We start from the raw sequence: 71017 nt of genomic DNA on the forward strand, positions 1-71017 counted from the left end.
ATACATCTAAAGTGAGAAAGTTATTTACCTCACATTCAAGTTAACACTAGCTATACTTTTTTTTGGCACATGGTATTATTCTTAAGGTGCCAAAGAAGTGTTGTGCACCTTATAAAATATGAATGTTAACACCACTAAGACCAAATTCCTGCTATTCACAATCCAATTTTACATTGGTGTTCTTTTGCTGTTTCACCTATACTTAAACCACAAGTCAGAATTACCATTACTGATAGCATCTAAACACATATTAACAACGAACAATAGAACCTGAAGAGTAACTTGTCAAAAGTTAGGGACTTTCCATTGTTAAGATCTGAATTTCAGATTAGTTAATGAGCCTGAGAATAGAAGACTTAATTTGTGTTTACAGATGCTGATATTAATTGACAATGCAGTTTGTTGAGTGAAGCAAAAATCTGGCCTGGCTGACAAACACCAATTCAAAAACTCCTCCTCTTGTTATTCTCTGAAAGAAAAAGATTTTTAGATTTGAGGCACACCAGCAAAATACCAGTGTTAGACAGAAGCAGGAGAAACAAGAGATTAGGGCACTCAAAGGGCTTTCCCTAGGAGATGGACTGGTTTGGCACCTACAGGAAACTGTAAGTAGCATTTCCAAAGGCACATGAAAATTGGGAAGCAAAACGCCTTCTTGTGTTCTGGTCTTACGGGCTGTTTCCTGCATCCTAATAAACAAATTACCCCTATTTTAAAGCCAAATTCAGCTTCTATTAAAGTTCATGTAACTATGAGGGATCATATGAGGGAGCAAGGTCCGATAACTTAGTTTCCTTTCTCACCTTTCAGTTTACTTGTTTCACCACCCCAAACGCTCAAAACTAATCTTGTGAGTGAAACCTAGAATACTCTTAACATAGCAATAATACAGCACTCTGCAGAGATAGACAATACATACATTTGTTGGAAAATGTTTTTCAAGATTTTAATGACACCAACCTGATACACGGATAAAAACAATTTCTTCATAACTTCTCACATCATCTTAATTGATTCGCACACTGTCACATATGCAGCCTGTGATCAAGCTGAAAATGGATCCTAATTGTGTACTTTGTTTATCACATCCTCATCCTTCATAATCTATGGTCACTTTCTAGTATCCATTGACTCCAAATTCTGCTATACATTTCCATAATGACATTACATTTGTGTCTGGACAAGTTTTAAATTCTGATTGCATAAAAAAAGCCATTGAAGATAGATACCTTTCTTTTTTTGCCTTCTAACTTTAGACAGAAAGTTCTTTTAAACTGCATACCCTATCGTTCTCAATTCTACCTGAAGGAATAAGACAAAAATCAAGACACTCTCCAGCTCTACTGCTACCAATGGCAATGGCAAAATGCAAAACATTGCTATGGCATTGAAGAGGTTAATGAATTCTTCTGTACATTGTTACTTCTAGTTGGTTCTAATTTTCCCCATCTGAAAAAAGGTGAATACCTCAAGAGGTAATCAAGATAACATTATAAATTATGTCTTGGAAAACTGTATGCAGTACAATTGTAAAACGAATAGGAGCTCTATACAGCCATGTTTCTAATTTTAAATGGTGGGGGAGGACATAAACTAATTATTATGTCAAGTTACTCTTTGGAGTCATCCTCTGAAATAAATGCAACATCAAAACATTCCATCCAATAAAGTAACTATCAAATCACTGCAAGAGAAAGTGCTCCAACATGCACTTTATGTCAGACTCTATGCTATTTCCAAACGTTAAGACTTTTCATACAATGTATTATGACAATAATAAAGTTGAGAGCTACCCCAGAAGAACAAAAATTTATGTTTTGTCTAACAGGAGTCTTAAAAAAAACAAACATCACTTGGTATCCATTATTTCATACCCAGATGTTTCCTGTACACCTGCAGTTGTCTCCAGTCCTGAAATCATGAGCTATAGTATTTTAACAGGCTCTCATCAGTTGGTTTAAAAACTTTCTTGTCTGTCATGCTCACGATCCACCCTGGAGCAAGACCAAAAAATATCTGCCTAGGATCCTTGCGCATGCTTAACATTTTGAAGAGTTCATCTTTAGTTATGTCTGGTAAGATGTAGCCATATTTCTTGGCAAGTTCAAGCCTGGCTTCTGCAACCTTAGATGGATCTGCCAGGTATCCACGATTCCTGGCATCTGTGTAGTAACGGACTAGATCTTCGGGTGGAAGCATTCGCTTTGGAATAGGCTGGCCACGCAGGAAGAATACTATTGGCTTACATAAAATTTCTGTGGGCAGACATGAGAGAACATTAGATGCTATGCTTTATAAGACATATTTAAAGACATTAACTATACCTTCTTGATATTTTGTGCTGAATAAATTTTTCAACTCCTACTACAAATATCAAGCAAAACCCTCAAATCTTCAGAATACTCTTGTTCAGAATGAGACAATGGTTTAACTGTTTCACTTACTCAAACACATCTCTTTGAGCTGGTATTTACAGTGACAGTCTGGATGAACTACTATTTCTAATACATTTAGAATGTCTACTTTGGAAAGATACTAAGCTAGATGCCACCATTTATTTAAAGGACTGACTTTCAGGTTAGAAGCAATGCATCTGCATGGCTACTTACACACTGTACCAACAAACGCCAAATTTGGTGTTTCTGTTAAGTGTTTTTAAATCGAGAATGAACGGCACATGCACCTATTTAATAATTTCTGAGACTATCCTCTTCTCCTTGAGTTTTACTGAATTTGGCAAATTACATTCTGGAGCCTTTTAACCTCAGTATTTTGATTATTTTCCCAATTGGAAAAAAAAACCCAAAACAAAAAAACTTGTATCACTCCAGGGTAACATATTTTGCACACTAAAAATGTCTATTCCTCTTGTTCTCAGTCTCATTCACACATGAAAGCTCCATTATTGTCAATAAAAACTGCATGAATGAATATTAGGCAGGATGCAGCCTCAAGCAAAGCAAAGCCTCATTCTTCAGTGAAAGTGTTCTGAAAACAATAGCCATTTTGACTGGAATGATTCTGAGCTTCTGTAACTTAGTTATTTCCTCACTTTAACTGGAAAGTATTTTAAATTAAAAATATAAACATGCACAGTGTTTTCCAAATCTTTTTTTCCTGAATCTTCTCAGTGTTATTAAACATGTGAGAAAGAAGACAAAAATTAAAATAATTTTTTTATTAGTTCCTCTACTTACAAAGCTTCTTGGACTTCTTTAACTGGCTGATTGGTAAATGACTACGAACATTGCTAGGGCTGAAGAGCAAAACTGAGGACACATTACAGTTCAACATTTCTATAACACTGTTTTGTGGAATCTTTTAGAGTAGAAGAAGTGGATGAGAAATTCTTACCCAAACTCCTTGGATCATAGAATGATGTTGTTACAACACCTCCATTTTTTTCTACGGCTGCAATTGCTAATTCAGATGCCCTCTGCACTTCAATATTTACTTTTGCTGCAAAAATATCAGCACCCTGTAAATTTCAACACATATTAGAGTACCATTAAAATAAGTACTTCATGACATACTTTTATTCTTTTCAGAGTTGTAGAAGTATTAAATCCAGCAAAATGTTATGATTTGCCTGTTCCCTGCACCAAGACAGGTAACCAAATTGCTCAGCCTCTTGGGCTGAATGAAAAGAAAAAACAAACCCTTTGCCTTTCCAAAACATGCATACATTTCCTTCAGTACATACTAGTCTTCTGTGCAAAGTACTTGTTCGACCTTTTGTTATGTGTTCCTTCAACATCACTTTTGTAGTCTCTCAGGTCTGAAAACACCATCCTGGGGATTTTTTTGCTAACACACAGTGCCCTCTAGTGGATTTACTACCACAAAAATGCCACAGCAAACTAATTTAGGAAGCAAAAATGCTTCCAAAACGCGGCAAAGAACCTTACAATCTAGTATGCATACCTCCTCCACCAGCTGGATACCATAATCCCTTTTGAGAGGTTGCACCGTTACACCTCTGGCATTAATGAGCTGTGTTAAGTCAATCGGTTGCGTGGGGTCAACTCTACCCAAATCAATCAGGTACTGCAGCCTCTGCAGACTGAGCGGTTGGTACTGACGTCTGCAGCTGGGGAGAGGAAAACAAAAAACAACCAAACAAAACCATCAGAAATTTACAAAACTGAAGCTTTAATAGGAAGTGGTCAACTGAGGTACTGCACACTGTATTCCATTTTCTACCTACTCCTAACACTACCAAGGAAATGTTTAAAACACACCCATCCATAAGCAAAATTTTAAGTTTAATGCAAATAAAAGCCCTAGTTACAGCACACGATTCCTTATGCCTTCAGGTTTGCTCATACAACCCCACCTCCAGTATGATATTAATCAATGAAGGAATCAAAGTGTCAGCATTTCCTGGAAAGCCAGCAAGTATCTAAACACCTAACATGCTCAAAGTGAATCAAGCTTGGTAGCTTCACTGATACATTCAGAAAATTCTCCTACAAAAAACAACTCCAAGACAGCAAAACACAATCAAAACCAAATATACCCTCTCCTCCCATAAAAAAGACTACCAAAACAAACCCAGCACATGCTCCTGCACAGCTTGCCTATATCCAACCAGATTTCTTCAGTCCATTCGTACTGTACCTGGTATCTCACCAGTACTAAATGGAATCTTACTCTAAGTAACACAAAAAAAGAGAAACATTGCAAAAAAATACATTAACCCATATCCCCAGAGGAAGTTGGAATATTTTATCAATAGCCATCAGCTTCAGCAGAATCTAATTTTGGGGTTTACACAGTTCTGAATTCATAATACCAGCAAATCCTCAGTTTTCCCCATCCCAGTGTCTATGCCTCCTGCATACCACTGATGTCAATGCTTCAGTGTCTCCCCAGTGCAGAACATGTTCACTAGGAAACCATTCACAATTGCCTGATGTGGAAATTTTGCAAACAATATTGAAGAGAAATTACAGAATACTTTTTTGTTTCCACATGCTGTCAGATGTGGTTAAAAAGAGCAAGGCTATCAATTTCTTGTCACTGCAGAAGGCTGGAGTTTTGCTGTTGGTTATTGATGAACTTGTGCCCACTGTTAACATGAGACTCTCAGTGTCTGCATTGTGCAGCATTTCCTTTGGACTGCAAATCTACATTCTGTCTTCTAAGGTACTTCTCATTTACTCCTATAATAATGTAAACAGGAAGAAATGACTGTGCTTGGAAATAAAGTTTGAATCACACTTCAAAACTAGTAAGACTCACAAAGAAAACCTTTAATAACTAGGACAGGTCTGTAAGTTATAGTGCACGCATGAAGCATGCAAATAAATGCACAACTATTTGAAGTTATATCAGCAGATAAAACAAACTGTAAGTCTAACAATTCACAGGCAAATACACATTAGCCTTTTTATTCTTGAAATGTCTGCTAGGTCTGGTATATTTTTGTTACTGCTGCCTATAACAGCATTATATGGGTACAGAAGTTTTCATGACCACACCTAAAGCAACAAAATGGGTAGTGACCCAGGTACCACACATGCTACCTTAGGAAATAAAACCAGCTTTACACAACAACAACAAAGCCCACCACAATTAATTTCTTAAAATTGTCAATATAAGGGAAGGAATTTAACAGAACAGTGAGTGGCACATGGCTCTCCAGCTAATGACAGTGACTGCAGAAAAAGACACATTAGAAGAATACTTTAAAACGTTAAAAAGCTGGAAGATGGACATGGCACAAACAAGCACAATGTGAAAAGAGGACAGAGTGTCAAATAAGGCAATGCCCAAGGAGAACAACAGTGAAACATGACTTACTGGCCTCATCCAGCAGATATGATATCAAAGTGCTTGTTAAGTCCCTAGGTAGAACAGACCAAGTACAGACAGACAAAACACAGCAGCGTCACAGGGCTAGAAAGTAGAGTCATGAAAAGAAGCAGAATTGTTTGGCTAGCAGCAGATCAGAGATTCAGTGAATAAAGCAAAGAAAAATAACAAAGCAAGGCTATGAATTACACTGCCATGCCCAACATCCTTGCTGGAGTCAATGGGGCTTTTCCCAGTTGGTTCAATAGGTTACCTGCTGCGCTAACAGGCTGAGAGAAACAAGCACACATGGAGGAATAGTGTCAGAGGAGAAACACATTCAGCTGGTAGGGGGAGAATACACAACGAAAAGGATTAATAAGCACAGCTGTACACCAACAGAAAATAAGTTAATTCATTATAAAAATAATCTCACAAGAAGTGGGAGATTCTGCTGGTAAGGAAGCTAGTGATCTGAGATGAATATCTGATTTTCAGTTAGGCCTGTTTTGACATATCAGAATCTGGCTTCAGGAGAAGGATCAAAAAAAGCAGAAAATGATCAATTTACATGTAAATGTGAATGAACTTACCTATGTCCCTCATTAAACCCATATTTTGGTATGGCCAAGTAAAACGGAGTCTGGCCACCCTCAAAGCCTAATCGGGGGCGATTTCCTCTTTGTCTTTCTCCTTTGTGACCTCGACCACACTTCCTACCTCCATATCTTCCACGGCCACGTCTTTTCTCCTTGAAAACAATCAACAATACATTTAGTCAACTACTTTGGAGAGCAGCATCTACAAAACATAAGATTTCAGATACAAACAACTAAGCAAAAAGCTGTTTCTGGAGGGATAAAATAAATGACAGCTCTTTTCTAAGGGGAAAACCAGAAAGGAGTCAAGGTGTTTTTTCCAGAGCACACACAGCTCAGGGCAAGCACCATAAACAGTTTGAAAGTTTACATGAACACATACTGCTATAGAAGCAATACCAGTATTTAATCCTACCTCTTATACCTCCAAGTTAGAGAATTTTCCTGAATTAACTTGACATTTCCTCCTATTTCATGAGAAAGCTACTCAGTGCTCAGAAGTTTCCCAAAACTGACAATGGAAAAAAGAAATCAAAGAAAAAAAAGAAACCCAAATCAATTCTATTTCAAGGTGCAGGGGAACAGACTATATATGGTGTGTGCATATAGAGAATTCTTTGTATGGATTCAGACTTTCTAAACAGTCTGCTAGTGCTGCAGTTTCTACTGACAACAAATCAAAAGAACAGATTTTATTTTAGCCTTTATTATTTCTAAAATTAAGACTATTATACTAAGTTATTAGTTTCTTGAGCACTTTAAAGTAGCACTGCAGCTCTAAGTTGCAGTTCAGCAACGTTCTCGCACCAGCAGAAGTACTTGCACAGCTAAACGGTGAATGGGATCAGAGATGAGCACAAGTAAACCTTTTTAACCTCTAATTTAAAATCCAGGTCAGTTGCATCCTTCAGTACTATTCAACACTCAGATAACCAAGCTTCAAGCATCCAAATTCTATGAATCCCTCGGTGCAGTCAGACTGCAGCACAGAATATTGAATGACTATTCACAATATTTCACTCAAATCTGAGAAACGCTCATTACATCATGGTACTTGATTATGAGCCTAACACTACAAAGACACAAAAATTTATGGTTTATGCTCTTTATTGTGTCTGTAAGTTTTTCAAAGTTACTACTTAACACGCAGTGATATATTAGTAGAAAAGTCAGTATGGACATATATTAGTGAATTTTTTTCTACTCTATTTGAAACAACATCTGACTTAAGATGCAAACTTACAAGTATTAATACTAAATCATAGAACCATGATTTGGGTTGGAAGGAACCTTAAAGATCATCCAGTTTGAACCCCCCTGCCATGAGCAGGGACACCTCATAGTAGACGATGTCACCCAAGGCTCTGCTCAACCTGGTCTTGAACACTGCCAGGAATGAAGCATTTACCACTTCTTTGGGCAATCTGTTCAAGTGCCTCATCACCCTCACAGTAAAGAACTTTTTCCTTATATCCAACTTGAATTTCCTTTGTTTAAGTTTTAACTCATTACCCCTTGTTGTGTCACTACAGTCCCTGACGAAGTATCCCTCTCCAGCATCCTGAAAGGATGCTATGAGGTCTCCACGCAACCTCCTCTTCTCCAGGCTGAACAGCCCCAAATATTAATCAAGTGCAGTTTTATGCTAGAGTAGACCATCCCTGCTACCAAAGGAAATTGACTTGTCCCCAGCCCACATGTTATACTTCTTTATAGAGCTTCTTGTGCTAACACAAGGAGCTGTGCAGCTCTGCCCTGGACAAGTCAGGGAATTAAATGTTCATCTAACCTGCTTTCAGATGGTTTAGTTCTCTGTTCTGGGTCACGGCACAACCTCTAGCAACAGCGCAAAGTACACAGTGGGTATGAGCACCTGGAGGCAAAAGGACTGCCCAGCTGCGCACCCCTTTCCCCCTTCTGGCAGTTGCCCATACACACACCAGATTACATGGTGACTTTAGTTAACACAAGTACACTGGGAACATCTGGTCACAAATGGAACGTAATCAGTACATTGACCAGATTTTAGATTGTCAGAGAATCTTGTCAAAACTTAAGTTTTTTTGCTGCAACTTATGTTTGTGAAGTCAAATGCTCTTAAATCTTATTTGGGAACTTCCTTAATCACAGAATAAGGTCATCAGACACAAAAAGAAAAATACCAGAGAAACAGAGTTGAGGTCACTTGTACAAACTCTAACTGAAGTCAAAGAGTTAACAGCAAAAAGGGGGGAGGAGGGAAGGGGGAATCTCATTTCCTAGATGAAGTCCCAAATTACCTGGTAAAGAGCCAGTGAGCACATAAAAATCCTATTTTCAAGCTGAAAAAAAAAGCGGCTTCCAAAAACCAACAGCTGCCTTGAAAAACACAGCCCTGAGACCAAAAACTGTCAGGAAAGCATCGATTCTAGTAAACCTCAAGTCCAGACTACCTCACATCTTCTGGATGCTAAGCATGAAAATACCATTTTGAAGCTTGGATTAGTTTGAAAAACCTTTAAGAATCACCACTCCAGCCCGGTACAGGGTGACTTTTAGCTCTGCTTGACCCTGGCTAAGCTGGGCATTCACAGATCCAAGTGAAGCAACTTGACAGGGGAACCCCAACAGCTGTAGGGAGGGAAGAATTTCCATTACCTTACCTTGTGAAGGCAATAGGAGTTTCCGTGTTACAACTATGCAGGCATCTATAGGGAGATTTAAGCACTGACACGGAAGTGCTGCTTGGTGCCATTTCTCTATTCCTATGACTTTAGCCCCTCATCCCCCTGTTTACTGATATTCCCCCCAAGCCAGGAGAGTTTCTTCATGGCTTCTTTTATTTAGTCTTCTATCACTTCACAAGAAGACAACAAAGATACCATAAAGTTTTGGTTCTGATAAAACAATAGTAATGACAAATCCTCCTGGCATCACACTCCTTTTCAAGCCTTTTAACTGCCCCTTTTCAAATATATTACCCCATTCCGTAAGTATCTGGTACTCCTTACTTTTTTTCCCGTCTCCACACACACCCCGACAATGACCCTGAGGTTCAGCCAGGGCCACTTACCAACCTGTTCTCTGTGGGTATGGCAACTCATGCAGCCGCTACAAGCACGCAAAGGGCAAGAACAGGGCCAAGACACACAACAGTACCACTCACTCCTTTGCCTTTCCACACCTGCTCCAACGAGGCCTCTCTCCTGGGCCTGCAGTCATCTTCCTAAAGGCCCTCTGAGAACGGCAACCACTACCGGGGCCAGGTATGGCCGCTGCTGAGACAGCGTCCTGCCACCGCGGGGAAAAAGCGCCCGTACCCCACCCAACAAGCTGCAGGCACTCACCCTCTTTTTGGAGCCTGGGCTCGGTCTTAGGTTGGCCAGACTGACCCTAGGAAGCGACCGCAGCAGCTCCAGGGCCTTGCTCCCGCCATTCCAGCTCATATCCGCTCACCTCCCAAGGACGGCCGCAACGCTGGTCCGCACAGTTGCTTTACGGCAGAACCATAAACCGCACCTCCCGCCACTTCTCAACAGTGTCGTGCAGGCTCCCCTGCTGGTGGGGGTGTAGAGGGAGCCGCGGTACCGTAGGGCTGAGGCTGGAAGCGCTGCCCAGTGACCCAGGGCGCTAGAACCGATGGGCTGGAAGAGGTGCGGCGTGCCCGGGCAGGGCAGCCCTGCCACCTCCGGGCCGGCGGCGGAGCGGGATCAGCGCGGCTGCCGCATTGGGCCTCAGCTGTCTGCTGCCGTGTACGCAGCGTCCGGAGCTAACGTGTGTTAGAATACCCGTAGGTCCTAAGCTACGCATCCTTTCACAGTATTTACTTTTTTATTACTCAGAGATCTCGGTCACCACTTTACAACCACTGGGTTGCACCTAAAACCAACTGACTGTGCACAGAGCATCCTTCAAATAAAAATGGTATAGCCCACGTTAATCCAACAAAGTTTAAAGGGAGATACGGATTGGAAATGTGTATGACTTAAGGACATGGAGGTGTTGGAGCAAGTCCAGAGGAGGGCCATGAGAGTGGTAAGGGGCAGAGCAGTTTGGGTTGGAAAGGACCTTAAGATAATACAGTTCCAACTCCCCTGCCATGAGCAGAGACACCTCACACTAGACCATGTTGCCCAAGGCTCTGCTTAGCCTGGCCTTGAGCACTGCCAGGGATGGAACATTTACCACTTCTTTGGGAACCCTGTTCCAGCTCCTCACCACCCTCACAGTAAAGAACCTTATAGCTAAGCTGAACTTCCCCTGTTTCAGTTTAAATCTGTTACCCCTTGTCCTATCACTACAGTCCCTAATAAAGAGTCCCTCTCCAGCATCCCTGTAGGCCCCCTTCAGATACTGGAAGGCTGCTATGAGGTCTTCATGCAGCCTTCTCTTCTCCAGGCTGAACAGCTCCATCTTTCTTAGCCTATCTTTGTATGGGAGGTGCTCCAGTCCCCTGATCATCCTTGTGGCCACCACGTCAGGGACTGTGGTGATGAGACAAGGGCTCATGGCCCTTGATGATCTTAAGGTCCAATTTTAACCATTCTGTGATTCTTTGATGAGAGACTCTCCTTGTACTTGACCACTTCTGTTATTTTAATCTAAGTAGACCTACTGGAAAACCACATAGTTTCAACCAGTATATGGGTCTGGTGGAAACTGAATTACTCTCTGGAGCAGGGGGTGCAGGGGGTAGGCAAAGTACTGAATTCTAGAAGCTGCTGCTGAGGAGTTACCAGAAAGGCTGGTTCCTGTTGTGAAAATTACCCAGTACTCCTTGGTGCAATATCCTGCTTTTGGTCCTGAAACTTCTGTTTGACCAAAACCTCTTGCCTGTTGAATGTCTGTTAAAGATTACATCTTGGAGGACAGGTCACACAACAGCTCAGCCAGTTCTGAGAGTAAACAGGTGAAACGGAAATCATGTTGCAGAAATTTGTGAGTTCCACCCAGAAATCTGTACAGCTTCTTACCCCTTCAAAAAATTAATAAAGAAATTAATACAAATTACAGTGTAACCGCCCACAGGAAACTCAGGTATAGACAACCATCTTATCCAGGTCTGTTTCAGCCTCCAGGATAGGGAAAAAGAGAGTTTGCCTTGTAAAGCTCTCTTTAAGCAGAACATTGGAATTAGATGGAGAAGTATCACCTGTATGATAGACACCTCACTGTAAAGAGACAGACAACTTGTAAGTATCTGAAATATCCATCGATCAGTTTTCAGCAGCTCAGTTCCTCGAGCATTTGCATGTAAGGGGCAGAGTGCATGGTCAGTCTCACCTCTCCCCAGTGCCCCTCAGCCTCACTGGCAGCAGCTGGGAATTCAGGGAAGATCACTCCAGCTACACTGAATAAAAGACTAAAAGCTTGGTCTAATTATGAGCAGAGTACTGATCTCCTAGCTCAGAGGTTCATCACCTCATGGAGGTGACATTTTCACAGTAAGTAGCAAAACAGAGAAGGATCAGAAAACTTTGTTCATGTCCCAAAAAGATTCTCTATAGCAAGAATTAGGTTCACCATAATTGGGAAGCACCTGACATAACAGGAAGCTCCTGATTTTTTAGGAATCTTTTATGCGTGAGCTGTATTTTCTTAACAGATATGAATTGGGTGCAGTAGGTGAGGCAAGAACACATACTAAAGTAGAGAGAAATCAAACCACAAAGGGCTACCTGTGAAAATAACCCAATTTTAGCAATAAGAGGGACCCCCTGGCATAAATGCCATATATCAAAGCAGCTTGATAACCATGGCAAAAGAGGCTGTGTGTTAAATGTTATACAGCTGACACAAAGGCTTCTCCAATATTCTTGAGGCAGCCATGCTGATAAAAGTATAAGGATTGTTGAGCAAAAGCTTTATGAAAAAACATCTCTGCCTGGTATTGAACATGCTAGTGGGTAGGATGTGAAAGAAACATAGGGTGCTCTCAGCTGTTGTTTGAGCTGCCAAGAAAGCATCCTTGGTAGCCAGATACCACCCGGGAAATACAATGAGTAGATTGACTTTCTGAGAGCAAGTATCTGACAAAGATGTATGGAACAGAAGACAAAGAACAAAGTCTTTCATTTTGATAGAAATGTGTTTGCCATACTTGCTCAGAGTTGGTCTAAGTATTTGGAATGGACTGGAATGATCCAGTCATTTCAATACAGAGTGCCTGAATAGCCTAATACATTTCAAGATGAATAAGAATCATTGACTCTTTGGCTGTAAGCCAAAAGCTTTAATTTGGTGATGAAGGCATCTGATCTGATGAGAACAAATGAGTTCCGTCTAACAATGCTGCTGTTTACTGCATTTGTGCTGGTTTTCCTGTTTCCCATGACATGTTCTTTTGTATTTACTTAAGAATACTCTAACATCCCTTTTACCCTAAGCATAAAATACACCTATAAAGCATAAAATGCAGCATAAATATGTACAGCTAATAAATATGCGCAGCCAATACAGCATAATGATTTTTACAGGAAACACTCAAACCACAGACATGTACAAATCATACTATACAAGTGCAAAATAATCTGGCAGATATATCTGGCTGTTTGAATGGTAGCTTTAAAGGTGCTCAGGCATTGGGACAGGCTTCAAAGGGAAGTGGTGGAATCACCGTCCCTGGAAGTGTTCAAAAACCGTGTAGATGAGGTACTTGGTGACATGGTTTAGTGGTGGACTTGGCAGTCCTGGGGTAAAGATCGTACTTGATGATCTTACAGATCTTTTCCAACCTGGTTAATTCTATACTCTAAGGTGAAAGGCAATTCAAACTCTGAACTCCATATGGCCGTCTTCAGGCCGCTACGCCGGCGACAGCGGGGCCCGCAGACGGCCACCATGCATCGGTGTATATGCGGGGCTCCGGCCACCACGCATGGGTGTGTATGTGGAGCTCCTACCACCATGCCCGGCTCCCCGGTCCCCCACCCCCGGCTGTCCGCTTGCCAGCCCGAGCCCCTCCTCCTTTCCTTCCCGCCCGCCTTCCCCCGCCCTCCTGGCCCGGCGCCAGTCCCGCCTCCCGCTGCTGGCCGGTGTCCCACTGGCCGCCTCGCACCCGGTGTATGTGCGGCAACAACATGTCGGCGCCGCTCCCCGCCATCGTCCCGGCCGCCAGGAAGGCAACAGCTGCTGTGAGTGCGGATCGGGGCGAGCCAAGAGCAGGCGTCGGCGGCCAGGGGCCCCCGCCCCGCTTTGTTCTCAGCTGTGGCCTTAGCCCCGGGCGGGGGGCGCCCGTCCCGCCGGTCGCAGCGGCCCCGCAGCCTGAGGGCGAGGCCGCGGTCAGGCCCGGCCCGGCGCGGCTGAGGGTGGACGCCTGGTGTGTGTGTGTGTGGTGTTGTGGCTTGAAGGCGCGGCCCGGGCACTTTGACAGGTCTCTCCCGTTACTTTCCTGGCCGAGGTTCCGCTCCTTCCGCGACTGGAGTCCGCGCTGGGCACGGGAAGGTCATCGGGTGTCGGCGGCGTGTGCTGGGCACGGGCGGGTGCGCCCGCTGATGGCGGCTGAGGGGGGGAGATCTGGAGAGAGGGAGATCCGGGTTGGAAGGGACCTGGGGAGCCGGCATGGGGAAGAGCTGGGGTGGGATGAGGGAAACAGTTTTCTTTTGAGAAAGTCGTGTGGAGCTCCAGACTGTCTGATAGTGTGCGGGCCGCTGTGGTACTCGGGTTAGGTGTACTTATAGTTTAGTAATCTCATACAGCTCCGTTTTGTTGTTTTGTTTTCCCTTTAGGTCATTTTTCTTCATGGACTGGGAGATACCGGGTGCGTATTCTTGTCTATTGCATGCTTAATAGCTGTTGCAGTTTCAAATATAGGGCTGCATGCTTTCAAGGTGTGAGTAGTTAGGAGTTACTTGAGCTTCTTATTTAGCCCTTAACTGAATGCAGGGGCTAACAACAGATGAAACTTCATGTGTGCTGGAGTGATGGTGACAAATATTTATGCAAAATTTCCCAACATGAGTACTCAGAAGCTTTTTCTTCTCTCTTTTCAATCACCTAATTTGGTCTGAATGTGATCCCTCCTTTGTTTCTGGGTCAAAGTTGGAAAAAAAAGTCTGTAGGTTTCTCATCTTTCTCCTTCCTGAGGGTAGGTTCCTGGTTATTCCTGTGCCTGTCTAAATTTAGAGGGTTGTTTGTTTTTTTCTTTCTCCAGACCTGTGGGTTGTTGGTTTACCAGTAGGTGCAGTTAGTCCATGGTTTCTTCTCCAGTGTGTCATACTTACATTAACATCCAGACTCACTTTTATCTAAGCAAAGTCTTAAGTAGTTGCCCAATGTCTACAGATTTCTCTTTCTGAAATACAGTCTTAAGAGTAAAAAAAAACCCACCCAAATAAGCTGTGAAATACTCTGCTTTCCTTGTTCCTGTTATTTCCATGTTTGAGTAGAAATTGAAAGAGTAGAGAATTTATGGGGGGCATTCTAGGTGTGATGTAATGTTTCCGTTTGAAGCTTGTGTGTGCTGAGATACTGAATTAAAAGTTAGGAGTGTGTTGAAACCTTTTTTGGTGGAAGACCTTAAAGAAATTCACACTTCGATACTGAAAATAAGTAGCATGGGTGCTTTGTCTGTGTTCTTCCTTAGAGGCAAAATTGCATAATGCTGTTTTTGTTAATTGAAACTTGAATGTTGCCTCTGGGTTAAAACCTGTAATGTTTAAGACACAGACTTATTCTGAGGAACTAAAAAGGCCAGCTTTCAAAAGTGAAAGTTGTGTAACCTGGGCAGTTAATACATTAAAAAGAGTCAAATCCATACAACTGGCAGTATTCTACAAGTGGAGATATTTGCTGTCTTGTGCTGACACATCACCTTGTTTGCATTATCTCTTTTCCTACTGCTGGTGGGATGCAGCTGAGGCAGCAGAAGTGCCTTGGTGTCTTGGCACCAAATGTTAAGCAAGTGATTGCAAAAATCTTTTGACCCTTTGAAATTCACGTCCTTGCAAATTGGGTTGATGTTTTGGCAAGGGGAAAAACACAGATTCCATTAAATTTGTGTTAAAGAGGTTTGCTTTATAGCATAAATTGTATTTCTTATACAAATGTGCTACTTCCGTTTTGGTGACAAAGCTAACACAGTCTCCAGCTCTGAGTATACTGGAATGTGTGCATTAACAAGTCATAACACCACTCTGGAAATACAGCGATTTATCTGCATTTATTCCTTTTGGCCACTGCAGATCAGATTAGTTAAAGCTGCCTTTGACATCCTGCTGCTTTTTTCCAAAAGAGCTGCAGTAGTGACCCAAAAAAGGGTTTGTGTGAAGAGAACTAACAGTTTTATCAGTTCCCACAGTTTAAAGTGATCTGTTCTACTTCATGTGAAATTTCAAATTGCTCGCTTCAGTTTACCAACTGTATTTTTCATATTCTGAGAAGTGTCTGACAGAGGTTATGTTCTTATGCTCTTAGCTCCTATATAAATGGCACTTAAAGATTGGTACATACTTGTCGAAATCTGAACAAAAGTTACAACACAGAGGATTGTTCTAAGGAGTCTGTCTAAATGTGTATGCAATGTTGCTTTCCAAATTTGTCAAATTAATCTTTATAGCTGGCTTAAGAAAGTCTCCAAATTCTTACCTAACTATTTCTTCTCAGTCATATTTCTCATTAAGATTCTTATTTGTCCTTCTGTGATACTGCAAATATTATGCAAGTAATAGCATACACAATTTGTTAATAGTATATATAAAAGTATTGGTAGAAAGTAGGCTGAGATATACAGCCAGTATTTGAAGTGTTTGTGCTGTGTGTTTGAAATGTCTCTAACTTTGGGTAACATACATTAACTTTTCAAAATGATACTAAATTTAAAACTAAACCAGACATGCTTTTATGGCTTGTTTGTTGTTGATCTCATTAGTTAAATTGTGTCACTGATGAATTTGTTAAAGGTGTTCTCTGCTTACAATCAACTTTCCAGTATCTAGTTAAGTGGGTCAGTTAGGAATACTGAATAATGAGAAAAATCAGGAAATACAGGTCCTATTGTGTGTTCTGGAAAGCCAAGTGCAGGCAGTGGTTCTGCACAGGTTCAGATTTGGGTCGAGCTTGCTTCATGTCTAGATGAGTCCTGGAGTGAGTCTTTCAGAGCTGTTTATTTAAAGTATGCTTTCCAGTTTCCTGATTTGTAGGAAGCTTGATAACTCATCTGCTATGCAGATCTTGCGTTGTTCTCGGTGTTCATACAGCATGTGCTTGACATGAAAAAGCTACCTGCAGTTTAGAGCATAGTTCAGGACTGCTTGAATCTAAGAGCATTCGAGCTGACCCAAGGCTAAGGGATCTGATGGATTGATTAGGTTTGCTCCCTGTTGAGTTAGGTGTCAGTTCGCTATGATCTAACATCAAGAAATGTAGCTAGGAAAAACCAAATCTGTCTGTGAAAGAAGCTGCTTTAACCCTACAGGAGCAGCAAAGCAGCCTCTGGGCTAGAGCTGCCTGGAAGCAGGGTACCTGTGTTCATGTCTTGTGGCACCCAAGTTAATAAAACCGGCCAGATACAGAACAGGCTTTGCCTAGAGCCATAGGGGTATTTCTACAGCTGTGCTGCAACTGTAGTAATCAAACCAGATAAATTCTCCCTGGCTGTATACATGAAACAAGCACTCAGAGGCAGAACAAACCCTTTAAGTTTAATACTGTCTTCATAGCATACTGCCATTGATGTAAAAATTCCCTGGAAATGTATTTATAATGATCTAATTCATCATATTTCATACTTGCTCTGTGCTGTTGCACCAACATAGAAATATAAAAAACATAGAAACATAAATTGCATTTAATGTATTTCTTTGTTAACAGGCATGGATGGTCAGAAGCACTTGCAGGTATCAAAAGCCCCCATGTAAAATACATTTGCCCACATGCGTAAGTTTGTTACTTTTCTCGTTTTATGTTTTTCTTTAGAGTTGTATGTTAAGATGCTCTCATAGATGAAGTCGGATGGGATTTTGATTTTTTAATATAAAACACCACTGTAAAATAATGTTGATGCTAATAAGTATTTTGTTATTTTTGAGAACTGCTGTGTGATTTACTTTATGGCAGAACTGCAGTTTTATTCATATTTTTCTTTTATTGCTAATTCAGACTGAAAATAGATTTGGAAAGTTCTATGTGTGAAGTTATAGATTATTTTGATTTTATGTTTACACTGGATAGGAAAAATAATTAAGTATAATCTTAATCTGTAGCATGGTCCATTGAAATGTTGTGGAGTGTCTGAAAGGGTGCTGTGAAGCAGTGTAAGATTGGGAATGAGTCCTGCAGTGAAGGTAGGCACTGCTTAAGCAGATTCAGCTGTTGAGATAAGTATGTGCGGCCAGACTTTTATCCACTGGTATGCTACATTTAGCTGCTTGCTTAGGTTGGCTGATGCTGGTGTGCAAGGTGCCTTTATCCACTGAGCATTTGTGTAGAACTGTGATAAATAACTGTTACTTAGAAATAACTGAATTGTATATATAAAACATGTATATGATATATATGCAGTACCACATCCTTTCCCCCCCCCCCCCCCCCCCCACATATAAAGAAGTCCATGAATGCTTTGCTTGCTCTCCACAGAAAGTGGCTAATTCAGCCCTGAGTATTAAATGTGTTTGGGCTGGTAGGTTTCTTGAAGAGACACTACAAAGTAGCTAATGTTAATTATGGTTTAAAAGAAAGATGGAATTAGGGATATGTAATTTCATTATATAACTGCATCTGCATTAATAAATTTCAGTATATAATGTCATTTGTGTTCATTCTTATTTCTAGGCCAGTTATGCCAGTTTCTTTGAACATGAACATGGCTATGCCATCATGGTGAGTATTTGTTCAGTCGCAGATTATTCTAATCAAAAGATATCTAGGGGTTTGAACTCATTGTTCGTAATTAAAACATGAACAACCTGACTGGCTGGGTTTAATTACATGTAAGTATAAAAGGGTTTTTGCTTTAGTTCTGTTCTTCTAAAGGACTCTCATGAGTACAGTCTAATTCTCTTTATGTATCTATGATAATGGTTATTCCTCTGGACTAATCTGTGTATCTTAAAATACAAAATGCACTCATACAGTCTATAGTCTATTATGTATGATTTCATAGTAGTAGTAGTAAAGATGGAGTGGAAGTGTAGTGGAAGTGGTGGGTTAGTTGGATATCTAGTAACTGGGGTATTTTGTAGTTTTTTTTTGAACACCCATTCTGAATGGAAAATAAGAAAAGAAGATAATTTCAATGGTTTTAAACTTATCCACTTGTTTTTTGGGGTTTTTCTTGGGGTTTTCTTCAAGTAACTTGGATTTGTTTTTCCTATATTCTTCAAACAGTATTTTAATTTTGTACATGCATCTTATAAACTAAAATTCCTGCTGATATTTTTGGAGTAAATGTCAAAAATGAGCTGCTTAATCTGCAGCAAGTTACAGAAGATATCAAAACTCAGGAAAGCTTTGTTGACTAGATAGAGCCTTTTAGTCATATTCACAGGTTGTCCATTATTTCTTGTAATCTATGGATGGTTGGTACTAAATAATATATTAGCTAGCAATTTTATGTGGCGAGTTTCCCAGTTTTATTATTTGTGTTTTAGGGAAGTGGAATGGATGCTCTAATGAGTAATGCTTTTGTTGATATTTTTGTAAGGTTTGATATCATTGGACTTTCTCCAGATTCACGGGAAGATGAAGCTGGGATCAAGCAGGCAGCGGAGAGTGGTATGCTTAGGAAGTACTTTGTGTCTTAAAAGTGCTTCTTAGTATTCTTAAAAATGAAGTATCAGTCTGAAACAGATTTTAGGAACACAAAATTATTAGGGAAAGTAATATGTATATATTGTATTATTGGTGATCAAAGTTTAGCTAAGTGCATTGTTTGGGTTTTTTGGTTGGTTTGGTGTTTTTGTTTTTAAAACCAAATGAGTAAGTAGAGCAATTCACCCTTATAAACACACTCTCAAACATGAAATATACGTGGGAACCAGTGTACTCTGAGGAGCTTATGAGTAGCATAGCAGGTTAGAGCTTTATGAGCATCCACTTGTGATGCTGGATGGTTAGAAGAGGATGCCGTCCTCTTGGCAATAGGGCTTTTGCAAGACTTGCCTGTTTTTCTCTTTGGAAATGGTATACAGTGGCACTGGAATTCCTGATCATGCTTGAGATCTTTTGATACTTTTTAATGTATAGCAGACTATTTTCCTTTCACTAGCTTTCTTTTGACATCAGGGAGGTCTTTCATCTTCGAGACTTTACACAGAACAGTGTTTTTTAACTACTGGCTTTTTATGTTGCAGTTAAAGCACTGATAGATCAAGAAGTAAAAAATGGAATTCCTTCTAATCGAATTATTCTAGGAGGTTTTTCTCAGGTAAGGTATATTTGGAAAGGTTTGCCTTTTTCTAGGAAAGTAACCTGGCATTCCTGACATGGGAAATCCAGACAATGAATTGAAAAAAGCTGATGTTATGTGCTTCTAAAATTTTAAGGTGTCAATTTTCTTTTGCCTTAAAAATTAATGTTTTCTAGTTATATGCAAATAATTACTGTTCCCTGGAAAATGAATATGCATGTGGAAAAAAGATACTAAAATTAATATTCTATTTCAAATCTTAATGCATGTAACTTACTTAGCTTTGCTTGAAAATCTTGTTAGTATTTTTAATATGACGTTAATTTGGTAGATATTTGATGGTCTGGATTTATTTGGGTAATTCTTCCCTTTGTACTTGAAAGACATCTGTGGTAGGTAGGTTAATAGATTATTTGGTTGATAAACCAATTCCCTAGTCTCCATGCAAGTAAATTAAGATATTGAAGTAGTGTTAATGTGGGGGAGAAAGGGCAGGGAGCAAAATAAAAGTTCTACAGGAATACTTGTTTTAGTGTTGGTTCTAAGGGAGAATAGATTGGAATAAAGAAAGACCTTTAATGGAGAAACAGACATCTTGAGACAGGCATTAAAAGGAACATTGCCATCATGATTCTAATACTTCTATCTCTTTATCTCAGGGAGGTGCTTTATCATTGTATACAGCTCTTACAACACACCAGAAATTAGCAGGTGTTGTAGCCCTCAGCTGCTGGCTTCCTCTGCGGGCTTCTTTTCCTCAGGTAATTGGTTTTTTCCTAAGCTAATTTGCACTTGGGGAATGGGTATATCTGAAGACTGTATCTTGGCAGGAATTGGTGGCCATTGTTATTACTGAATATTGACACTTGTTTGATAACTCAAAAGGCTCTGGAGTTCTAGAGTTTTGCAGGTAGAGAAAATGAGGAAATACTCAGTAGCTGTCTCTGCTTAAAATTACATTCCTAGGAAACTTAAAAGGATTCAGCAAATTTTCATTGAATATTAATTTTCTGTTTGCCATTTGTTCCATCTGCAAGACACTATCTTACTAGAGAACTAGGTATTTAAACAGGGGTTTTTTTCTTGTCCAAAAATCGTGATGTTCTGTTCTGAAATTAGTGCCACAATTTTATCTGTAGGTTTTTGAACTTACCTGTTGTCATGCACAGAGCTTACTTCATAAGGAACTTGCAGACTATACTTTGTGGTTTTGGATTTTTTTTCTTCAGAATTTAACTGATTTGTCATCCCACAGGACATAATGTCACGGAGTTATTTTATCTCAAAGTCATTAGTCATATTTCTACTTAATGTCTTTTTTTTTCTCCCCTCTAATTCCACCCCTAACAGGGCCCTATCAGTGGTGTCAACAAGGATATTGCTGTTCTTCAGTGCCATGGGGACTGTGACCCATTGGTTCCTTTAATGTTTGGCTCTCTCACTGTTGAGAAGCTGAAGAGTATGATAAATCCTGCCAATGTAACCTTCAGGACTTACTCTGGCATGATGCATAGCTCATGTATTGAGGTGATTTTCTTAATATACAATGTTTCCACTGGGAGGTTAATTTCCCCCTCCCCCCCAAACAAGTATGTATTGGGTGGGGGTTTTGGAGGGTTGTCTATGGAATGTTGTGTGGGGTTTGTTGTTATTTTTGTGTGTGTGTGTGTCTGTGTATGGTGTTTTTTGATAACAAATGCTTGATGCTCCTGACTTATTTTAATGAGTAACTGAATGCTTGGCTGAAAAAGCATCCAAGGCAAACGTTTGTATGACTAGTGGGAATTTCCTCATAAGATTGTAGTTTAGGAGCTAGGCTAGTTAGTCTATAAAATACTCTCTCTTTTTTTCTCAAATTTTTATTATTTGCTAAAAAGTATAAATAAATAGATAAAACACTGAATTGGAAGGCAGATTCTCACAGCATAAATCCAACTTGGTATTTTGGAGAGAAGAATCCTGTTCTATAGATGGAGCCATCAAAGTAATAGGGAGGGAGAGGAGGAATGTTGGTGATACAGAATAGGAAGCCTCGGATCCTATGTTTATGGGTCTGGCTCAACACACAGTTGAGCTGATGTAATGGCTTGCTGCTGCCAGAAAGGGGTGGACTAGTTCCTTCTGCTCATGACCCTGTGGCACTCTCTTCTTGTACCAGATCTGGGGCTGATCAGGTATTTCTTTGAACCATTTGAACTTGCTAAAATGGCAAAAGCTGCTGACTTCAGTTTTGGCAGCTGACATGAATTGAAGCATCAGAACTCACACAAAGCAAATGGTAGGAGCAAGAAACAGAAGAGGAGGCAAGGAACAGATCTTCCTTTTGTCAGCAACAGTAACTTTGTTAATTTGGATTGCTGAATCTTGTGGGAACTGTACCTTTGAACAGCCTCTTCGGGATGTTTTGTTTAGGCAGTAATATCATTGAGTTGTCACATAAAAATAATGGGCTCTTTCTTACAGCATACTCTTAATAAAAATATTAATTATTTTTAAAATGGATTGGTTTCCCAGTCGAGTTTGCTGTATTGCTTTTCCTTAGGGAAGAAAGTATCGTGAAGGTGAAACTGAACATTTAGGAGGAGGTGTGACTGGGTTTTCACACTGCTGCTAACTTGCAGAAGTTTAAAGTATACACAGAGGTACAGCCTTAGCCACATTCAAATCCTATCCGTGCTTAGTCTGGTGCTATTCAGATCACCTGATAGTTAATATGTAGTTTGCTTGCTCAACTTCAGAGAGAAAGAAAGGGTAATAAAGTAGTCTTTGCTCTCTTTCTTGTATTTTAGCATCCTCTGAGTGCACAGGGCCTTGAAGCCTTATCAGCCTTCATTTGCTGTGTGTGAAGTGGTACAACTGTATTGAGAGCTAATTACTCATTATAACTGGAATGTTAAACGTGATTTAGTGTATCTGAATATATATTAGTGTGGAACTTCAGCTAATGCATACTTTTATCTTTAAACAGGAGATGATGGATGTAAAGCAGTTCATAGACAAACATCTACCTCCCATAGACTGAAATAATATGTGAGAAGCTTTCTGTATAAATACACCAGCATCAACTGTGGTAGAGTGTTAATCTTTTCATATGCCTGATAGGAAGCATTACTTCTATACCTGCAGTGTTACTACTGTGTTGCAAATTTATACTTAGGATGAGGATTAAATAATGTAAAAGAAATGGTTAGCTTTTTGGTATTAATCATCCACTGGTGGGACTATATGAATGAGGCAGCTAAATACCAATGACAGAATGTAACCTAACATACTGGTTTAAAACATCTGAGATTTTTTTTTTGATTGCAGAATTAAACTATTTGTACAAGTAATTAAAAACTAAATTTAAGTGAGCAACATAAATGTGACAGTTTAGTTAGAGACATTATTTGTTCTTAGTACTCATTGAAAAGATATTACAGCATTTCCTGCATAAAGTACACAACATGTAATGCAGTGGGCATATTATGGTAGAATAAATGCTGCTAAGGACAGAGCTTTAAATGTTAATTGCTACTCCAGATAAGGAGGGTTCTTCTCCTATAATGGCTAGAAGTTTCAATTCAAAATTCCTAGGTTTGTACTGAATATCTGTCATGTCTGTTAGTCTGGATAGTTTTCATTTGTGTAGAAAGGCTGATATATTTCACAGTGATTCCAGAATATAGTTTTGATTTTTCTGTCTGCTTTGGAGTAACTAAATGAAAACAATGCAGCTGTATAGTTTTATCTATTGTTGAAGTCTCATCTGTAACACAGACATTGACTATAATTTGAATTATTTTTTAATAGAAATACAAGTGCAATTAGGATGTAACTTACTTTAGAATTAGACCATGTAGTACTTTCTTTCATTGTTTATTGAGACTTAGCCTAGGAATATGACGGCCTATTATAGGAAAAAATAAATCTGCAAGATACAGAATGTCTTTTTCAGAAGCTCAAAATCCTAGAATGCACTGGGTTATGGAAATTGATACACATTCAAGAGCGTTTTGCAGTTAAGAGCCATAATTCACTTCTGGAAACAGCTGCTCTTCTGTAGAGCTCAGAGGCTGTCACCACACAGGAATGTTGAAAAAAAACACACTGCGGTTTTTACTACATATTAGGCTGCATAACAATGTTCTATACTATAATATGTTTGCAAGCAAGGAATATTCCTTTTTGAATGCATCTCTTGTGTCACCACATTGCTTCATACCTGCATTTAAGGTACTTTCTCCTCTCCCAGCTTAATCAAGTGGTTCTCTTACAGTGCCTATGGATTTATGTCCACAGCATCTGCAATGCAAATGCATAAATGGGGAATTATGCCTCTGTAGCCCTTCTTTTTGCTGCCAGAAATTGGGCTTGTTCAGCTGGCATGAGTTCTTAGTTTTCAGTGCTGGGTTGTTTTTTTTTTTTTTATACGTATTGCACTTCATTTACAGGAAGTAATTTTTCTTGTATAATCCAGCCTTTCTGGATTATTAAATGTCTCTTAATATGTAAAACTGGAAAGGAGTTTTTTTCTAAATGATACTGAAATAGATATTCCATCTGTGTGGTTGAGAGGGCATGTCTGTTAACTTTGAAGTTTAATTAGTTTTTTCCCTTCAGTCACCGTTCTATAGATCTGCCAATTTGTCTTTCAGTTAATTTAGTTCACAGAAGAAATGGTAATATTCTTATTGTAGTTGTGCCAAAGTTCTACTGAGAAAACAATATGTCCTAGCTTGGAGTCATTCCTAAATTGCATTAGCTAATTTTGCAGTCCTGCTGAATCGTAGACTTGGTAAGCAAGCCATATGAAATTTATCCTAGTTTTCAGATTTACCATCATCCCCTTGTTGTATGAATAATTCCCTGAATATTGGCATGTTTCCAGCATTCTTGCACAAGCTTCTATTTTTTTTCCTTTATTATTTTTTGTTGTGTGTTTAAATTGTTTGCAAATGCTGTTCAGCTGTCTTGTTCAACTGCTCATTGTGTGCTCATTTCACATATTCTTTCTTCTGTTAGAATGAGTTTAAAAAATATTTCTAAGATGTTAAAATGAGATCAGGCCTAGCTTTATTCTGTGTTAGCTTTGTAACACTTTCTTTACTTCATGAACTGTGTTCACAAATTGTGGTCAGTTTCTAGTACTTACACATTTTAATCCAAGTCAGCTTCAGCTGTTGTTTCCATGATGATTTCAGATGTTTTTCTAGAAATGCTTTATGTGCTACCTTTATTCAAATATTCAGCTATCATAACAAGACTTTTTTTTCATACTGTTGTTTGGCTGCTTGCCTGATCTACAAAGAGCTGTGTTACCAAAGTAAATGGAAGTAAATGTTGTGACTTACTCTGAATTTCTGTATTCTAGAAAGTATTCCCCTCAAGTTCTTTTTTATTTGCAGAAGTGTATGTGTATGCTGTAGCTGGGGGTTGTTAGAAAGCCCAGAAGCTAGAGGAAACTTCAAGGATGTATCCTGTCTCCTGTATTACAGTGTGTATCTTGAGCTCCTGTCTTTTGTACCTTCCCAGCTGGTTAGAAAGCTGCATATATGGTATTGTAGCTGAACAACTTCACTACCTGAAGGGATTTGATCCTGGGATTATTGCCATAACTGCATGTATTCTTAGGCTGAATGATAGCTTGGTCTAGTGTTGGGGTTTTCATAATATTTTATTAAAATGGAGAACTCACACTGTCAGTACTCTAAATGTGAATGTCCTAGCCTCAAAACTTACAATTTGAGCCTGTCAAATAATGGTATTTGTTTGTTAGAATGTTGGATTTCCCCCAAAAGAGGTGATGTCTGTCAAACCTGTTAAAGCATGATATGGAAATATTTTGTTTGCAGATCAGTTTGTTTCAATGGGTATCTAACTCCTTAATGCATTTTTTATCCCAAAATGGTACTTAAATATGACTGCAGTTTTGTGTGGTCAGAAGCCAGACTTCTTGTTGGAATATGTTGCCCACTTTTTAATAAACATGTTGAGTTATGTATTATATGCCAGATCTTTCAGCCTTTCTTGAGGTAAACCTGTACTGCAGTCTGTACTGTGATGAGTGCTGGATGATTTGGTCTCTTCCTCTTTTGTATAATCACAACACAGTAGGTTGGTAAAAATATTGTACACTGTAACTGGTATTAGAACTGTTAATTAAAACATATTCTCTCTAATGGAGTATACTGCACTTCATTGAAATCATTAAGATGCATCTTTTATGTAGAGATGCAATTTATGTTGATGGATATGACTGAGAACAAACTGTATGTTAATGAAGCCATATGTACAAGGCCTGTGTATCTTAAATTTTATAAAGAAATACTGAACACTTTTTGTGTTATGAAGTATAAGCCATTTATATTTAATATAAACCTTTAAGATGTAACTTAGTTTACTCTTTTTATTTATGATAAGAAATCTTAACTTTGGAAATTATTTCTGTAGTAGGGAAAATTGTAAAATCTTTTAATTTTTATCATTGTGAAATAAATTTCAAACAGTGTTTGGGCAAGTGCTAAAGACTTTTTCCATATTTACCTGAAGGAAGCTGAGCTTTCATGTGCTGCAAAACAAGCAGTTTAGAGGCTTCTTGCAAATACTTTGGTAATTATGCATGATGCTGTAATACAAGAGAGGGATGGTTTGTAGTTACTGAATCTAAAAGGGGGAAAGAAATCACCAAGTTCTGTTTTGCTGCCTTATTGAGAGAATACTGAGTTTGATTCCCCCCCCCCCCCCATGTCCTGGGTTAATTTTAACTTTTTTAGTTTGCAGTAATTTGGAAAGGTAGAGGAAATTAAAATATCTTCTAGTAGCCTTATTCTAGGACACTTAAGAGCTGAAGTCTTCTCACTTCTGCAACACCTTTCTCTAGGTTTTCTGTGGTTTTGGGGAGCCTTTGATGTTATATTAGGTTTGGCATGTATACCAGTTAACATATTTGTTAAGAAGCAGTTTTCAGGTCAGGGTTTACATATGCTTTTTAGGTTAAGTGTAATATTTTAGCTGATCAGTGGTACACGTAGTGTGGAGCACTCTAGAGAAAACTTGAGATTATCTGGGAAGACAGCCGGAGAGGGAATGGAGTGTACATAGAATCATAGAATGTTTGGGTTGGAAGGGACCGTAAAGATCATTAGTTCCAACCCCCCCCCTGCCATGGACAAGGACACCTTCCACTAGACCAGGTTGCTCAAAGCCCTGTCCAACCTGGCCTTGAACGCTGCCAGGGATGGGGCATCCGCACCTTCCCTGAGGACCTGTTGCACCATCTCACCACCCTCATAGTGAAGAATTTCTTTCTAATATCTAAATCTGCCCCCTTTCTGTTTAAAGCCATTCCCTTCTGTCATGTCACTACAGGCCCTTGTAAAAATTCCTCTCCAGCTTTCATACAGTAAAGGTAGACTTCCCTCCTCAAGCAACTTAGAGAAAATGAAAAGTTGCTTGTCTCCATAGACTGATGTCTGAAAGCCAGTATGCAGTACAGTTAGGAAGTTCATGAGTATATGGAAGTACACAATAGATGCAGTGCTGTATCTGAATAAATTGTGGCAACTTACAAGTATAAGAATAGCTAGTAAGAATAAAGATGTGATAATGTACAGAATAACTTGTCCGTTTATATTTTATGGAAAACTCTTTTGAGTAATCAATTTCTATTTACTTTCAGCCCTGGCACCCCTGAAGAGATAACTGTGAGGAGAAACATTGGCTAGAATTAGCATAGTAAATAAATTACAGTGTTCTATTATATTAACCTTTGTCCAATATAGTATGAGACCACTTGTGTAAGTGAAGGTAACTTTCAAGAAGTTTTCAGAATGACTGTTGGTTAACTTGGAAATAGGATTCTTTGAAGAATAATAGCTGTAGGGAAAAATCTGTTCTTTCTTCTCTCCCTCCCCTCTCTTCCCCCTTCATTGCTTGCCACTCTCATGTTACCACCATTTGCCTTTGGGATAACAGATTTTATTAATTCTCTTTGAGTGAAACAAATGCCTTTGATGTAGCTGATTAAAGCTGATTTAAATGAAGTACTTGTATAATTTAATGGACATCCACAAAGTGAATCAATAGATAATGGCTGTCTCTTAGCTCCAATTACTACAAAAGAGCAACCCATAGCCTTTTTTTTTTTTTTTTTTTTTGCAAAACTTTTTCTAGGTAGTTTGCTGAGGTGTAATGAACCTTGCTTCAGGCATCTAAGTAGGAGGTGTAGCTTCTGTGTGTGGAGAAGGTAGGCTTCCCTCAGGATTGTTCAAGGTTCTTTTTTTGAAAGGCTACTTGTTTGGATTAAGAGATGGAGCAGAGGGAGTCTGAAAGTTGTCTGAATGTTCCCTGGCTGTGAACATGAGCAAACTCTTCAAGTAGCTTCTGCTTGAAATTATTTGCTAGCTATGTCTTAGCATTTAAAATTATCTGGGGGGATCTTTAAAAGGCTTAAATATTTTCTGTATATGCATAAACAGTAAGTGGAGGTTGCCCCAGAACAGAGAACTCTAATAACGTGACCTTAAAAACCAAAATATTTTCTTACATATTCTGTATTTGTTTGCTTCCAGTTACTGCTTCTAAGTTGAAAAAAGTGAAGACATTTTGAATGTGAACTTAATAACTTTGAATTTAACAGAATTTGAAAAGTATACTTGGTGTAACTTCAGACCATGCCATTATCATCTACAGGAAATGAATAAGTAAATTAAAAAACTCTCTGTTGAATAACCATAGAAACAACTATTCAAGATGCTTGCTACTGTTTCAGAAGTTTTTGAGGGAAATCTTGCCATTACAAAGAACTGAAACTTCCATTTGCTGTAGCTCCACTCGTGTATCATGGTTGGGCTCATCTCCCCAGCAAAGGCTGCGGATCAGTTGGCTTATTCAGACCATTTCAATTTCTGTTTTGGTAGGCCTAAGTCACTGGTAGGCTGAAGGCTCAAGTAAAGAGGAGAGGTATAATGGATATAACACATGGTTACATAAAACCTTTGTGAATGCTGTGAATGTTGTGTTTTGCATTGTTTTACCACTTGATTAGAGGAGCTTTTCCCATACAGAATACTAGTCCTAAAAATAGAGCATGAAAGTGCATTCATAGGAGTTCAGAGACACTTCGTTACACACATTTTGGTGTGTGCTAGTGTTTGCACTTCTCCATCTAACCCCCTTCACCCCCCCAAAAAATCTCAAGATGCTTTCTCTCATCAAATGAGATTAGTAAGAACTACAGCGTTTTGTATGTGTACCCTCTTAAGAGAGCCATGTCTACCTATTAAGTCTAGGTTATTGTGGAAGATCCTGAGGTGCAGCAAGTGATAGGCTCTAGGGAGACAGATGCAGGCTCTTTACAGCAGCAGGTGTATGATACCTTTTGGAAAACATTGCAAAAGAATACTGAGAATATACTTTAACAGGTAAAGGTAGTGCAGCAGTGCGTTATTCTTTCCAATGGGTTTATTTAGGAGAAAGAAGCTAAAAAAGAAAGGAAAAGGTTGCCTAATTTTAACTTTTGCTTGGTCTCTCTTCTTTCTGCTATTGTTCTTTGGACTTGCAGTGGCATGTTACAGGAGAAATTGATTGTGTACAAAGCTGCTTGGTTTAGAACCAATTAAAAGGGAACAGTAATGGAGACTGCTGTGTATTTCTTTGCAGTAAAGAATTGCTGCCCCAAGGATGATAGAGCAGCTAATATGAAGAATCTGGTTAGTACTGGTTCAGTTAATTGAGTATTGTTCTGATACTGTAGCATACCGTACAAATAATGTGAGCTGTGTTTTGTTTCCTTTTGATACATCTATTTGCAAAAAGATGTGCATTACCATCTGCTTAGTCCCTGATTTTTCCACTGAAATACTTCCTTGATGCCTTGTCTATTGGTTTTGTTGCTAGGTGTGACATGCTTTCCTCTTAACAGTCCCACAACAGGCTTTTTATAAGTGCTATATAGCAATTAATTTACAATTATAATTTCCTTACCTGATACATTTTGGATGTTGATAGATTTCATCTGCATTTTTTAATGCTTTACATATGTTTCCAATGAAGAAGGTGCTGGATTGTGTTCTTAAAGACTTCATTCTAGAACTTAAGTATGTTCAAAGTAATCATACTGAGTTGAGATTCCTGGCTTTTCAATAGCATTGCCTCTGACCTCACTTGCACCCACTGTAGAACACGTACAAGCTTGTTTACCATCTAGCGTAGCAGTAGCTCTCAGCTGCTAACTCACTGTGTGCTGCTTTCATCAGTGATGTGGTTGTAGTAGAAATGACAATAAATTTCATTTGAGGTTAACATCTGATTTAACCTGAGTCAATTATTGCAGGTGCTGGGTTACTGCATCTGGGCAAAATGGAATTAAATCTGAACTGCTGCAATCCCTTAAATGTTATGGCAAGCACTGCTGTTTTGTTGTTTTTTTTTTTTCTCTCCAAAATCTGTTGCTGAAAGAATAGTTATTCTTTTCCTTAAGAATTCATTCCTTTGTTGGGTTTTTTTATCCCCCTGGGCAGAACAGCCAAAATTTCTGAATGCTTGTTCAGTTCATGGCTCAGATTTAACCTGTGGCAAGGTCCTATCTAGGTCCCAAATAATTTTAGTTGCTTCTGATCTGCCTCTGTGTATGCAGTCCTCTCAGCTGGCAGGCACTGTGACCACTGTGTGCATTGACCATGATGTACGAGTGCCTAAGACCTACCTGTCTCTCTGTGGCTTCAAGACACAAGACAGTCTTGCTGTGAAGAGTGCATGACGCAGGTGCAGTGGCAGTTTGTGCTGTAATCGCTTGAGTGTTGTTTCAAGGAAAAGGCCTATCTTACCTCTTCTTCTCTAAAATATACATATTTTACAGTCCTCGGTTTACAGCTTGGGCATCCACAGCATTTGGCTGCTTACTAATAATAGAGCCGCATGTGTAAACACTCTCCGAAGATCTTAGTAGGGGATAATCTTTCTGTAGCCTTCAGCTATGCTTGCAATTTTGTTGAAGATGCTTCTGTTTTACAGTGAAAAAAGTTGATTTAATGTTGCTGCTGTTTTCAGCATGGAAGACCTGTAACTCCATGATCGGAACTGTCACTGTGGTACACCATATAAATGTGACGAACTTTGTAAATGTGATACTGGAACGTAATGCCCCACTGGAACTTGCATACGGTTCAGGTTAGTATTCAGGCTTAGAAGCACTGTAGCATGTTACAGTCTGACACCTGGGCAATGCAAAAATTTATCTCCAACTCTGTTGTGCTGACTGCTAAAACTGCAGTGTGAAATTCTCGCTCCATTTTATACAAGTTATTATTTAGGGAAAGGCTTTTAAGAAAAACCTTTTTTGTTACAGGGAAGAGGGGACTTCCCATCCACTTCAACCTGACAAGATCAGGTGTTTGCTGGCTGAGGATGAGATGCGGTGGCGGTGAGAGGTCAAGCACCATTTAATTGCACTTCCGTTGGGTTTGGGGCTTTTGGGGGATGAGGCTCGGAACGCGCAGCAGCCCCTTACTCCTCCCCCTCCGCGCTCTCGGCTTTCCGTAGCGCTGCCTGGTTCCTGCGGCCGGCGCTCGACGCGCGCTGCCTGGCGCCACCGCTCGGGCTGCTGGGTCGGGTCGGGGCGCTGCGCCGCGGCCTGGCTCCGCTCCTGCCCGCTCGCCTCTTTGGAGGTCCCAGCCGCGCCTCGAGAGACAGGACGGGACGTGACGGGACGGGGGTCTGCGCGGCTCCGCTCGCTTCATCTTCCACCCACCGCGCTGGGTCCAGCTGGGACCGCCGCAGCCATGACCACGGAGGACGAGATCATCCGCATCGCCAAGAAGATGGACAAGATGGTGCAGAAGAAGAACGCGGTGAGCGGGGATGGGGCGGGACGGGAGGTAGCTCGGCAGCGCGGAGACACCGCGGGCCCCGGCTCAGCCCCGGCCATCCCCGCTCTCCTTCGTTTCAGCGGGCCCGAGATCCGTCCCGCCCCCTCCCGGGCCGAGGCCTTTCGCCCGGCTCCGTTTCGGCCCAGAAGCTGCGGAGCCGACGGTCGGCCCGGCGCGGCCGCCGCGGGGTGCCAAGCCTTGTCAGGGGGGCCTCTGCCGCGGCGGGTTATTCTGGCCATCCTCGGCGGCGGGCCGGGAGGCTTCCCTCTTCCCGCTCCAGCGCGATGTCGCGCCCGGCGTCTCCGACCGAGAGACGGCTTCTGTCCGGCACCGAGCGGCGCGCACTGAGAGCACTGATCTGAGCTTCCCTCCTCTCCCCCATTCCTTAAAATCGCAATAGCTGTGAGGCACTGGCACAGGGTGCCCAGAAAGTTGTGGCTGCCCCATCCCTGGCAGTGTTCAAGGCCAGGTTGGACGGGGCTTTGAGCAACCTGGTCTAGTGGAAGGTGTCCCTGCCGATGGCAGGGGAGTTGGAACTGGATGAACTTCAAGGCCCCTTTAAACCCAAACAATGCTGTGATTCTGTGATAATACCGGCCTTGCTCGAGAGACAGTATTGTTTCGGTGATAATACCGGCCTTGATCGAGAGCAGGACGTGAAGTGATGGGGGAGCCCGGCCGACTAGAGGAGAATGACTGCGGAGCGGTTTCCTTTAGATGGGTTTTCACTTCCAAGCATGAAAACTGGAGCCTTATGTAGGGTGTGTATTCAGATATGAATGAACAATCCTAATAACTTTAGCTCCAGAATGGAGGTAGACTACAGTTAGATAGAATTCAGTTTACTTCAAGATTCTTCAAGGTATTCTCATGCCTTTGATACAGAACTTACTTAGGTAACATTACAGTGTTTATGCTGTTGCTACAAAAAAATCACAATACATAAAATCAGAGTGTGCAGTAACAGCCAAATATCTGATTATGGCTACACATAAAATAGCATACAAGTAAATTGCAAAGTGTGTTTACTGCTTATCAGCAAAGCACATAGTTGTTCTCTTGTAATTTGTGTATTTATGATTCCTGATCTTCCTGCAAGCTACTGTTTTAATACATAAAGTTAAGCTTGTTGTTTTTGGTTTTCTTTTGTTTTTCTCTGTGTTATAACATTAAATACTCAGTGTTAACTGAGTGGTGTGGAACTTAAATTTATAGATGGGTTGTTTTCTTTTTCCATTCAAGATAATAGAAATTGTAAATATTTTTTTTAGTAGGGCTTGCATGTTTATAGAGGTACTGGTGGCATTAAACCAATGAAATTTGTTTCGTTCATAATCCAAACAAATTAATTGCAAGGGCAAACAGGCTATGCTTTGCTTTGTTTCAAAATCCTTGATGTTCTGTAGTATTGCATGGTTTAATTTTGATGCCTTTGAACCTTCTAATGATACAGTGTGGATGCAGGAGCCTTGTCTAGTGAAAGGATTTTTTTAATTACCAACATTTCTTCATTTGATTTATTTATTTCCTTTTGGTCTTCTCCCTCTTTCTTTTTATTTCTATTCTCCATGCTTTTCAGCACAGAAGAATTCACTATCTCACTTTCCTGACTTTAAAAGTAGTGGCTCTTTCCTATGAGGTGTCAAAGGGTGGAAACATACTGACTGAAATCTTTAAATACTATGGAAATGAGAATGATGAAGTGTGGTCAATTCATAGAATCATATAATAGTTAGGGTTGGAAAGGACATTTTTACTTGGAAGACTTCTGACAATAGAAAGAAAATGGCAATTCCCAGTTAATATAAGAATTACTATTGGTGCTGGAGAGCAGCACTGCAGTGATACCAGAGATGTTCCAGGTGACCACAGTGTATTTCTCTATAGTCTGGGAGGTTTAGGATTTTGAGTGTAATTCCTAGCAGCAGCTGGGGACACCTATTTGTACTGTGGCATGTGTAACCTACTGACCTTTAAAATCTCTAAGGAGCAGTGCAGTGTCTTTGCTAGGATCAGGGTAGGTCAATTGACCAGACTCGGCAGGGCCAGGCAGAGCCAGCACTTGGGTCTTCATCTTCACCCCTCTCCCGGGCTCAAGAGTGACAGGAGCACCAGAAGCAGTTGTGATTCTGTACTTTGTTGGGACAGAGCTCATTTGTTCCATGTAATGACTGCATACAGGAGGCTCTGTTGTTAGTTTGAGGCTGTCTCAAAAACCTTCTGAGGCTGAGGGCTTGAGCTGCCTCTGTGGCCAGTAGTGGAGATCTGAGATTTTATCCAAAGCACGTGTACATAAAAACACTTAGTTGTGGATAGGAGAGGAACTACATCGGTATCTAACTGAGATGTCTCTGTGTTTTCCTTACTAGCCTTTGTTATTTCTTCTTTATTTCTTCTTTAATTGCACAATGTGATTTCCTACCTAATCCTGCCCTCCAGTTAGAATTTTAACTTTAGCAAAATTAAGATAATTTCTATGAAGGGAATGTACTTCATTGTCTCACAAAGATGAAGCTGAATGAGACATGCATTTTTAAATAAGTACCTGCTAGATAATGGTGCTCTTGACAACCTCTTGTATTCCTTGTTCCATTTTTACTCAACAAGAACAGGTATTTGGTGTATATCTTTGAGAATGATTTGAAACCCCTCAATTAAAAAAATAAAGGGATTTAGTTGCAGGTGTGAAGATTTTCTAACTATTTTAATGAAGTGATATAGGCAGTTCTTTTGGTTTGAAGGACAAAATAATAATGAAATGTTGTATTTAATACAGTGTGAGATGAATATTTCTGCTGTTACTTCAGGTACTTTGAAATAGGTACTCCTCCTTCAGAATAGCTGTGATTGGATTAAAACACATGCAGTGCCTTCCTTATAGCTTTTGTTTTACATAAATGCATTTTTCTTTCATTATGCTGCTCTAATGAGCAAGTACGAAAAAAGGGTTGGGTTAAAAAAATCAGGAGCAGTTGAGTAAGTTTAGAGAAGATGTAAAATTGTCCATGTTACTAAATGTTTGCTGCCTTAAGTAGAACAGAATTCAAACAGAATGTCTCTGCTGTCTTGAGAAACATACTCCATTAGCTTTAAAATATGACTATGTGACATCATTCTGGTGTTGTGATTTGAGCAACTGTGGGAAGCTGAGAGGAGCAATCTACTAAATCTGTATGAAGCTGACTTCCATTAATTCAAGTAGCAACCTAAACTGAAAGCCAACTGTCCTAGTGGAATAGGGCATTGCCTTTCATTTAGTATAAAATTATAGAAATGCTTTTAAAAGAAGATTTATAATAATGTGTTGTTTGTTTGTTTGTTTTTATTCTTTTAACATTACATTGGAAAAATAGGAATTGCAAGATTTATGGTGCAGTTTCCAGTCTGGTTTTGCGAAAAGGAAGGCATTTGACTTTATGCCAGGAAAAGTGGTTATGAAAAACTGTTCAGTTGCTGTGAGTTTAAACTCAAATTATATTTCATTTTAAGGCATCTAATCCTTGGTACACTTAATATAATTGCTTAGAATAAAAACTTAGAAAGCATTGATGTATTAGAAATTTGGGTAATTTGGTACGGAAAACACTATGAAGTGTAGGTAACACCTGTGTAGAGAATACCTGGGTGGGTTTTTTTACTTGTTGCCTGGTTTGTTAACCTGCAGTGTATCAAGTTACTAGTTTTGGAAAATGTTTATACTTGGAGTAATAAAGTTATTTTGACGTACAGTTGGAAAGGGGTTTTAGAGGCAGAGAGATTCTGACTATTTCTAAGATGAAGTGAGGAGAGTTCTACTTTGCGTTACAGCATCATTGTTATGCTGAAATTGCAGACTACAGTAACCTAGGTTTATTTTGAAATCATGTACTGTTCCCAGTTTGCTAATTATCGGTTCAGAGGTGGTGTTAGATTGTATATTTGAAAATGGCATGTTGACTTTTGTCATTCGTTTTGTTTCAGCTAAGAACGTTGTTTTGAATTTGTTTTGTAGCAGTGAAGATAATTAACTTGCTTTACTTGGATCTGTGCACAGAAGAAACCACGTTTATGGCTGTGTAGAAGAAGAAATGGTTTAGTATGATAAGTCAGTTTAGCTCCTGAAAACAGCATAACATTGCCCGGTCTTGGATCGTTGCTGCTATAAAAGTTCTGTATATCATGAATAGAAGTTAAATAAGACTTCTTTAGTTTTGTAAGTGAATTGAATTTGTGTAAGGTGGGACACAGTGAAATGTATGTTTTTTGTTTTTAGAGGCTTCTTTGCTATCAGATGTGTTTAAAAAAAACAGAGGTTGTAGCAGACATTTGAAAATATGCAAAGCTGTGCCTGTTGCATGTGACACAGAAGTTGCACTTTCATCTTTCTCAGCTTCTTGGTGGTTATTTTATGTGCTGTCTTTAGTGGTTAAATTGTAAGACCTGCAGATGCAACAGATTACAAGCATTTCCTTGCAACAGGTGTCATATTAGAAGTTGAGTAGGGAGAATTTAAAAATAAAGGCAAGGAAAATGCATATTAAAGTAACCAAAAATAGGATGTGTTGAGAGAGAGGTAAGGAAAGAGGAATTCCAAAGATCTGCAGGATGGAAATTTTGTGGGGTTTATTTCTAAACCTCATGAATCAAAAAAACAAAACAGAGGGGAAGTGGCTTAGCCTGAGTGGCCTCTTGTGTGCAAAGTGTGCACAGTAAGATGTGGGTGGTGCAGAGCTTTGCTTAAGTAGAGGCTGGTTAGAAATTAAATTATGGAGCTCACATTTATGAAAGCCTTAGTTTTAAGTAAGGCCAACATTGCTAAAGAATGAATTGTTAAGAGTAGCTGTGTATAGAGTTTATTAATATCTAACAGTTAAGTCTCTGAAATTGCCATTTATCTAGAAAGTTGCTGCTTAAACAGTGTTATTTTTCGCCTTTCCTTATGGTCTTAGCATGGGAAAAGGATAAAAGAAAAGCCCACAACAGCCAAATAATAAACAAAGGGATTAGCTCAGATGTTACAGCACATTAGGGTGGGCTCTGGCTTCTAGTTTGCAGCATGCTGATGCTTTGCCAGTCTGGTATAGGCTGAAGAGTGTTTTCTGCACTAATCTGTATTTCATTGAATTAATATGCAAATTTAATGGTTGAAAGTAAGACTTGAACGACAAGTCTCGCTCAGCTTTTTTTATTTGGACATTTGTTGGTAGACATACCCACAAAGTTGTTTTTTTCTCTGGGGGAAACTATAGCTGTGTCTAGTAAAACAGTGTAATCTGATCATGGTTTTTAAACCAGTAAACTGTTTTGGCTTTACCACACCACTGCAAGAATGTTTGCTATATATGGTTACTATATATTTATATGTATGTACATATATGCATTATTGATGCATTGTGCAGAGCTTCTCAACTCCAGGTTCTTGTGCTAAAACAGCAGAGATTGTTCTGAACTGAAAATTGGTGCTGTTTTCTGTGTTGTTTTCTGATGCTGTTAAGTGAAGTGCCCTTGAGGCTGTTTTCCTGAGGATGTGTATTGGTTAAGTAGTAGTTGACAATGCATTTCAATTATATGGCATAAAGCTTTTCTAGTCTTCAGATTTCTGAGTTAAGGCCTGTTAATGATTAGAGTTTGTGAAGCAGAACATTCCTTGGCCTAGAGTAGTTCTGTGGATAATTTGGAACTGGTGATTTGAATCCAATCTGTGACCTTGAAAGCAGATAAGAAAGAGTATGTTGTTGTTATGTTTAAAGCACCTGATTGCTACTGAATTTGACATTTTTTTTTTCTTCTTTTTTTTTGCAGGCTGGAGCTCTTGATTTATTGAAGGAGCTTAAGAATATTCCCATGACCCTTGAGTTGTTGCAGGTATTATTTTCTTACTGTTATTATGTTGCAGATATTAACTCTGACGGTGTAGCCAGCAAATTCTGAAGAAGATTGCACTATTAAAATAGATTCCAATGTTGAAACTCCTTTGAAGAATGAGTGTTATTATAGTATATATTATATTTCATATATATATGTTATATATATTATATATGTTGTATTCCATATTGTGTATGTATATACACGCACACATTGAGAAAAGCATTGCTAGATGATATGATAGTTTCATTATTCCTATTCCTGTCTACTATGAGAAGTTATGTATTTTCCTGTAATATGGCTATTGCTTTACTCTGAGCTCTCCAGCTTCTCTGAACAATTTACAGGTGTGTGGAACAGGAAGGTGCACATCAGTAGTCTGGACTTGTGCTTGTGTCTTTCTTGAGGGGTTTTTGTCACAGAAAGCTGAAGTGGCTACAGACAATAACATGAGTGTGTCATGTCTAATGAGCTTTATGTAAGCAAGTTGATCCTTGCTTAGCTAGGGAGAGAGCCAGTAGCCTTCCTCACACGTGATTTATCCGGTGGTCAGAGTTGCAGATCTATTTAGCAGCCACACAGTATTAAAGGCATCATCCCTGGTGCTAATTGTGGGCAGTGCAGAGCTGAACAATGAGTGAGACAGACGGTCTTTATTTTAACAAACAGGTTTTACTGGAAATTGAATACAAGTATGCAAAAGTAGGCTGTAATCTACAGTCCTTGTTAATGACTTTTTGCCAGCTGATGGGACCTGGGAAACCTAGAGATGGTTATTCTTCAGGGCTTGATTTGATTCTGCTTTGGTCCAGAAGGTCACCAATTCTCTGTCCTACTCTCTCACAGTTTAAAAGTTGCTAACACCTTTTCCTGCTTCAATGGTTACTTCATCAGCTATGTTCCTTAATTTTTTTTCATTTGCTCTGGTTTAGAGAAGACTAGCTGCCACCATACACTTTGTTTTGGGTTTAGTCATAGGTTACATATGCTATTGCTTGTACCAACTAAAGGCTACTTAACCTGCAGCTTGAGTGCTTCAGGGGTGAAGACAGCTGTTTTGTGCTGTCTCTGAGCCTCTTTACTCAGCAAGCAGATGAAAAGGTGGTCTAGAATTTGAAATGGGGAAGAAGGATCCATTAAAATGCATTTTGGACTGGTTGAAAAAGGTTTTCATATAGCTACACACTTATAAAATGTCACAGAGAGAAAGCAATTCAACAGGTAACAGTGGGCTAGGCAAAAATACTGGAGTTTTCCGCTTAAAAAAGCTCTGACAAGAGCAGCTCTGCAGGATGGAAGACTGAAGAAATTTCAAGTGCTGACAGCTGATTTGTCTTTAAAGCACTGTAATTTTGAGAACATAACACTGATCTTTTGCAATAACCAGTGTCAGTTTGCAGGCAGATAAATTGGTGGGTCATTCCTTCCCCTCTCTTTAGGCAAGGTGAGGTCAAGTGTTCTATAAAAGCAAACAAATTAACTATGTTTACATACTGCCTTTTTAGTAAACTGTTACCATCATGTTTCTCTTGTGTGATCAGAAGAAGAAAACAAATTATCCAATTAATTTTGAGTTTTACTTGATGTTTTTAATTTTATTTGTGTAAATAAGTCTGTAAGTTGGTGTCTTTTACTTGATGAGAGTAGGCTGTGGTTGTGCATAGTTATCAAGGGAGGGTTGGGGTTTTTTTTATAGATACCTGAATGAAAAAAATGTATGGTGAGTATATTGTGGAATTTCAAGCAGGTTATTATTTATTGTCTAAACATAATGTTGAGAATGTGTTTAAAATATCACAAGAGTTGGATGTGCTGTTAGTATGAGTCCATCCCAAAACACTTCAGTTACAGGTAACTGTTTTCTTTAACCCAAAATACGTGTTCAGAGCTGATACTCAGAGCTGAGGTTATTTGATGTGTTCCCTTTGCTGAAATAGCTGCTGAATATTTCAATACATTTCTAGTCATGTAGCACATCTGTGGTGCTCCAAGGAAGCGTTGTGTGGGTTGTAAGGAGTAATTTACAGGAACAAATCATTTCCATTCTTAGCAAGTCACAAAGATTGAAATTTTCCTTTAAAGGAGAAGGAAATTTAGGATGAACTATTGCAAAAGTAAATACAAAATTTATAGTTAGTCCCATAAATAGTAAATGCAACAAACCTGAGCATTTAAGAACAAAAAAAATGTGGTCATTAGCCAAAATATGAAATGATAATAAAATCCTTATTTGTGTTGTTAAATGCTTTTCTCCTCTCGTGAAACTAAAAGCGTGGGAATGTTTTACTTGTTAGGTTAACAGGTTAGTCAGAAGTCTTCTAAAATGAAACTGTTGCTTTTGAGCTAAATTTGTACCCTAATCTTCCCAGTCTTAAAAGGAGTGAATTGTAAATGCATCTCCTTTTCATTCTATAGGTGGCAGTAGTGCCAAAGGTTTAAAGCCTGTCACTATCTTAGCCTTTTCAAAGAGGTATGCTAGCCTTAATTGGTTCTATCTAAAAGCAGAACCCTGTGTGCTTAAGATTTTAAAGACTCTCAGTATCACCAAAATTATTAGGAACCTAAAATGTGGTCTTTCCCAACTAGTATTACCACTTCTACTGCAACTGCTAAACAGGATTTCTAAGAGTCACTGAAGCAGCCAGCAAGCTTCTGATTATGCCAAAACATAAATACAGTCATTGCTTCACAGAAAAATAAGGCTTTGAGGCTAAAATACCTGCTAAAAACTTTATATAATGTGAAGATGTAGGTACAATTTTTGCATTGTTAGATGTTTTGTATGTTGTATGTAGTTTAAGTAACTAGCTCCGCAGAGTTGTTTTTAAGTGGTTTGGGAGCAAAAATGTTCTGATTGACTCTTCTTGCTGCCCTCTCCTCCCTCCAACTTCTGTGATGGCAACAAATGGTAATACTATTGTATTTCTTTTTAAAATGTCCGTGTTAAAATAAGTTTTGTGAAGGCTGGCACCACTTCATCCTGATATTCTTAAAACCAAACCAACACAAGAACAAAACAACCAAACCCCACAGCACGAAACCAGGAAAAAATATACTTTAAAAAATATATGTAAAGGTACAACTTTATGTATGTTTGCTTGTTAAATTGTCTTCGTTTCACCTTTCATAGGGGTTATTTTTCTTTCTTTTGCAGTCTACCAGAATTGGAATGTCAGTGAATGCAATACGCAAGCAAAGCACAGATGAAGAAGTTACATCTTTAGCAAAATCTCTGATCAAGTCTTGGAAAAAACTGTTAGGTATGGTGACACAAACGTTTTTGTGTGTTCTCCGTGTTCTTGCATGTTTTAACTGTGTGCAGTCTCAATGCAAAACATAGACACTGCCTTTATTTAGGTATGTTTGTGCTCCTGTGTAAGTATTGAAACTTTCTGCACTGAGGTAGCTGGTTTTTACTCTTTGACTATCACCAGTGCAGTACCCTGAAAGGGCATTGATAGAAAAAAGTTAATATGTTTTATTGGGGCTGGTGAGCAGTAGGAAGCCAGTTTCTGTGACATGACTCATTTCTGAAGTCTTGTTGCTTGCTGTTGAGCTAGAGTGACTGTATTGCAGTACTAAGCACTAACGAACCTGTTCTGGACCATTTCCTTTGTCAAATATAACAGGTGTTCTGAAAAGCTTATGCAAAATCTCATATGAGAGTATGGTGGCTTTGAAGTTTGGTTATAAAGTGGTGTGTGAAGAGGAAGAAAACAGAAAAAAATAGACGTTAGAAGTCTGTTAGAACTTACAGGTAGTGGGAAATAGATCTGCACTTTCTAAAACCTGCTTAGTTTTAAACAACTTACCAATTAGTGAGTTAATACTTTTTGTTTAATTTTCCTTAAGGCAGTGAATGCAGTTAATGAGAACTTTCTGTTAGCAGGTTTTTATTCAGGGTTATTTTGTAGTACTTAATGTGTTTGAAAATATTCAAACCTCAAACTGGGTCCAGCTGTTCTTGTTCATACGCTGTACTCTGTTTCATTTCTTTGTATCTAATTTTGGGTAAACTAAGATTTAGGAAGGTTAAAATTTGAAACAGGTAACAGTTTACTTAATGTCCTGCTGATTGGAAATATGTGGCATTCTGTCTAAATACCTGGAAAAGTTAGAGTTCCCTGCCATTTGAAGTCAGCCTCATTTTCATCAATGGTAAAGTATTTTATTACTCTCTTGTAAATGGTTTAGGAATTACTTTGTATCCATCTGGCAGTGTATGTATGTAGAAACAGAATTTGTCACTGCTGTCATTGAACAGAATCATAGAATAGTTAGGGTTGGAAAGGACCTTAAGATCATCTAGTTCCAGTCCCCCTGCCATGGGCAGGGACACCTCACACTAGAGCAGGTTTTTCAAAGTCCCATCCAGCCTGGCCTGGAACACTGCCAGGGATGGAGCATTGTGCTTCACCACCCTCACAGTAAAGAATTTCTTCCTTACCACCGTCCTGAACTTCCCCTGTGTAAGTTTTAACGCATTACCTCTTGTCCTATCACTACGACTACTACGATCCTATCAGCTTCTACATTATAGTAAGAAGCAGCAGTCTCTACAGCAGACATAATTTTTTTATCCTTAATTTTAAAAGTTAGATTAGTTTTAGTAATTAGGTAATGCTAGATATGGTGATAAAATATTTTTTAAATTATGATAATGACTTACAGATTAAATGTGTACTTCATAAAGGATTTGATCAGAGTTTATGCTCCATCCCTGGCAGTGTTCAAGACCAGGTTGGATGAAGCCTTGGGTGATATGGTTTAGTGTGAGGTGTCCCTGCCCATGGCAGGGGGGTTGGAACTAGATGATCTTGAGGTCTTTTCCAATCCTAACTATTCTATGATTCTATGATTCAGTGACAAATAGTGCAAATTATGAACTTTTTATATTTCCACTAAGAATTTGAAGTCCAACTGTATTCTATCCAGTGCATAAAATGGTGAGATACATAAGTGGAGAAATGGACTTACATATTACTTGTGTTATTCTAAAGACTTCTAAAAGCAGCAGCTGAATTGAGTAACCTAGCTCTCGAGTTATTAACCTAAATTAAAATAAAAAGTCCTATCAAAGTTATTTTTTCTTTTTAATCTAAAGGTGCAAATTTGTGATACTGTGACTTAGTTTAGGCAACAAAGTAGAGGAAATACTCTTCCCCCCTACCCCTTCTTGAATTAGCATTTCTGGGGATTGCTCTTTTTTTTTGGGGGGGGGGGGGAGCAGTGGGTGAGGGATGCTAATGAGCAAAGGAATTGGTATGTATTTGTTGAGACTGTAAAAATAGCCTTGTCTTTTTTTTTAACACAGTCAGTTAAAGTCAGTCAAACTTGGCTTTCTATATTGTTTCTGACAGCTGACTGATCCTTAAATGTTCAGACATTGCGAAACACAGGGAGAACCAGAGTATGGTCATGCTGTGGAAATCTGGAATAAGACTGTGGTGCCTGGTGGTTGCAGCAGGTCAATCTGGGTGCAGACTGTTGCTAAAAGGGGTGGTCCTGGCTTCCCTCCTGTGCTGCAACTGGTGCTCCAGTAGCTATCCAGGAGACCAGAGCTGGGAACTGACCAGTTGGAAGCTAATGGCTTTCTTCAGTTCTTCTGGCTTGTGTTTCAGCTGTGTCAGTTTTCTGGTCCAGCCTGTTTGCAGTTACTGTTTTCTGCACAGAGACTGTGGCAGTAACCTACAGTTGGAGCAAGGTGGACCTTCCCCTTTTGGTGGCTCACATTCAGGTTGTTGTAAGACAGCTGGGAGGTTCTGCCTAATTCTTCTTGCATTAGGTGAAGTCAGACATACGAGAAATTCGAAAGTAAATAGCAAATACTTGACATTAATCAAAACTGAATGCTTTCTTCTTGAGGCAATGGGGATGTGACTGTTTGTGTTCTAATTTTTGTTATAGGAAAGGTATTATTGCATGCACATTGTTGTGGCAGGTCTAGACTAGTTTGGTTGTGCACTTACTACATAAAATCAGATTATTCCTGAAAAAAACAGCAGTGCTTGAATTCAAAACTTAGTTAAATTCTCCTTGATTGTGATTCTATAATAAGGTGTAGTAGGGCAAATGTTTCACCTTATATCATTGCTTAATAATTCATTAGAACTTGATATTTCATAATTGTGGAAGGTAGGCTATCTGGGCTGCACAAAGTGTGGGTGGGAATCTTACAAAGTACTCTTATTCTGTTTTGTCATTAATTTTGACTTTCTCAGAAGAATACGAAATACCGTATATTGAGCTGTGCTTGAGAAATCAGTTTCCGTTGTGCTGTTTATAGTACATGTAAAATGCCGTGGATCAAAGATGGCAGCAGAAGTGGACAGCTGCTAATCATACCAAGCATTGTATTCAGAGATCTGAAGTCTTTGTGAGTTATTTTTATAAATGACGTTTTGAATTTGGGCAAGAATTGTTGACTGTTCAGGCTGCTTGTGCTGTTTAAGTTCAATGCTATTGGAACTCAGCTTTTAAGAATGTATGGGAAACATGAGAAGGAATCAAAGTCTGGTTGTGAATCACCAGATGTTTATAGCTTGACTAGAGCCATGGAAGGCTACCAGTGTTTTTTAAGGGGTGTCAAAGGCTGCCCAGCACAAGGCTTCCAAGTGTTGTCTGAAGTGACTCACTGAGTGAGCTACAGTGGGAGATCACTTCTAGGTGTTGCTGTAAGAATGTTAAACCACACAACTGAGTTGGTCACAGTTTACATAAGGAAGCAAATTCAGCTCTCAGAATAAAATACTGTGGAGTTACAACACAGGATTTGCAAATGATTGTTTTGCCAAGTAGCTGAATATATAGGATATGCTATGCAGATAATGGATCTATGCACAACCATTTTAGATTGAGGAGTGTTATTTTTTATTAAAAAACAACAAATTCTTAAAGTAATTTAACATTCTCCATTACAAATAGTTACTTGCTGAACTCTTAAGAGTGTATAGTGAAAAAGAATGTCCAGAGCTCTAAGTAAACTCCAGTAAGTTTATATACTGAAATGCAAAATGATTGGACAGTCATCTTAACATTAAGTGCATGTGTGATACCTATTGCCAGTACTAAAAACAATCTCATGAACATTTTGAAATATTTATTCCAAAAAAAGTGCATGCCTGAGTAATTTTATTTTAAAAGAATGTTGAAGTGCTTGATGTTGTCAAGAGACGGTAACACCAGCCAGTCTTTACAGGAGTGTTTTACTCTGATTACTTTGTTCATGGATTCCTTTGTTATTTCAAACCTGGGTTTGATTCTACTGGAGCAAGCTGGAAAGGTCTAATATTATCTTACAGTTATGTTAGATCTGTGTCCTGGGTTCAGCAGTAGCAGTCATTTTTCTCCTTCTTAGCAGCTGGTGCAGTGCTGTGGTTTTGACTTTCAACCTGGGACCAACGCTGATAACACCAGTATTTTTAGTTGTTGCTGAGGAAGGTTTACTCCGACCAAGGACTTTCTCAGTCTCATGCTCTGCCAGGGAGGCGGGGAAGCCGGGAGGAAGCAGAGACAGGACACCTGACCCAAACTAGCCAAAGGAATATTCCATACCACAGCACGTCATGCCCAGTATATAAACATGGGGGCAGTTACCCAGAAGGGCTAGATGGCTGCTTGGGTCGGGCTGGGTATCAGTTCATGGGTGGTGAGCGGTTGTATTCTCTTCCCTTGTTATTTCCCTTATCATCATTACTATTACTGATGGTAGCAGCAGTGGTTTGTGTTATACCTTAGTTACCAGACTGTTCTTATCTCAACCCATGGGAGTTACATGCTTTCGATTCTCCTCCCCATCCCTCTGGAGTTGTTGGGGGTAGGGGGCAGCGGGAAGAAGAAGGGGGAGTGAGCAAGTGGCTGCATAGTTCTGAGTACTGGCTGAGCTTAAACCATGACAGCTGTCATTAGGTAAAGTCGTTCAAGGACATCCAGTAACTTAGTGGCTTTGCTCAAAAAATTGTTATTGACAAAAAAAAGTTCCTTAGAGTCTAACAGTGTTTAAGGGTATTGTTTCCTATTGATTGGAGTACCTGTCTTTATAAGATATGAAGTTCAGAAGTTATTTCAGTAGTTTCATTTCCATATCAAGTATGAGCTTTGGAAATTGTCTTGTGTTAAATGTATCTTTGGAACTGTTTCATGTGCAGTTAGTAGATCTATATTTTGTTCAGATTATCAATGGAGAGATAATAGCACATGGTGCAAATTATATCATACTGTATAGGAGAGAAAATACATATAGCAAAGTTCATATGTCATGCTCTTTTGTCAATTCTGAAAATAAGTCTTAAAAATGGCAAACAATTAATGATTCTGTTATAGATTTTAGATATTTTTCCTCCCTATGCTGCTACTAGGAAGAAGCTTTTCTGATCTTAGCTTCATGTCTTACTTCATCTTGCAGAGGAATTGCCAACAAGTGTAGCTGCTTGTGCATCTGAGGATTATTTTTGTCAGGGTCTGGAAAATGTGTGGTCTGAAGAGCTATTAAATAGTCATTGTTAAATTAATAGCTATGCCATCAGTTACCTGTTCTAATATCTCTTTCTTTTAACTTAATACTCAGAAAACTTTCCAAGTTTTGGGGTGATACCTGTATCACTAACCAACGGTAACCTGCTTCCAGGGAATAACTAGCCACCTTTCCTTAATAATTCTGAAAAAAATCTCAGTTTAAAAAAATTCTTTATTTAAAGTTAAATTTATAAGTTAATAGCATAGAATCATAGAATGATTAGGGTTGGAAAGGACCTTAAGATCATCTAGTTGACCCCCTCCTACCATGAGCAGGGCACCTTGCCCAAGGCTCTGTTCAGTCTGGCCTTGAACACTGCCAGGGATGGAGCATTTGCTGCTTCTTTGAGATACAGAACATGGCATCTTTATATTTTCTGATTTTTCTCTTGCTATTAGCAAATGTCGTGAGTTCACTTGTAATATAATTACAAAAATCTACAATGAAGCTGTTAATGGCTTCTAACATTCAGATCAATTATATTATCTGGCCACATATTATTACATTAAAAATTCTGTTCTAGTAACAAAGAACACTGTTATGTCATGTTTGACCCCTGAAAAGATTATTTCACTGGAGAAGCTAGAAGTATCTTTCAAATTAATTGCAAGTCCCAAGTAAAAGCTGCAATGCAGTAGTTAGAATTTGATAGTCTTATTCCAATGGCTGATATTCAATTCATATTCTCAGTGTGGTTTTTGTATTTTAAAGAAGCAGCATTAATATAAACTAGCATCTCTTATTTAAACAAGCAAACAGAAAAAACTCTTAAAGACTTTTCTTATGGCCTTCTGAACCTGGAGTAGCTAAAACTGTAATGTTCAACTTATTCAGAAAAAAGTTTTGTTAAACTATAATAGCTCTATGAAGCTGAAAAAAGTAATGGTGCATCTTTAAAGGAACTTATAATTTATATAATATAAATATTTATGATTTTCTATAGACTTCCTGATGTGAATCACTTGCTTGTTGGAATTTTTAAATATCTCTCACAGAAGGTCCATTTTTTTCTGTTTTACTTTGTTAGAATTTCTGTGGTTGGTTGTATCCTCATTAGCTGTCATTGTTCCATTCCAGGTCTCCTCTGCTTGGTGTTTTCCAATTTGACCCACAAGGGTGAATGACTTAAACACTTAGGAGAATATTTCTAGCCCATAGAGAACATTGTTAACTCTGTTTGCAGATTTCTGAAACTGGATTGAACAGAAGTATGTGTAAAGTCTTCTAAGCAATTAAAGAAATTGTGGTTTTGGAGACATACTTGCTGAAGATGTTCCAGTGGTCTCAGCTGCTGAAGTCTGACCTTGTGAGGTGCACTTGCATAGACTAGTCTGCAGGTGTAGAAAGAGCTGCGCTTTTACCTGTTGCTTTATTCCCCGTACCTCAGGTATACCCTGCCCTTCGTAAGGGAAGGAAGCAATTGGGGTATTGGCAGATGTTCTCAAGCTGCCTGCCTTCTCTGAAACAGTGCTGAGCTAAATGGAAGTGTTTGATAAACTAAAAAGAGGTGCCAGCTATATCGTAGTGGTGTGTTTGATGCAAAATAAGCAGGAGATACCTACGTCAGCTCTGAATTTGACAACTTGTGTGCCAGAAAAATAAATGGAGGTAAATGGACTAAAGCAGAGCTCAGCTCTGAGGCAGATACGCTGCTTTGCAGAACCTGAGGTGTACCCCAAGATAGCTGTTTGATCTATCAGTTTGTCTTAAATCCCCTGACAAAAATGGTCACATAAATGATGAAGGTAAATGAGATTATGTGCAGATTTAGAAGGTTTTTTTTAAATCATATATCATGTGTTTGTTGCCATAGAGAGTAGTCATGTGGATTTGCATGTTAAAAATGGGATTTGTCTTCTTTCTCTTAGTATTGTGCATTTTAGGTGTCATAGAAAACAACTTGTGTGATCAGTTTATAGCCTTGTTTGCTTTCCTAGTGAAATTACTTTTTAAAATAATAGCCGATAAATGAATATCTTTATGAGGATTTTTTTGAGTAACAGCTTTAGCTTATTAATCAGTCCAAGTGCCTCATCTACTGTGTTTAATTTTCCTATTTTTGTTTAATGGTGAAATTTAGTAAAGATTGAATATAAAGTTACAAACAGTAGGTGACCTGTTGAAGGCTGAGGAAATATTCTAGAGAAGTGTCTTTGTGTGCTTGCCCAGTTTCTGTTTTGTGGGCATTTCTTTAGGTACAGCTGGAGACAGACTAATAAATGGGTGCTTGCTCTGATCCAGTACGGCTGTATCTGGTCTCCTTTTATGACGATGATTTTTTAATACAGTGATACTTTGTTTTATAAATTCCTTAACTAAAAAGGATCAAAATCCTGTTCAGTTTAATATTTCTGTGTAACCTTAAATGTAAATTGTTACTATTAAAAATAACCCAGTACATTATTTTTCTGTTCTCTAGGAAAAAGAAAAAAAGCTTAGTGCTTTAATAAGATACCTGATTTTTTTTTGTTATCTACCATCAAGTTACCCACAGAAATGCAGGGATGGAAATGGGGATACTTTTAGATGCTTAAACAAGGATTTGGCTGGTTTGGAGCAACCTGGTCTTGTGAAAGGTGTCCATAGCAGAGGGGTTAGAACTAGATGATCTTCAAGATCCTTTCCAACAGAAACTGTTCTGTGATTCTACGATTCAGATACCTAGTTCAAGACATCTTTGTGGGGAAGACTGAGCCTTATCAGATTTCCCTCCTTTTCCTGATCTGTTGTTAGTTATTTTAACAGTTTGTAATATATGCTTATCCCAGTAATACAGTCTGTGGATTTAGACTGGTAATAGCAGCTTCGTGAGGGCTTAGAGAGAGGAATTCACAAAATCTGTCAGTGAGTGATGCCAGTCTTGCTAGGCTTATTCCGTAGGTAGTGGAGAGTCAGCCTTTCTAGAGAGTGAATCAAAGCAGGAGCTTGATTTAGCCACTCTGAATTCCTCTTTACAATAGAAGGGTGTATGTGTTTTTTCTAGGCTAAAGTTAAATGTTGTGTCTACCTTTTTTAATAAAGGCTTTTGTTTTTAGTCTTTATAAGATCACTATTAAACATAGCCTGTATGGGAGAGGCAAATACAAGTTTTTTTAATAAAAAGACAATTTCAGAGCTATCACAAAAAATACCCTATGCGTGCCTGGAAAACTCCTTCAAAAGCATGTGAAAATGATCTTTATATCTTTTGGCAACCGTGTTAGCTTTTGCCCCACAGTTTCATTTGGTTCAGTCCTTTAGTAGAAATCCTCTGAATATATCTAAAGAGAATGGCATGTATTTAGTAGGAACTTGTATTTAAAACATGGAAGACAAGCTCTAGGGACCTGATGCAGTAATTTAAGAGCTTACTGTTTACGTCATGCACGTGTGTTGGCAAAAATAAATCATAAAAGTCTACGTTTTCATCATGTCTTCACTGCCAGTTTAAGCAGATGCTGGACTTGACTTGAAGGATCTGAAGTGTTGTCATTCTCCATTTGCTGGGTTGGCGAAGGTGTTGGGGAGTGGAAGGCTGTACTGCAAGAGAAGGTCAAAGCAGAGAGTGGGAGCTGATAGCATTTCCAACTGGTTTGGAGAAATCATCAAAGATATTTTACCACTGCTTTAAACTGGTTACTATTTCTGGGTAAATGAGTTTCTCATGTTTTGTATTTCCAGATGGACCTTCAACTGATAAAGATTCTGAAGAAAAGAAAAAGGAGCCTGCATCTTCCTCACAAAATAGTCCTGAAGCAAGAGAAGAAAGGTGCGAAGTTCTTCATGACTATACACGTGATCTCACTCAGTATAAACATTAAATTGATTGGTCAAAATTTGTCGTATTAGAGACAGCTTCCACATTCTTTTCTGAAATAGATTTATGTAAGAAATGGTGTTTTGTTAGGGAAGTAAATCATGCTGCTGCTGACATTAAAGATAAAAATCTCAGGTCAAGATACAGCCAGACTAGTTACTGTTTATTCCATCTGTCTCATCTGTCAAATACTCCTGCCTTTCTCAGTACTTAGTACTTTCTCAATAGCACTGAGCTTTGAGAACTGTGAAACAACTTTCAGTCACAGCTTTTTGGTAATTGCATACGTTAGAGGTTTAGAACACTACTTTTGTCTGTTAGCTTTTAGATTCAATAAACAATCTCAGTCTGCACTTTTTTGGTAAACATGAAATATGTGTTATCAGAAAAAATGAGCCCATGTTAATGACATTATAGGAACTGAAGAACATTTGCAAAATAGTACCGGCAGGCCCATTTCTTCTCTATATTTCTGGTTTTAGTGAATTAGTTTGTAGCAGCCGTTTTCAAATTGAAATTAACCTCTAAATCATTTGTTGTGATGCAAGCTGAAAACTTTCTAGTTTACAGTTTGCAAAGCTGCTTGTTTGTCATCCTGCTACCACTTCAGTACAGTAAGCAGACTGAATGCAAGGCATTCCCTGCAGGGTGCATCTTAGTGTTCCCTGTCTTCACTGTGTTTTAAAGTTCCATGGGGGAAAGAAAAGATTTCATGTTAATGTAAAGAACTAAAACTTACATGCCACATAATAGAATGAAATACCTGCTGTGTCTCTATTGTGTGGAATACCCTGGTGAATATTCTAGACACTTTTAAAATTGTATTGACGCTAGAGCTATAAGTAGCTTTAAAAGGGTGGCTTATGTTCTTTTTGTTTGGAATACCATCAAATGGGTATAGCAAAAGACCTGTGTTTTGTCCTGGAACAAAGTTATTTGAAGAGGGGGGAAAAACATTAATAGTAGCTTTCTTTTTGCCTTTTTTTAGCAGTTCAAGTAGCAATTCCAGCAGCAGGAAGGAGGAGGGTAGTGCTCCCTCAAATTCTTTCATCCCTTCTTTTCCCCGGGCTCCAAGCACTTCGGATTCTGTACGAGTGAAATGCAGAGAAATGCTCTCTGCAGCTCTCAGAACAGGAGGTGAGCTTTTGTAGACTATTTTTTGAGTTTTAACTCTTTCCTTCTTCTCTATTTCAGTCTCTCCCGCTATTTTTCTCAAGCCCTGTAGGGTAGAATAAACCCTGTTTATGTCCTTTTGTGTGTATACACCCATACGCCATTTCCCCCAGACTGCAAGTAGTAAGTAACCTTGACAGCATGGGAATGTATTGGAACACATTTTTGTTGCTGATGATACGGGACATTTTGTGTCATCTGTTCATCTGATATCTTGCCTACAGTGGAACTTCTTTTCAGGAATGAAATGCCTCATTTGAATGGTTTCTTTGGAAGCTGCTGGTTTTTTTTTGTCTTCTGTCTGACCAGGAATGCCACTATATACACACCTGCCTTTCTTAACACCAGAGACCCTGGAGGCCTTCACATTGTGGTTTTTGAAGGCTTTCTCTTTTTCAGTTTAATTTTGAGGATTCATTGAGATAGGACTATTGCAATAACAATCTTGCATTGCTCTATCTTCATGCTTTTGGGCATCTGTAAGTTCCTTGACTGTTTTGTTTTCTCCTTTCCTCCCTCATGTACACTTGGGTGTCTTTAAATTGACAAATTGATGATAGCACTAGATGAGGAGCAAAGTGAAACTGGACTCCTCAGAATGATCTGATATTTTTCTTGTGGGTCCTTTTCTACCGGAACTTATGACCCAGTCCTGTTCCTCTATTCTTAGCTTAGCATAACCTGACCCAGTGTAAGCAGACTTCTGAGTCTTATTTTTTTACCCTCTTTTATTTTCACTTAATTCGCAGAAATTCAGATATGGACAGTAATCAAAGCTGACTAAAGGCCATGAATTTGTGGTCCTCTGGATCTGTAGTTCAGTGACTTTGTGACTAGAAATTACATAGCATCTTAGTATTCATAATTCTATGTAGCTTAATTTTAGCTAGTTTTGCAAGAACTCCTTTTTGCTATGTGTTCCACAAGACCTATAAACTGATCATCTGTGGATTGAATACAGGTATCAAAAAATAAGGTTATCTTCTGATTTTATAGGCTTCTGCATGAGATTGAACGAGAGATGGTGTTTGGCTTACTTGGTGAAGTACACCCATGTTAAAATGAGAAGGAGGAAAACACATACTGTATCTAATTTGTCCTAAGCTTTCTTGGAAAGGCAGTTGTCTTTATGAGTAAGGGTTTTGGTCAGAAACGATAAACAATTATCTTGAGATAATTTAGGTCGAGTGTTGAGTTTTCTTCAAAATCACTGTTTTATTTCCTCTAATTTACATGTTTTATGACACATCTCTGCTTTGCATTTAAAACAAAAATGTAATAATACTGTTTCTGTTATTTAATTACTATGTTTCTAATGAAATCTTTCTCTTGCATGCAAAACATTAATTGCTTATGCTTGTATTGTGTGGACTGAAACAATTGACGAAACACAATACAAAATATTTTCTGCTTAGAATAGCTTGTTCTGTGCTGAGGAGATGGGTATTTGCCAATCCTATTAGAATGTTAAATTTTTTTCTGTATAGCAGTGATTTTTGTTACTATGTTTGCAACTAGATGTCAGAACTTATTTTTGTGAAATATTTAGGCTTTTTCTACTTTTTAAAGCTTTGGTTGCTCTTCATTTCACTTATTTTTGTTGTTTGAAGTGGTAAGTAGACAGTAAATTAAACTTACCTATACAAAAAGAAAATTCAACTGCAGTTGTTTCATAATTGGCTGAGATTGAGTTTCAGGGATGTAGAACACTGATGAGATTGTCAGGTTACTAATATTCTGTTTTTTCTCAGATGATTACATTGCTATTGGTGCTGATGAAGAGGAGCTGGGTTCTCAGATTGAAGAAGATATCCTTTGTTGCACATCTGTATGCTCTGGAACAAGAGTATATTTTAAAAGCATTAATAATTAGTTAAATATAATTAACTGGACCTACACATTGAATATTTTTAAAGTTTTATTTAAAAGAGAAATGGCAAGCTTTGTCCAACACATCAGTGCAGAAATTTAGTGTTTGGCAAACCAGCACAACCTAAATGATTTGTCTTAAAACATGTAGGAATGTGTGTAGGTGAGTGTGTGTGGGTTTTTTCAGTTCAGTATGTTTTCATTGCAGCAGCAGTATTGTATCTTACTGAAGTATTCTGACATAAAATGCTGGGCTCTTCTATGTTACTTTAAAATCTTGTTAACAGTCTTAATATTTTTATAATGTCTGTTTCATTTTCTACAAGTTATTTCTAAATTATTCTGGATTTTGAAAAAGGTTGTTCTCTTAGCAGTGTTTGAATAGTTACACAGCAGAGGTCTGAGCTTCTTTTTCTTTTACCTTGGGTTTTGGGTGTTTTTTTCGGGGGAGGCATATTCTTAAGCATAGAAATAGTTTAAGCTTCATGATTCTAACTTGCTAATGTTGTTTGGTAGTTACAGTCAGCCACCATTTCTGTTAAGGAATTCCCTGCTTCTGTTGCAAGCCTGTTTTAAAATTCTATTAGTGAGCTGAATATTTGGTTTAGAAACCAGTTAATCCTCAGGATGAGGTCAGGGCACTAGACATAAATTTATGGGTGACTTCGCAATTTCAGTTGACATCCTACTGCCCAAATATTCACGTTTCACTGACCATGTGCCAAACGATGATTAGGCTTCAAAAGGATGTGGAGTCTTCTGCGTTGAACAGAAAAGTAGAAGGAGGAGTTGATCAGCAGTGGGGAAGTACATTGCTTTAGAAAATTTGACTCCGTGAAATAATCCTTTATAGTGCTCTGCTTTTACTTGGTTTGTTCCTTAAATCCAAAGCACCTATTTTTCAAGAATTAAAAAACACTGATATGAAATACAAAAACAGGGTACGAAGTAGAATATCGAATCTGAAGGATGCAAAGAATCCTAACCTAAGGAAAAATGTGTTATGTGGGAACATTCCTCCTGACAAGTTTGCCAAAATGACAGCAGAGGTAAGCAAAGCATAGGTCTTGAGCTGTTTTTCTATTGGGCCTAGCCATAAAAATAATGTATATAAGTTGTCTGCGCTTTTCAAATACTGTGGCGTGTTTGTGGCTTGCACAGTCTGTGCAAGGCTGTGTTGGGACAGAGGGAATGAAAGTGGTGTCTTAATGGTCCTAAAGGCCTTATTTTGTCTGTAAGTCAGAAGACAGATAAGCTGTTGCATGCAAATTTCCTGAAACATGGTATATTGTGCCGGTTTTAAAAGGCCACATGATGTAGTTTGTAAGTTCAGGAAGACGTAAATATGACTGGCTAATGACTGCAAGCTGCTTACACATTCACTTTTCTGGATATGTGTTAGTCTGTCTTGCCATTTGTTTTTTGAATGCTAACCTCTGCTATTTTATGTTTGTGCAAGGCAGAGCACTGTGGTTTCAAAGATCAGTCTCCCTCCTGTTGGCATTTTCAGTGTTTATCTAAAGCTTATGTCTTGAATCTGCCTTTTGAATTCTTGAATTGAATTTGAAGAAAACTCTTAACAATAAATAGAAAAAGCCATAAATGGTAGGGGAAAGAAGCTAGGAGAATTGTCTTTTAAATCCAATTAAATTCCTGTTGAAAGAACATTTTTAGCACTTGAATAGAAATTCCCGTTTACATGCTCATTGTCTTTACAAATTCCTTTTGAGATGCTTGCTGTCTTTATAAATAAAATGAGATTTAGGAAGTCAAATGAAAAATCAGATTTTATGGGAGAGAAAAATGAAAGCATGGTTAACATCTGGTTTCCATTTTATAGTTCTGCTCATAGATTTTGGATTCTACCCATCCAAATGAGGTGTAAAGCAGTATCTTGGAGACTGAAGGAAGTGGGATTTAAGATGATGTAATGAAAATCATGGTTAGCTTTTTTCTAAAGGAAAGGATTTTTTGGGGTGTTTTGTTTTCTCCTTTCTTTATATTTATGTAAAGATAAAGGCAAACAGACTGATAAAAGAGTGTATATAAAAAACCCAGGAGATTGTATCTTTAGTACATACTTAGAGTTTTTCTTTCTACTGTATGTATACACATATGCACAAATACATGTTTTGTGTTAACCAGTACCCTTTCTTTGTATCAATTAATATGTTGAATTAAAAACTCAATGGCTAACATCCCTAGCCCCCTTTACATGAGATGTGGAATAAAACTTTACTGAAGAAAAATGGAACAACTTGGTTTTTGCTATGCATATGTGATTACTGTACCTTGAGGATATCCTGCACACTAGAACTGTTTTAAAGGAAAAAGAAAATTGGTGAATCTGAGCTGTTCAGTTAGTGTTTTGAAATGAAATGTAACATATGGGAAGTTACAGCTTTACTATATTTCCCAGTACAAGTATGGAAATAGTCAAAATAGTGTAAGTTTTTCCTAGAATAATCTTCTATAGGTCAGTGAGATAATTATGGAAGAATCTAACCTAGGGAAACAATCTTTTTCTTCTCTAGAGAAAAATTTAAGTTATCCTCTACCTTCTCTCTGTATTACATTTCTGAACTTCAGAAATGCATTTACATATAAATGTTTCCAGGTGTTTGATATTACAGCTTTTACTGGTTTTCTTTTTCCAGCTGCATAAAAAAACACAACAAAAAAAAAACCCACCAACTTTTTGTACCTTCTGTGCTGTGAAATATCCCAACTTCAGTTTTATAAAATTAAAAAGTTGTAAAATTACTTTGCCCTTCAGTCATGTTGCTGTTCATAGATTCTAAATAAAAAAAATGGTATGGGCTTGCATAGTGGTAATGGCTTGTTTAAAACTAAAACTCTCTACTAAACTCTGTTTGCTCTTTGCCTGTAACAGGAAATGGCAAGTGATGAGCTGAAAGAAATGCGCAAAAATCTGACCAAAGAGGCTATTAGAGAGCACCAGATGGCTAAAACAGGAGGTACCCAAACTGATCTGTTTACATGTGGCAAGTGCAAAAAGAAGAACTGTACATACACCCAGGTACATGGTTATCAGGCTCTTTGTTTTCCTTTTTCAAGTTCAAGTTCTATATAAACAGTGTCAGAGAAAATGTTTTAATTACAAAATGAACTTTAACAAAACGCTAGCAAATTACAAAGTATGTGAAGATAGTTGGGTCTACTTAGATGTGCTTATGAAAGAATGTTGTATTGATTTACCAAAGATTTTATGTAAATCCAAATTGATTAACTATATAGCCTGAAGGGTCAGTTTCTTTGCACTGCTGAGTTTTTGTGAATTCTTTTATTACATCTTGTATTAATACAGTTTTATATGGAGAAGGGCTAATTTACTGGTTTTGGTATGTGTATACTTTTCTTTACAGAGGGAATAAATAGCAGAAAATAATGATGCATACATATAAAATATACATCATATATATAAATCTACCATTTGACTAAATTAGACCCTGATTTACAGTCATTCCTACAACCTTTTTCTGTTTTAATTAGGAAATATGTGCAAGAAGCAGGGATTTAATTTGTTTAGCAGCACTTCAGGGCGTGTAATTTCAATCATAGGATCAGCTGCATTTGTAATACTGTGTATTGGATGCTTTAAGTAGCAAGCTGTTTTTCAAATCATGACACTTTCAAGCCTTTGCATCAGTAAATATATGTAAAGCTGAACTGAACATGTAGTTTTACAGCAGTCTTTTCCTAGAAGTATGTGCAGTTTCTATGCTAAAATTGATATTTTAGTGCTGAATCTGTCAAAACCTGTTTATGATGGCTTTATGCCTAGAGAAAAAATAACAGTTTCAATTTATATGAAAAGTTAACTTATATTTTTATTCAAATATGTTTCCTTAATGTTAAACTTTGATTTTAAACCTTTACATGGAACATATACTGACAGTTGATGATACTGATTTTCCTTTTTTGCTCTGGCTTTTGCATTTATTAAAGGTTCAAACCCGCAGTGCCGATGAACCCATGACAACGTTTGTTGTCTGTAATGAATGTGGAAACAGATGGAAGGTAAGACTGATAGACTGCTCCACATATTTGATAGCAGACAGCCAGGCTCTGTGCTTAATTTTGGTTTACAGTAAACGACAACTGAGATTCTGTTGACTTTTGGTTATTGCTTACCTCATTAATGATATTATATGTTGATAGTGCAAAATTGCTTAGGTTAGAAATGTATTTTTGACTGATGACATGAGATCACTCAAGTAGGCAGTGGCAAGACATTAATTGAACCCTTGTGATGTTTAGTTATAATACTGCTTTGCCACACAAAGTAGTGGCAAGTTAGTCACTGCAGTTTTCTTTACCCAAAGATATTCTAATTCTTTTTAATCTGTGCTTTGATGAGTGGAATTGGCCTTTTTAGACCTTTTGTTATTGTCTTTTCTGTTGTGGGTTGGTTTTGGTGGTTTGGTTTTTTTTTTTTTTTCAACTCTGGAAAGGAGAAGGGATAAAAGGAGATGACTGATCCATATTCCTGTGCCACGATGAGTGATAACTTGATTTTTTTTTCCCCAAGTTTGGGAAATGGGAACTGTAAAGCTTTTGAGGAACACGTAGTCCAATGAAGTGGAGAAACACTGAAATGAAGCCCTGTAAAATGTGTAATTTCAGATGCGATAGCACACAATATGAAGCATGTACCCACATTCCCTTACTTTTCTGTTAAGAACACTGCAGAACTATGTTGCACAGCATACGTTAAGATTACAGCAATAATTTCATGCATCTAGTTTTATATATGTTACTACTGAATATTGTATCAATATATACTCCAAGATGCCAAAATAATTTATAAAGCTTAGAAATTATTTGATGTAGCACCTGGAAGAGTTCATTTGTCATTAAAACCTTCTGTAAAGTCGCGGTTACAAATGCATCTTGTATAAAGATGCTTGAGTGAAGGAATGGGTATGATACAAGCAAATGCTTTAGTAATTTCCATATCCAAAGTATGGTGTCATATTTTTGTTTCTTCTTGCAAAGATTTAGAAATAAGCTGTATGAAGATCTCATAAAAATTCCTTTCTTTTGACAGTTCTGTTAGAAGAAGAAATTGTCAAGACATCTGGACCAGTATGAAAGAGGATTTTGTAATTGGCTTTAAAAACTAGGCTAAGCATCTAGCTTCCTGCAAGTGAGAGAAATTTGGGGGTTGTTTTCTTTTCCCTTTTTTTTGGGTTTCTTTTTTTTTGTTGGGTTTTTTTTTGTTTTTAAAGCAGCATTCATGCCTGAAGTTAGCCTTTGTTTTGACACAGCCATCATTTCCTTAAATGCCTTCCTGTAGCTAGTAGTCGGTAGGGCCAGGTTGCTCAATTGTATGGTGAATGTTAAAATATTTTTTCATTTTTATAAGTAAGTTGACATTAAACTTTTACCAACTAAACATCTTGGTAATTGGCTTATTTCTTTCTAACTATGTGAATAATGTACTTTATATTTTGTTATCTAAAACATATCCCTGGATATGTATTTTACCTTTCCACATTTGTTCAGTTGTTAGAATAGAATTTGTTTCTTGCTGCTGTGTGTTCACTAGTTTTGCAAAGAGAAAAGGTGTCTAACTTCATCTAATTATGTTAAATTCGGTTGTTAACTAAATCACAATTTAGTTAACTCTCCAGTTTGTACATACTGCTTCTGAATTGGGACTAAATTTGTGATCATGGGGTTTAGAAATTTATCAGTGGATATGATGACCTCTTTTGTACATTAAGCTTGTTTATGTAACCAGCTTTGATCAATGCAATATATTTTATTGCCCAAAGCATGTATTTGACATTCTATCAGTAGGTATTATTTCTAGCAATGTCTTAAAATAGTAGGTTGAATCCGATTTGAGTGTTCAGTTTTGCTTAATGTGTTTGACAACGAAGTTTTGTTTAGACATTGTAAATAAGCAAAGGCATTGTGTTTTAGGCTGTCCTGATAGCACCAGCTAACCAATTCATCACAATATAAACAGGCTGGGGAGGCAATACTAAATGCACTTCTAGGAATAACATAGATTTTTGTTCATAAACTAAATTTTGAGATGTAGAGTATCCTATCTCAATCATAGACCTGCAGGTCAGAATATGTTACTAAAGTTACAGTCTTTTCCGTATGTGGAATGATACAAATACTGCTTTGTTAGAGCCTGCTTTTTAACAGTGCACATGTTCAGAAGTATTTTCAAATGTTCTTTCAAGGCAAAACATGTCAATGTCTTTAGAAGAGATTAAATTCTTTTATTATACTGAAGTTTATATTATTTAATTTATCGAAGCCTGCGGGTGAGGAGATCTATCCCAGCAATGCGTAAAAGATTCCTGGGGAGATGGGAAGAGTGTGTGTGGTTTCTGGAGAACAAATTCCTTGACTGTAAAGGGGAAACAAGATTTTCTATGTTGAATATTTTTGTGTGACGGTGGCAATTGTAACAAATGAGTTGGAAATAGGATGATGACACTTGAGCTTTGGAAGACAAGAAACGTTTGGTAAATACATTACAGAGCAAGCTTTTCCAGTCAGCCTGTACAAGAAAAGAAATATGATTAAAATAGAAGCTTAGTTACAAACATTTTTTAGGCAGAAAATTTTTCAGCATTCAAAGTTTCTTGCGTAATTTTATAGGAAATCATCTTTAACTGTATGTATTTGATGTTAACACCTTAATTGAGAAAACTTTTACTACTAATAGAATGGGTTTATTTTTAGCCTGTGTGTAGGTCCTCTGGCGGGTTTTCTTCTGAAGAATTTACTTAAAGATACATAATTCATTGTTTTTCAAGTTAAGACAGCAACAAATTAATGGTAGATGTTTAATATCAATTACAATGCTTTGTTTGGAGACCTTTTTAAAGAAGCAGATCCAAAAAATTGTGTTAAAAATTATTGCAGATTGGATGCCAAGCAGACCTCAATTTCAACTGCTGTTCACAGCCATATATACAGGGCAGGCACAGATTGGTTTGCATAACCTTCCTCACGCTATGTGCCCCTTAATAATTGTGCTTGACTATGACATTTAAGAGAATTACCCTTTGAGAAAATAAAGTAATTGTCTTTCTATACTTACCAGATTAATCTGAACTTTATTAAAAGAACTACAACAGCAGTAGCACTCTCTGTGATATAGGAGTATCCAAGTAGGTGTTCAAATCATAGAACCATAGAATGGTTTGGGTTGGAAGGGACCTTAAAAGTTCAAGTAGTTCCAACCCCCACTGCCATGCGCCAGAACACCTTCCACTAGACCAAGTTGCTCAAAGCCCTGTCCAAGCCCTGTCCAACCTGGCTTTGAGCACTGCCAGAGATGGGGCAGCCACAGCTTCTCTGGGCAACCTGTGCCAGTGCCTCACCACCCTCATAATGAAGAATTTCTTCCTAATCTAATCTAAATCTCTCCTCTTTCAGTTTAAAGCCATTCCCCCTTGTCTTACCAGTACATACCCTTGCAAAAAGTCCCTCCCCAGATTTCTTGTAGACCCACTTTAGGTACTGGAGGCTGCTCTAAGGTATCCTCAGAGCCTTCTCTTCTCCAGGCTGAACAACCTTCATTCTCTCAGCCTGTCTTCATAGCAGGGGTACTGCAGCCCTCTGATCATCTTTGGGGCCTCCTCTGGATTCACTCAAACAGATCCATGTTCTACTTATATTAAAATGTTGTTTCACCTAACGCTACCTTATGTCTGAATAATAGCCTTCACCTTTTCTCCCTTCTGTCCCCGAGGTAGTGAAAGATGAATTCCAAGAAGTAGGTCCAAAAAACATTATAGGTGCCTAAAGTTCTGTTTATGCTTTGTTTTGATTTCCCAAATCCAGAAGTAAAGCTGCCCTGTAGCAAGCTTTGGATGCACCTCTGTTCAGCAGGTGCTTCAGTTTTCTCAGTTGTCTGAAATTGCTCTCTGTCCAAGAGAATGTGAAGTCTAAAGGGATGTATAGGAGAAGGATGGAGAAGTGGGGCTGAGACAGCATCTCATTTCTCCAAGCTGGCTGCCTTATCCATTGAACTGCAGTCATGCCACTGCTGACCCAGTACATTCAGATGTTTTATGCAATGAAACATGCCAGCAGAACTAGTGATGAATCTCTCCCATCCAAGAATAGCAGGTTTGTTTATTACCTCTATGGACATTTTAATCCTCTGAAATGAAAGAGAGACTGGAATACAATTTAACCCCACAATTACCGTACAATTTAAGCTAGTTTTTACAGTAATCTGGTAGAGAAAAAGAGGGGACTGTGTGTGTAGTTCTTAAAGGATGCCATCTTTCTTCTGTAAGGAAAGCTAGAGGTTTCTGCTGCTCAGGAAACACAGTTTCCATATCCTTTGTTAGAAGGCATCTCATCATATATAATTGTTAACGTGCTCAGGAGCAAATGTTGGGTTTAAACTATCTTTTACCAAATTAATCTTTTTTACTAGCACTAAGTAGAAGGTAAATATCTGCTCAATGAGCTTGGCTTTTGTGAATCCCACTTGGAAGCTTCTTATTGCATTTTCCAAGTGTGGCAAAGGAAGCATCTTGTTTTTATCCAGAGTTTGGGATTCCACTTGTGATCACAAATGTGAATTTTAAATTGAAACTTACAACTCATACCAGCTTAGGTGGAACTCAGATTCATCAACATGAAGTATTCATTCTGCAAAAAGTGGATGTATTACCTTTACAATTATCTGTAATAGATCATTAGTAGTCATTCACATAAATAAAACTGAAGAGTTTTACCTTTTTAAGTACAATTTCATACAGCTGTATGTTAGCTTCTGTTTTACTAGATCATCACTAATCTTGATTTACCATTTAATCACCATTTTAAAATGTTTGGTATTAATTTAGTTACAACATTAGTATGGAAAATGTTTCATTAATGTCATTGAAACAATACTGATGCATTTCATGACAAAAGATGTGTTCTTAAGCACTATTCAGCGCACACTTGTTAAAAAATTACCTCACATTGTGCTAGTCTCATCACTTTGTTTTCTGATATCCTTTGTAATCAGGAAGTGCACAAGTGCATGATGTTTGTGTGATACATTTTAATCTGCATATAGTAGAACCTTTCAGAATATATATATATTTTTTCTTTCATTTGTATTGTGCTAATGACTTTGGAATTTAAAGGTCATTATATAAAGCACAATATGTTGGCTGAAGGAGCCCATGCAATTTTAATAGTGCTTAGCAGGCTGGTGAAAAGAGCAGTCTTTAACAGTATACATATTCTGTGGGAGTTACTGATTTGTGAAGTGCAGACACTGAAGAAAGAATACCAGTGGACTGGAAAGTTATTAGAGCTTAATGATACCCTGCAGTTAGATAAATGCCAAGACAAACCAACCATGCTTATTTTCAAGCCAGGATAAATTGATTTTGTGATAATTTCTTACTTGATGAATTATAAATAATATCTTGTGTCAGTATGATTTTCTCCTGCTGTTCATGTAATACCTTCTCTATAGTATCTTTTCTTTTCTAGACTGACTCATTTTTGGCCTGAGAAAAGTTGGTGCGTAATGAGCAAGTATATAGTAATGAACTGTAGTTAACACCTTGCATTCTGTGTGGGTGGAGTTTTGTTTTCCTCCTTTTTTCTTTTACCTTCCCCCCCCTTTCCTGCTTCAGTTAATTCCAGCATTAAGCAGTCTCAAAATAACAACATATTTAGGGGAGTGTGTTGTCTGTTTGGGCTTTTCAAAAGATTCTCTCGGGGTATCTAGGGACCAGTGTTCTGCTGTTGGTGTTGGGCATAAACTTTAACCTAAACCATAGCATTAAAATGTGTTACAATTTCTCAGGAAAGATTCACATTGCAGAAATCAAAGGAAAATTGCCTAGAGAATTCTGATTGCTTGGAAGTTGTGGCACATGGAAAATAAGCTTAGAAATTATTTTCTTCTTCTCCTAATAATCATATGGTAACCACAGAACTGCCCAAAACAATATAGTTCTCCTCTCTCATTTCATCTTTTTCTTTCTTGCAGAATAATAGAATGTATTGTGTGAAATAAAGTATGAGTGTTTGGCCTGTCTTCCAGCTCTTAATGAGGTATCTTTGCAGGGAAGGAGAGAGAACTTAAAAGAAATGAAATCCTCCATTTTGTGAAATGACACTCTTTGAACTTTTTTTGATATGCGTGTCTGATCTTTCTAGCAAGCTGAATTTAACCTAGTTAAAGTTACTTTGTTAACTTAAGAATTTTAGAGTACTTTTACCCATCCTGATTAAAGCAAATATGTCAGCCGTATGCTGGGCTGCATGAAAAGCAGCATGGCCAGCAGGTCAAGGGTGGTAATTCTGCTTCTCTACTCCACTGTCATGGGACCCCACCTGGGGTACTGCATGTAGCCCTGGCACAAGAGGGATGTGAACCTGTTGGACCAAGTCCAGACAAAGATGATCAGAGGGCTGGAGCTCCTTTGCTATGAAGACAGGCTGTGAGAGAGCTGAGGTTGTTCAGGAGAAGACCTGGAGAGACCTTAGACCAGCTTCCTAAAGGCAGTCTACAAAAAATCTGCAGAGGGGCTTCTTACAAGGGCATGTAGTAATAAGACAAGGGGAAATGGCTTTAAACCGAAAGAGGGTAAATTTAGATTAGGTATTAGAAAAAGATTCTTCACTATGAGAACAGTGACTCCGAAAAGTTGTGGCTGCCCCAACCTTGGAAATACTCAAGGCCAGGTTGGATGGAGCTTTGAGGAACCCGGTCTAGTGGAAGGTGTCCTTGCCCATGCCAGGGAGGTTCGAGCTATATGATCTTTCCGATGACTAGACGACCCTTCAAACCCAAATCAGTCTATGATTGTATGGTACATAGTGCTTCATAAGTGACTGCAAGTTCCCCATGAACGCTGCGTTACCAATATGTCTAGTTTGTTTTGTAGAAGTTACTACCTACAGCTTAATACTTTATGTAAACTAAAATTGTGTTGATAGTGCTTTGGGTATGTTTACTAAAAATTCAGCTGAGATAACCAGTGTTGGTATGTTAAGTGGCGGTGACTGCTAACTAGACCGTGTCTTACGTAGCAGTATATTGAAGGGCTTCCTCTTAACTCAGTCATCCAGTGTTGTGCTACAGAGGGCAAGAGCACTTTGATTTGCTGGTTTTTTTTGTTTACTTTTTTGTGCTGACATGTTGAATAGTGTTTTTGTTTTGGAAGGAGATGATGGAAACTGGTCCATAGGTATTGCTATCTTACCATGGATTGAGTATTCTACTGCGGTGCTGTGTAATGAAAAATCTCATCATTATTTGTTTAATAATGCAAATAATGTAAGGGGAGAACACATCTCCTACTGAGTGCATTGAGGAAACAATTAAACTAATATCCTAAATTTTGCCTTGTTATTCCCATTGTCTTTTATCAGAGGAAGTCCCCATTTTGTGCTTTTTATAGTGCTGGAATTAGGCAAAGAGTAGGCCTTAGAAAGATTACAGTAAATGCCACTGAACTGTGCCTGTCTGGTTCTTCCCTTCTAGGGGTATGTTTTTTCTTTCTGTTTCCCATATGTCCTTTTCCTACCTATATGTGTCATTTGGTTCATTTAAATAAATGTACAGGAAAAACCATGATTCAGTGGAAGTCCACTGTGTACTCCAAACTTTAATTTAGTGGAATTGTAGTGAATCTTGTAGTTTAAAATAAAGAAGTTGTTAGAGTAACATACATAGTTATACATAGAATAACGTACATAATCCACACATAGATTGTGTAGATTCAACTTACTTTCTTCCTAGAATTTCCTGTGATTACTGATTTTTGAGATGCAGTCAGAAGTCAAGTGTAATGCTTTGGGGATACTGTAAATGAACATGATTTATTAGTGGATAGAGCTGTTGCTTTTCTTTTGGACAGTCTGAAATAGTGCTGTATGAGAACAGAATAGTTCTAGCTTCCTTCTTTTCTCAATTAAATATGTGTGTATCTGGAATAGAAACCTTACAAGATCTGTGAGATAATGGGACAATTTAATATGTACAAAATCAAGACAGCTGATAACTGCCATCCTCTCAGGAACAAATAGTGAAGAGTTTTTACATCTACCTACCAAGGGAAGAGAAGAATATGTGTGAACTCTTGTGCTTTGTTTTGGAATTTAAATGCCCAGACTCTTCTTCCTCTTGAGCAAATAATTTAACTTTATAAACATCAACAGTATGAACTTAAAAATGCATTCAGCAGACTCTAATAGTAAAATAACAATTCTTCAGCAAAAGACTTTTGTAGGCAGCATGATTTTAACCATTATCTTCCATAAACTTGAGATTGCCATACCAATTTCCATTATTGCACTGTATACTCATTAAATATACCAAGAGAAGTGGACCATACATAAGCCAGGTGTATGTGAAACTTTGTCTCATGTAACCCAGATATTGACAGTACTCTTTTCCCTTGGGGCACACTGTGGATGGGGCAACTGGTTTAGTTTTCCAGAAAATTCTAACAGTCCACTTATAAATAAAATGTCTTCGTGCTCACTTGGTATTTGTGCCTCAGACATATGCTGCTAACAGTTTTGCTTCTGAATTGCATGCTGTGTTTGAAGAAAAAGAAATACTGCAGTTTTTGAACAACACTTTCTCATCATTCTCTTCATTCTCTTTTGCAAAGACACATTGAATTTGATCAGAAATTGTAGTTAGCTGATTGTGAAAGAGCCTTGTGCGGGTTTAAATCATTCAGTCTGTAGTAAAACTTGCCTGAGTTATTTTCAGGTAAATATCTGATTAATTTTAAATTCCCTGTGGATTGATGTAGCCCAGAGTTCTGTTTGTTTTAAAATAAATACATTTAAGAAAAAAATTCTATGCTTCAATGGATTTTTCAGATAAGGACTGAAGCAAGTCCTTATAAATAGCAGAGTTCATAAACCGTGGGTAGGAGTCTCTGTGCATTAAGGTATAAATTTGAAGCTGTGCGTCATCAAAGGTATGTTGTGAGGGTTCCAGCATATTTCGGTTAATGACTTCTCTTACTCTGGAGTCCAGACTGACCTGCATATTAAAACAGAAAGTTACGTAAATAATATTGGCACATAGTACATGTAGGGGGTTAGGTTTGTTTTACTGTTTGAAAAGGCAGTCTTGTTTAAACTGAAAGACGGTAGATTTAGATTAGATACTAAGAATTTCTTTTCTGTGAGGGTGGTGAGGCACTTTAACAGGGAAGTCCAGGGAAGTTGTGGCTTGCCCCATCCCTGGCAGTGTTCAAGGCTGGGTTGGACGGGGCTATGAGCAACTTGGTCTAATGGAAGGTGTCCCTGCCCATGGCAGGGAGTTTGGAACTGGATGAGCTTTAAGTTCTCTTCCAAACCCAAAACATTCTGTGATTTCAGCTGGTGTCCTTCAATAGTGTAAAAAGTGATAAATATACTTGGGCAGAAAAATGACTGTGTTGAAATTTGGAAGTAGTAGTATCTTTAGTATGGATATACAGAAATTTTCTCCCTAAGGCGACTTTACTCTGGACAAGGCTGGCTGTGATCCCATTATTACTGAAACCTGAGAGACTGGTGGACTATTTCCAGACCAACCTCCTGCTCTGTAATAGAGAGAATTTGTAATTTTTTGTGACAGTTGGTTTCCTTGGGAGTTAGTGCTATTGTAAAGAGACTGAATTTGGAGCAAGCAGCATGACGCAGACGGAAACTGTAACCCTGTTTTAAGCTGTTGCTTAATCAAATTCCTGTTAAAAAGTAGGGTGAATTGCTGTGAACCACAGATATGGCTATATAATGACTCCATGCAACACACAAATAATGTTCTTTTTTTCTGCAAGGCTCTTGTGTCAGTAGAGAGACATTAGTATTACCAGAATAGGCTGACTAGATTTAAAGAGCATTTATATAAATACGTAAGTATAGCTTGCACCACAAACAATTAAGTTTGAGTTTTGCAATGATGCTGGAAGGTTTCAATTCCCAGTCCACTTGGCAGGATTATATTCAAACTGAACTGAAGTGTCTTCAAAATTTGACACGTTTGCTAACAGCAACAGTGATGAGTAGTTTTGAAAACTTTCAGGCAGTCAGCATGTTTGTTCTCTGCCATATTTTGCCAGCTGCTCTTTGAGCAATTTGTGCTTTGCAAATAACACTACTTGTGGTTGCTGTGCTTTTGGGCAGAGGCACACGTCCCTTTTCTAGTGCAAAGAATAAAGAAACTCATTTGTGCAACAAAATTTGATCAGGGATAAAGTGATCATCTGTATATTTGCGCCTCAAACTAAAAACTTCACACCAGAATGGCAGGGTAGCATAGGCAGAGCTTTTGCAGCCTGTGAAAGTAGCTTTGACTGCTTTCAGCAGTTTTGAGGTGAGATCCTCAACAATGGGTCTGCCTTTTTTTCCCCTAAATTCCTACTTGATGACAATGGAATAGAGGGGCAAGTACTCCCTGAGTATTGTAGCTTTAAACACATGATAGAACTAACTGTGCAAAGCAGCATCAAAGAACATATTAGGGAAAGTTAATATACCTCTTTTGGAGAAAGGATAGAAATATAATCTTCATAAATTAGTCTTGCTTTTTCTTCAATGACACTTTTGTTGGATTCTTGTTTCAGTTCCTCACAGGCCATCCAGAAAAGCATGTTTTCCTCGCTGAATTCTGTTCGTAGAAATTCACGAAAAGCATTTCTGCCAGCTGGAGTAAGCATCAACTTGTCAAATGATTGAGCCCAGGCATTTACTTCTTCAAGAGTAGGAGCAGGGCTTGAGGAGGAAGAAGAGGACAGGAGGAGGAATGAGAGGACAAGAAGAGAGAAATGAATAACTGTTACTCAAGCTGTTTGCAGCTACCATCACGATGGAGCAAAATCACAAGGTTCATGGGGCTCCATTCCTCACTGGACCTACCCAGTGCAAACTCTAGTAAACATGAGATGCTTTTTCAAAGTGTGCTTATCAAAAACTCAGATGCAGATGATTGCTAGTGCTTCAATGCTGAAATGGCAATTTACTGCTCAAAGTAATTGCAACAAAGAAGTCCCTCTGAAACAGCTAAGCATTTTTTTCTATACCCAATAGTTCTTGTTGAATCACTGTTAGAAACTGAATGAAAATATGTAGAAAGAAGCAATGATTCAAAATCCTATAAAAGGTACCCTCCTGTCTGTTACAGGTGCTCCTACCTGTCTGAGCAAGAGGCAGTTACCTGACTCTTGGGAGGATTTGAGCTCCTCTTTATTATTGTTGTAAGGCTAAGCACTGCCAGTTACCTTCGTTACATAGCTGTTGGGTGAGAACAGGATGTGTTTTAAACTAATTTCAGGAAAGGAGACTGTTGGCAGTGCTGGTTTTGATCTGTCCTGCTATGAAAGTGGGGATGCAGTTACATCCTCTGTATAAATAAGGTAAAAGATTATAGAGCTTGGTTCCTTAAGAGGTAAAAGGCAGGTGACTGCAAATTCCACATAAACGACAAGTTTGGGTAATTCACTTTAATTATTTAGTATGTTTTGTTGGCTTTATGTCATTTTAGGTTGACAGAACACTTGGTAAAGACCATACCTTTCCTCACAGTTTGGAATACCCTCTGCTTGCAGTTCATGAGATGTCCTCCTTGCTCTCTCTTCCTCTTGATTTCTAACAGTAAGACTGCAAGGTAGCAAATAAAATGTCAGCCAGCTTTATAGAGGAAGAGGCTGAAGGTACACTAGATGCTTTTCCTCTGATATTTGAAAGAAATTAGGTAGCAAAACCTAATAGTAGCCACATTACCCATAGTTACACTCTGACATGAATTTTACACTTGAATAAACCTGGCAAACTTTAATGTAGCAGAATGATATTCAATATTGTATCACATACATTTTCTATACAAGGGTTGTAGATTCACAGAATATATCAAGTAAGAAGGGACTCATGAAGATAATCAAGTCCAAGTGCCTATATATATATATGTATATATATATAAAATCACAAGTGTTTATATATATATATATATACACACACATGTGTATGTGTATACATATATGGGATGTATATCTATGAATAAATGTACACACATGTAACCTTTATTACGCAGCAGATCTGCTCTCTATTGATGCTTATGATACTGTGTATGCTCAATGCAATTTTTTTACTTAAGTTAGATCTGATGCACTGGTTATGAGTTAGATTTCAAGGCTCATATAATCACAGAATGGTCTGGGTTGGAAGACACCTCTAGTTCCAACCTCTAGTTCCAACCTCTCTGCCATGGACAGGGACTCCTTGCACTAGACCAGGTTGGTTGGTTTGGTTTTGGCGTTGTTTGATCTTTTTTCTTCTTTGCTATTTTTTATATCTATAGGGCATGATGCTTTGCCAAGACTCTGGTTTAGAGTGGTGATGCCATGTTACCAAAAAACTAGAGTTCAGAAGCTGGAGCGCAAGTTTTAAGCAAGCTAGACGCTTCCATATGTGATGTTGGAACTGTAAGCATCATTTGGATTTCAGATGTAGATCTAGCCAGACAGTATGGTAATTGATTGCAACTTTAAGAAAGTGCTAATACATGCTTAAGAATGTGAGGCCTGTGGCATGAAAAGCAGATAAATAATTGCTCAATCTCGTTTTGAGTTTGACTGGAAATGAGTATGTCTCATCTGAAACATTGTGGTTGCTCCATCCCTGGCAGTGTTCAAGGCCAGGTTATACAGGGCCTTGAGTAACCTGGTCTACTGGAAGGTGTCCCTGCCTATGGCAGGCAGTTGGAACTGGATGAGCTTTAAGGTCCCTTCCAACTCAAACCATTCTATGATTTTGAGATTTCAGTTCACCATTTCAGAATAAAATTTAAAAACTAACTAGTATTGTTCTCTGTTTTTTTGGGATATATAGGATTCTGGCATTTTTTTAATCACACTCAGATAAAAATAATATGCTTGACAGTTATTTTTGGATTGAGGGGAACCAACAGATCCAATAGAAAAGTATCTTCATAGGATAATTTATGAAGGGGGAAAAAAAGACAAAAGCAATAACAGCTTCTTTAAGAGAACATGTCATTCCTCAGAAAATGCCTCTCAGGCAGGCTCTTTCCCTGGAAAGGTACAGGTAATGAAAAACAGACTAGAGCAATACTTCATCTTAGGATTTGGAAAAGTAACAGGTTGGAGGTTTGAGTTGTGGCTGTAGGAATGAACGCAAGCTCTGAGCATCCAGCTGAGACTCATTTCACTAATTCTTCACTCTAAATCTACTATTAAGAGTATGCTGAATATTGGATGTTCAGCAACTTAGCTGCATGACTCATGTAGACTGCTATTTTTATTCCTATTCATAATTTTTCTGTTCAAAGTGCTTGAGCTATTTTGAGGAAAAGCTCTGTGAATAGGGAATATAAATAGCATAATTACGGTTTGTTTTGCATTTCTTGCTACTAGAAAACAATTGTTCTCAAAAAAATCAAATTATTTTAAAGCTAAAACAAGCTGCTCTGTTTTGGAGGTTATTCTGGTTTCCCAGGTGATTCTGAAATGCAAATAGGAATGTTAGGCATCATGAAATTCAGGTACTTTCACAGACCCTATTGAGTAAATTGCTTTCTTTGAATTGTTTGAATAGAGAGGTGCACAGAAAACGAGCATCCTGGAAAATATCAGGTAAAATGGCAAAAAAGCAGTTTATCAACAATTTAAAAGATAATGCAAATTTGATGTACTCTTAGTAGATAAATGTGCCTTATTTTTTCCCTTTTATGGAAAGACTTGTGTTTGTGTAATGCAACTCTTGACTGAGCCACTTGAGAGTCCATTTTATGGAACCTTTAACCACTCTAACCATGCTGTATGATTCTATAAGATTGCACTGGACAGGTATGCAGATGACACTGGAATTTGTATTGGGATGCTTTAACATAGATGCAGTCCTGTGAGGTGGCAGACTCCGATCCCGTATGGGTACAGTATTTAATATTTCCTTAAACTCTCCCATAGTTTACCTCTAAGCACCTCCTGGAAAACTTGGTGGGATCACAGCCAGAATACTTGGCATCTTGATTCCAAGCACCCTGTAGTCCTCACAAAATGTTAACTATTTGCATTAGGGAGGGCAGAAGTGGGTATCTCTGCTTCTGATGAGCTGAATACTAATAGCAAAGGAGTGATCAGCCTGCTCTTGCCTTTAATAGCATACTGCAAAGCATTTGTATCAGCTCCTGTTGGAAAAAAAATGGTGGGTTAATTGCCTAGTCTGGGCTATCATGTTATTTCTGACTTCTCCCCTTCACCTCAGTGC

General features: G+C 38.4%; 4 protein-coding genes across 4 annotated transcripts in view; 2 read left to right on the forward strand and 2 right to left on the reverse strand.

Annotated features, from left to right (window-relative positions):
• Positions 1 to 920: 920 nt before the first annotated feature.
• MRPL15 (mitochondrial ribosomal protein L15) lies at positions 921 to 9946 on the reverse strand. Its single transcript, XM_005152544.3, has 5 exons — positions 9722 to 9946; positions 6390 to 6547; positions 3925 to 4090; positions 3355 to 3478; positions 921 to 2255 (listed from the first exon to the last, which is right to left on the reverse strand). The coding sequence occupies exons 1-5, from the start codon at positions 9818 to 9820 to the stop codon at positions 1918 to 1920; spliced, it is 885 nt and encodes a 294-aa protein (XP_005152601.1). The 5' UTR covers positions 9821 to 9946; the 3' UTR covers positions 921 to 1917.
• A 3440-nt stretch (positions 9947 to 13386) lies between these two features.
• On the forward strand, positions 13387 to 25880 carry LYPLA1 (lysophospholipase 1). Its single transcript, XM_034066059.1, has 9 exons — positions 13387 to 13507; positions 14102 to 14133; positions 17184 to 17249; positions 18144 to 18191; positions 19015 to 19085; positions 19664 to 19737; positions 20379 to 20480; positions 21070 to 21246; positions 22688 to 25880. The coding sequence occupies exons 1-9, from the start codon at positions 13439 to 13441 to the stop codon at positions 22739 to 22741; spliced, it is 693 nt and encodes a 230-aa protein (XP_033921950.1). The 5' UTR covers positions 13387 to 13438; the 3' UTR covers positions 22742 to 25880.
• Positions 25881 to 31276: 5396 nt separating this feature from the next.
• Positions 31277 to 58184, forward strand: TCEA1 (transcription elongation factor A1). The gene is made up of 10 exons (XM_034066529.1): positions 31277 to 31550; positions 37350 to 37412; positions 40567 to 40672; positions 49588 to 49675; positions 50712 to 50860; positions 52648 to 52704; positions 53660 to 53814; positions 55659 to 55805; positions 56735 to 56806; positions 57837 to 58184. Exons 1-10 carry the CDS (start codon positions 31482 to 31484, stop codon positions 57843 to 57845), a joined length of 915 nt encoding a protein of 304 aa, XP_033922420.1. The 5' UTR covers positions 31277 to 31481; the 3' UTR covers positions 57846 to 58184.
• A 6679-nt stretch (positions 58185 to 64863) lies between these two features.
• The window catches only part of RGS20 (regulator of G protein signaling 20), a 21662-nt gene continuing 15508 nt past the window's right edge, over positions 64864 to 71017 (reverse strand). The window contains exons 3-5 of the mRNA XM_034069617.1: positions 68306 to 68392; positions 67273 to 67507; positions 64864 to 65789 (exon numbers count right to left, since the gene is read on the reverse strand). Coding sequence (XP_033925508.1) covers positions 65601 to 65789; positions 67273 to 67507; positions 68306 to 68392 — 511 coding nt within the window. The 3' untranslated portion in view covers positions 64864 to 65600. The remainder of the gene's footprint in view (positions 65790 to 67272; positions 67508 to 68305; positions 68393 to 71017) is intronic.

Source organism: Melopsittacus undulatus, chromosome 1, assembly GCF_012275295.1.
Source record: "Melopsittacus undulatus isolate bMelUnd1 chromosome 1, bMelUnd1.mat.Z, whole genome shotgun sequence".
Lineage (NCBI taxonomy): Eukaryota > Metazoa > Chordata > Aves > Psittaciformes > Psittaculidae > Melopsittacus > Melopsittacus undulatus.

Excerpts from the sequence above, each read along its gene's own strand:
- TCEA1 (XM_034066529.1), top strand. The coding sequence starts at position 31,482 with ATGACCACGGAGGACGAGATCATCCGCATCGCCAAGAAGATGGACAAG. Across the intron at positions 31,551-37,349 it reads TGGTGCAGAAGAAGAACGCG|GCTGGAGCTCTTGATTTATT; the intron begins GTGAGCGGGGAT and ends TTTTTTTTGCAG. Across the intron at positions 55,806-56,734 it reads AGAACTGTACATACACCCAG|GTTCAAACCCGCAGTGCCGA; the intron begins GTACATGGTTAT and ends CATTTATTAAAG.
- LYPLA1 (XM_034066059.1), top strand. The coding sequence starts at position 13,439 with ATGTGCGGCAACAACATGTCGGCGCCGCTCCCCGCCATCGTCCCGGCC. Across the intron at positions 13,508-14,101 it reads CCAGGAAGGCAACAGCTGCT|GTCATTTTTCTTCATGGACT; the intron begins GTGAGTGCGGAT and ends TTTTCCCTTTAG. Across the intron at positions 18,192-19,014 it reads AACATGGCTATGCCATCATG|GTTTGATATCATTGGACTTT; the intron begins GTGAGTATTTGT and ends TATTTTTGTAAG.
- MRPL15 (XM_005152544.3), bottom strand. The coding sequence starts at position 9,820 with ATGAGCTGGAATGGCGGGAGCAAGGCCCTGGAGCTGCTGCGGTCGCTT. Across the intron at positions 6,548-9,721 it reads GCCCAGGCTCCAAAAAGAGG|GAGAAAAGACGTGGCCGTGG; the intron begins GTGAGTGCCTGC and ends ATTGTTTTCAAG. Across the intron at positions 4,091-6,389 it reads GGGTTTAATGAGGGACATAG|CTGCAGACGTCAGTACCAAC; the intron begins GTAAGTTCATTC and ends TCCTCTCCCCAG.